This window comes from Solea solea, chromosome 9 (genome assembly GCF_958295425.1).
Source record: "Solea solea chromosome 9, fSolSol10.1, whole genome shotgun sequence".
NCBI classification, from domain to species: Eukaryota; Metazoa; Chordata; class Actinopteri; order Pleuronectiformes; family Soleidae; genus Solea; species Solea solea.
The window spans coordinates 9,700,238-9,772,326 of NC_081142.1; the positions used below are offsets into that span (position 1 = coordinate 9,700,238).

General features: G+C 40.0%; 2 protein-coding genes across 4 annotated transcripts in view; both read right to left on the minus strand.

Moving 5' to 3' along the window:
• Positions 1-17,828: 17,828 nt before the first annotated feature.
• arhgef18b (rho/rac guanine nucleotide exchange factor (GEF) 18b) lies at positions 17,829-59,374 on the minus strand. 3 transcript variants are annotated; one of them, XM_058638010.1, is made up of 32 exons: positions 59,174-59,374; positions 53,089-53,240; positions 51,491-52,062; positions 50,645-50,825; positions 50,190-50,316; positions 50,052-50,106; positions 48,828-48,872; positions 48,329-48,403; positions 47,656-47,764; positions 46,964-47,156; positions 39,269-39,336; positions 38,634-38,679; positions 36,994-37,201; positions 36,492-36,598; positions 35,908-36,048; positions 35,291-35,541; positions 34,992-35,117; positions 34,427-34,544; positions 34,045-34,299; positions 33,761-33,837; positions 33,395-33,573; positions 33,066-33,139; positions 32,580-32,765; positions 32,252-32,398; positions 31,843-31,958; positions 31,324-31,392; positions 31,104-31,151; positions 30,721-31,002; positions 30,439-30,588; positions 23,657-24,002; positions 22,869-22,994; positions 17,829-21,763 (listed from the first exon to the last, which is right to left on the minus strand). In XM_058638010.1, the coding sequence occupies exons 3-32, from the start codon at positions 51,991-51,993 to the stop codon at positions 21,456-21,458; spliced, it is 4,716 nt and encodes a 1,571-aa protein (XP_058493993.1). In that variant the 5' UTR covers positions 51,994-52,062; positions 53,089-53,240; positions 59,174-59,374; the 3' UTR covers positions 17,829-21,455. The 3 variants fall into 3 exon arrangements, with proteins under 3 accessions (XP_058493993.1, XP_058493991.1, XP_058493992.1); XM_058638008.1 differs by lacking the exon at positions 59,174-59,374 and adding an exon at positions 58,308-58,475; XM_058638009.1 differs by lacking the exons at positions 48,828-48,872; positions 59,174-59,374 and adding an exon at positions 58,308-58,474.
• A 5,239-nt stretch (positions 59,375-64,613) lies between these two features.
• Positions 64,614-72,089, minus strand: part of insrb (insulin receptor b) — a 73,077-nt gene continuing 65,601 nt past the window's right edge. Inside the window, exons 15-23 of the mRNA XM_058639092.1 lie at positions 70,692-70,848; positions 70,400-70,496; positions 70,203-70,270; positions 69,866-70,095; positions 69,004-69,114; positions 68,698-68,860; positions 68,375-68,504; positions 68,139-68,273; positions 64,614-67,639 (exon numbers count right to left, since the gene is read on the minus strand). Coding sequence (XP_058495075.1) covers positions 67,285-67,639; positions 68,139-68,273; positions 68,375-68,504; positions 68,698-68,860; positions 69,004-69,114; positions 69,866-70,095; positions 70,203-70,270; positions 70,400-70,496; positions 70,692-70,848 — 1,446 coding nt within the window. The 3' untranslated portion in view covers positions 64,614-67,284. The remainder of the gene's footprint in view (positions 67,640-68,138; positions 68,274-68,374; positions 68,505-68,697; positions 68,861-69,003; positions 69,115-69,865; positions 70,096-70,202; positions 70,271-70,399; positions 70,497-70,691; positions 70,849-72,089) is intronic.

Below are 72,089 nucleotides of genomic sequence, written 5' to 3' on the forward strand. Positions count from 1 at the left end.
CCAAAATGTGACAAAAAAGTCATAGCATAGTATGTCGTCCAAAATCAGTCAAAAAAGTCATAGGTTAGTATGTTGTCCAAAACAGCACAAACACATCTCAGGAATGCAGAGGGCACCTGTTTCAACCTGAGCTTGAACCCGGATCTGTTTTTTCAAAGGCGAGAGGACTAACCGCTACACTAACCTTGTGGATACATACTATAGTATGTTGTCCTAAATGACATCAAAACACCATACTTTAGTATGTCGTCCAAATTGTGACAAAAACTCATAGTATAGTATGTCGTCCAAAAACAGTCAAAAAAGTTATAGGTTAGTATGTTGTCCAGAATCAGTCAAAAAAGTCATAGTATAGTATGTCGTCCAAAATGTGACAAAAAAGTCATAGTATATTATGTCGTCCAAAATCAGTCAAAAAAGTCATAGGTTAGTATGTCGTCCAAAATGTGACAAAAAGGTCATAGGTTAGTATGTCGTCCAAAATGTGACAAAAAAGTCATAGTATAGTATGTCGTCCAAAATCAGTCAAAAAAGTCATAGGTTAGTATGTCGTCCAAAATCAGTCAAAAAAGTCATAGGTTAGTATGTCGTCCAAAAACAGTCAAAAAAGTCATAGGTTAGTATGTCGTCCAAAATATGACAAAAAAGTCATAGGTTAGTATGTCGTCCAAAATGTGACAAAAAAGTCATAGGTTAGTATGTCGTCCAAAATGTGACAAAAAAGTCATAGGTTAGTATGTCGTCCACAATGTGACAAAAAAGTCATAGGTTAGTATGTCGTCCAAAATCAGTCAAAAAAGTCATAGGTTAGTATGTCGTCCAAAATGTGACAAAAAAGTCATAGGTTAGTATGTTGTCCAAAATCAGTCAAAAAAAGTCATAGGTTAGTATGTCGTCCAAAATCAGTCAAAAAAGTCATAGGTTAGTATGTCGTCCAAAATCAGTCAAAAAAGTCATAGGTTAGTATGTCGTCCAAAATGTGACAAAAAAGTCATAGGTTAGTATGTCGTCCAAAATCAGTCAAAAAAGTCCTAGTATAGTATGTCGTCCAAAATATGACAAAAAAGTCATAGGTTAGTATGTCGTCCAAAATCAGTCAAAAAAGTCATAGGTTAGTATGTCGTCCAAAATCAGTCAAAAAAGTCATAGGTTAGTATGTCGTCCATAATGTGACAAAAAAGTCATAGTATAGTATGTCCTCCAAAATCAGTCAAAAAAGTCATAGGTTAGTATGTTGTCCAAAATCAGTCAAAAAAGTCATAGGTTAGTATGTCGTCCAAAATCAGTCAAAAAAGTCATAGGTTAGTATGTCGTCCAAAATGTGACAAAAAAGTCATAGGTTAGTATGTCGTCCAAAATATGACAAAAAAGTCATAGGTTAGTATGTCGTCCAAAATCAGTCAAAAAAGTTATAGGTTAGTATGTTGTCCAAAATCAGTCAAAAAAAGTCATAGTATAGTATGTCGTCCAAAATGTGACAAAAAAGTCATAGGTTAGTATGTCGTCCAAAATGTGACAAAAAAGTCATAGGTTAGTATGTCGTCCAAAATATGACAAAAAAGTCATAGGTTAGTATGTCGTCCAGAATCAGTCAAAAAAGTCATAGGTTAGTATGTCGTCCAAAATGTGACAAAAAAGTCATAGTATAGTATGTCGTCCAAAATCAGTCAAAAAAGTCATAGGTTAGTATGTCGTCCAAAATGTGACAAAAAAGTCATAGGTTAGTATGTCGTCCAAAATATGACAAAAAAGTCATAGGTTAGTATGTCATCCAAAATATGACAAAAAAGTCATAGGTTAGTATGACGTCCAAAATCAGTAAAAAAAGTCATAGGTTAGTATGTCGTCCAAAATCAGTCAAAAAAGTTATAGGTTAGTATGTCGTCCAAAATGTGACAAAAAAGTTATAGGTTAGTATGTCGTCCAAAATGTGACAAAAAAGTCATAGGTTAGTATGTCGTCCAAAATGTGACAAAAAAGTCATAGGTTAGTATGTTGTCCAAAATGTGACAAAAAAGTCATAGGTTAGTATGACGTCCAAAATCAGTAAAAAAAGTCATAGGTTAGTATGTCGTCCAAAATCAGTCAAAAAAGTTATAGGTTAGTATGTCGTCCAAAATGTGACAAAAAAGTTATAGGTTAGTATGTCGTCCAAAATGTGACAAAAAAGTCATAGGTTAGTATGTCGTCCAAAATGTGACAAAAAAGTCATAGGTTAGTATGTTGTCCAAAATGTGACAAAAAAGTCATAGGTTAGTATGTTGTCCAAAATGTGACAAAAAAGTCATAGGTTAGTATGTCGTCCAAAATCAGTCAAAAAAGTCATAGGTTAGTATGTCGTCCAAAATGTGACAAAAAAGTCATAGTATAGTTTGTCGCCTAAAATCAGTCAAAAACGTCATAGGTTAGTATGTCATCCAAAACAGCACCAACACATCTCAGGAATGCAGAGGGCACCTGTTCCAACCTGGCCTTGAACCCGGATCTGTTTTTTCAAAGGCGAGAGGACTAACCGCTACACTAACCTTGTGGATACATACTATAGTATGTTGTCTTAAATGACATCAAAACACCATACTTTAGTATGTCGTCCAAATTGTGACAAAAACTCATAGTATAATATGTCGTCCAAAATGTGACAAAAAGGTCATAGGTTAGTATGTCGTCCAAAATATGACAAAAAAGTCATAGGTTAGTATGTCGTCCAAAATCAGTCAAAAAAGTCATAGGTTAGTATGTCGTCCAAAATGTGACAAAAAAGTCATAGTATAGTATGTCGTCCAAAATCAGTCAAAAAAGTCATAGGTTAGTATGTCGTCCAAAATGTGACAAGAAAGTCATAGGTTAGTATGTCGTCCAAAATGTGACAAAAAAGTCATAGGTTAGTATGTCGTCCAAAATATGACAAAAAAGTCATAGGTTAGTATGTCGTCCAAAATCAGTCAAAAAAGTCATAGGTTAGTATGTCGTCCAAAATGTGACAAAAAAGTCATAGTATAGTATGTCGTCCAAAATCAGTCAAAAAAGTCATAGTATAGTATGTCGTCCAAAATGTGACAAAAAAGTCATAGGTTAGTATGTCGTCCAAAATGTGACAAAAAAGTCATAGGTTAGTATGTCGTCCAAAATGTGACAAAAAAGTCATAGGTTAGTATGTCGTCCAAAATATGACAAAAAAGTCATAGGTTAGTATGTCGTCCAAAATGTGACAAAAAAGTCATAGTATAGTATGTCGTCCAAAATCAGTCAAAAAAGTCATAGTATAGTATGTCGTCCAAAATGTGACAAAAAAGTCATAGGTTAGTATGTCGTCCAAAATGTGACAAAAAAGTCATAGGTTAGTATGTCGTCCAAAATGTGACAAAAAAGTCATAGGTTAGTATGTCGTCCAAAATATGACAAAAAAGTCATAGGTTAGTATGTCGTCCAAAATGTGACAAAAAAGTCATAGGTTAGTATGTCGTCCAAAATGTGACAAAAAAGTCATAGTATAGTATGTCGTCCAAAATCAGTCAAAAAAGTCATAGGTTAGTATGTTGTCCAAAATCAGTCAAAAAAGTCATAGGTTAGTATGTCGTCCAAAATCAGTCAAAAAAGTTATAGGTTAGTATGTCGTCCAAAATGTGACAAAAAAGTCATAGGTTAGTATGTCGTCCAAAATGTGACAAAAAAGTCATACGTTAGTATGTCGTCCAAAATGTGACAAAAAAGTCATAGTATAGTATGTCGTCCAAAATCAGTCAAAAAAGTCATAGGTTAGTATGTCGTCCAAAATGTGACAAAAAAGTCATAGGTTAGTATGTCTTCCAAAATCAGTCAAAAAAGTCATAGGTTAGTATGTCGTCCAAAATATGACAAAAAAGTCATAGGTTAGTATGTCGTCCAAAATATGACAAAAAAGTCATAGGTTAGTATGTCGTCCAAAATGTGACAAGAAAGTCATAGGTTAGTATGTCGTCCAAAATGTGACAAAAAAGTCATAGGTTAGTATGTCGTCCAAAATGTGACAAAAAAGTCATAGGTTAGTATGTCGTCCAAAATGTGACAAAAAAGTCATAGTATAGTATGTCGTCCAAAATGTGACAAAAAAGTCATAGGTTAGTATGTCGTCCAAAATCAGTCAAAAAAGTCATAGGTTAGTATGTCGTCCAAAATCAGTCAAAAAAGTTATAGGTTAGTATGTTGTCCAAAATCAGTCAAAAAAAGTCAGAGTATAGTATATCGTCCAAAATGTGACAAAAAAGTCATAGGTTAGTATGTCGTCCAAAATGTGACAAAAAAGTCATAGGTTAGTATGTCGTCCAAAATATGACAAAAAAGTCATAGGTTAGTATGTCGTCCAAAATCAGTCAAAAAAGTTATAGGTTAGTATGTTGTCCAAAATCAGTCAAAAAAAGTCATAGTATAGTATGTCGTCCAAAATGTGACAAAAAAGTCATAGTATAGTATGTCGTCCAAAATCAGTCAAGAAAGTCATAGTATAGTATGTCGTCCAAAATGTGACAAAAAAGCACACTGTCGCATGAGCAACAGAGGCTTGTCAGAATTTACAATAATTATGTTGTTGTTGGGTTGAAATTTATATATATTTAGAATTTCAATTCTGACGCAGTTTCAAACTCACAACTTTCTGATCTGGAGTCAGATGCTCTACCGTTGCGTTATTCTATACCTCATCTGTTTCTTTGGATTTCAAAAGTTAACTACTGTCTTGGTTTTCAGAGCATCTGTTCCACACCAGACAAGAGATTATTTAAACACCCGCTGTTTTAATTCTGTCCTTGAAAACAGAAACTGTAAAGTGACAACTGCAGATCACCAGCAGGGTAAATCTAACCAGCCATGACACAGCAATCATTTTTCCTTGTAATGGACTAATCATTCAAGACAAACTCGTGAGTGGAACTTAAGTTTACAAATGGACTCCAGAGCGCTTCAAGAATTCTGATGCCAAAACTTGCAATCACAAAAATTTAAACTTTTTATTTGGTTATTATTCACCCAGTAGAATATAATTGAACCTGCACTTGTACTGAATGACAGAACTTTGTAAACAATTGGAATGTTGACATTTCTCAAATATATTCACAGCGGAAGTCATTTTCCATAACTTTCTATATTAATTGTAATATTTAACATTCAAAAACTGAATTTGACTCACGTTTAATGAACAGAAACTCAAAATGAATAGTGCATTCACTGTATGTTCCCTTGTATGTTACATGATTTGTGTCAGCGATTATGTAAAAGCTGAGGGGCGATGACCTAACACAAACACTTGAATGACAAAATGCAACAACATTGTTAAATATGTTCAAAACTTCAAAGCCTTCTGTTAATTGGATATAAACAAGAGACAGCTTCAAAAAAAAGAAGAAAAAAGAAGCCCCTCTGCACATGTTTGTGCCAGCATGGGTACACGGACTCATCAAAGCATAATTTATGGATTTTTGTGAAGTTCAATGCAGACAGGCACAAAAAAAGATGAAAAGGAGAGCAGGCATCGGACAGCGGGATGAGCAGACTGCACAATGGCTCCTATTGTGATGCAAAATGTGCAAAGCGGGCAATTTCAAACGGACCGTGCCGACAACACAATTAAACAACAGTGAATAAATAGACACTTGAAAGTCGGCCGGAGACAAAAGAATTTCAGAGGCTGCTGACACAAAACAAAAGAAAAGAAAACGGAGAAGAAAGAGGACAAACTGCCACGATCTGGATACAGACGTGTGGAATATGTAGGATCTCTGTGCACGTGTATGAATCTGTGCCTACTGTGTGTGTGAGATGGGGAGGGGGGGGCGAGCAGTTACAGCCTCTTGTTGCCCCATAAGAATGGAAGCTGTGAGGTGGAACGGACAGGGACGTTGCACTCAGCCTCTCCACCCAAATATCGGCGTGTGTCTGCTGGCCTGAGACCCCCAGCTGGGGCCTCCGCCCGCCGCACAAATGAACAAAGACGACCTTTTTGAGAGCAGAATCGACCCCCTCTCACCTCCCCCTGAGAGCTGGGACAGCGGCCCTGCAGGCTGGCTCTGGAAGCTCCATAGTAGATCAATATTGACCCTCTGGCCAAGTCCGCTCTGATCTGACAGATCTATTTCTGCATTTGAAACATCACACTCTACACTGTAATAATATATCAGGAGAAATAAAGTTAAAACAGAGTATTATTTGTTTGCTAAAGCAGCATCTATCCATCCTTTGTCTGTAGCACGTATCCTCTGAGGGTCACGGGGAGAATTATATTTGATCCAAGCTGACATTAGGTGAGAGGTATGATTCCACTGCATGAACTAATACCAGGAACTACAGGGACTTTCCCAGGAAATATGTGTGTTTTTACTGCAGGCACAAGGAACTATGTGGAAGTAACAGGTAGTTTTTTGGGGGCCCTGCTCAGGGGTAATACTTTTGAGATTCAGGAACGATTGACAGCTCGTAAAATCTCCTCACATTAAAAAAGTGCCCATGTTATGACAGCAGCTCCACATATACAGTATACTGTTCTTTTGTTGTTATTACAGATCGGCAGCCTATCACAGAAGCCACTACAGAAACATTATCTACATCAAAATCATATCATTCAAGAAGAGAACGTCTCCTATGAAAATGAAGATGTTGTTCAGATATCTGTGGCAAACAGGAGAGTAGACTTCATTCCTCCTCACTCGTTTATAAATCTCCGTAAACAAACTTCCATCCTCCTCTCACATATTGTCTTTCTGTCTGTCTCCCTTCAAATTAAGCTCCATTGTACGTTTGTATTTGCCTGGATACGAAGAAAGCACAGAAAACCACAAGCATGTCCAAGTCTTCAGGAATTAATCATTACTAAACAATGTTGTCCCCCCTCTGTCTCTCTGTGTGTCGATGCTGGTGGTGGATTTAAATGTGTCTCTGGCTCTTTTTTGTCTCCCTCCCTCCCTCCCTCTCTCCCTCCCTCCCTCTCCTTCTTTCTTGGCTGTGGGCATCTGTGCTGGCAGCAGCTCTGAGGTTTCAGAGCTGACTTGGTAAGCAAATGAGGAGTAAACAGAGTGTGAGACAGACAGACAGCCAGGCAGACCGTCTAACCACCGCAGCGAATGCACTGGTCGTCTCCTCTCTGCTGTCTGAGCAGAGTGTTTGTGTGTGTTCTCGTATTTGTGGCTTGGAGAGGACCGACAATTGTATAAACTATACAGAGTGAGGACATTTTTGGCTGGTCCTAAGACCTGGTTTTAGGGTAAGGTTTAGCATTGGGTTTAGATTAGGGTTAGAGTAAAGATTAGGGTTAGGCACTTAGTTGTAATGGTTAAGGTTAAGGTAAGGGGCTAGGGAAAGTATTATGTCTATAAGGGTCCTTGTGTGTGTGTGCGTGTATACATACATTAAATAGATTTCCATACACTATATAATTGTTGCTAAATTGATTCAATTACTCTAATCCTATTCTGAAAATGTATCTGAAATATAATGTCATGTTTAGATCTATATTACACTGAGTGTGGATTTTAGGAATTCAGAGTCCAATAAAACAATTTTAAAGCAATTTAAGTCTTATCTCTGGAATTTTTAGTACATACACTGTTGTTATACAGGACAGTGCAAACGTCAAAAGTCTTCGATTTGTTGTTTTAGCAATGCTGTAATGACCGTAGAGTATAATTATTTCTCTGTCACTTATATATATATATAAGAATATATAAGAAAAATAGGGGGAAACGTGTGCAGTTTGAAAAGAACTTATTTTGTTTATCGTACAATTTCAACTGTCTGCTGTGAAAAACTCATTGACAGCTTGTTAGTATATAAGAGTTACATCATTGTTCCAATCCAAACACCAGTGATCAAAGAATTTGTCAGACATAGAAACAACAAAGTTGGTGCTGCACTAAGACTTTTGCACAACACTGTATGTTGGATACTATAATCTTAAACTTAAGGCATGATATCACTAATGCCACAGTGAATGAATAGGCACAGGTGAGTTAATTATACCCTCTGAGTAATAATCCCTCACTAAACCAAGCTCCAGTGTAACAAGAGACATAATAAAAGTGGTGTGTGGCTTTTATACGTCGATGCAGAGGTGTGAAATTGCAGTTAATGTGGATTATAAAAGCGACCTGTTACTGCAGACTTGTTCCTACAACACTGAGCTCTTTCTCCTTTTCGCTCCCTCTCTCCACCGGATTCATTTCACCGTCTCTGTTTTGGAGCGGCTGTGCAGTGAAGACCTGTGGCTTTGACAAAGACCAAGGGAAATGTGAGCATTGTGACAGGAGAGCGCTTTTCAGACTTGCCAAGATTCGGCCTCAGTAATAGCTGTTTACACAATGGAATAATTACCCAGTAAATTACAGGGAGAGAAAGAGGTGAGGGGAGGAGAGGAGAGGAGAGGAGAGGAGAGGAGAGGAGAGGAGAGGAGAGGAGAGGAGAGGAGAGGAGAGGAGAAGAACTCTGGTTCTGGCAAGTCCACAATAGCTTTGAATGTCAGGGAGTTGATTGTTCAGTGTTCAGGCCTTTGATGAGCTCAGTGTGTGTGTGTGTGTGTGTGTGTGTGTGTGTGTGTGTGTTTGCTGCCTCGCACTCAACTCAGGCTCAAACATGCAAACACACACTCAGGCATTTTACTGCCTGCAGATTGAAATTCCAAGTTTCCCCCTAATGAGAACAAGGAAGCATATTTTCTCTTCCTGATGATGAAACAAAAGCCACATTAATCTCATGATTAATGTTGTGCTATTTTCTTCTAGAGGATTTTTATCTGACAGCAGATTGTTTACTTTTCAGATTAAAGACCCCGAGTGTCACAGCAATCGTGAGTTAGTTCCTCAAAACCTTCTCAGATCATTTCTATAAAAGGTATATTTAGCCTGATATGGTTTTGGTATATTGATCAATAATTACATTTTACGCTTTGGGGAAAATGGCGAGAGATCAATTACAGGGCAATTTATAAAGAAAGAGGGCGTTACTACTGGATGTTTTACTTCAAGTCCTCTGCACACAGGTCCCTTTGGTGGAAAGATTGCTACTCCAGCACTAGTAATGACTGCCTATGCTGCAAAGAAAGCAACAAGCAAAGAGAATTGGACAATAAATGCAATAAAGCACGTGTTAATATAAGACTGAGTGTTTCAGAGATGGATAGACTGTCTCTGTTCACCTGCTGAGAGGAAGCTCAGGACAGAGAGCTGCCGTCACAAAGCAACATAACGACCTGCAGAAGAAATTACGCAATTAATTATTTTGATTGCAATCCTATCTAGTGCATTGGCAGCAGTAGCTCAGTGGTTGAGCGGTTTTGAGTCACCTACATGCCAATGTGTCCTTGGGCAAGACACTTCATTATTTTGTTTTATTTATTTTTACAGAGACAAAACATTTTCAGATATAACACACAACAGAATATAAAAGCTTAAAGCATATAAAAGCATCTAAATGTAGCAGCTTACTTTAAAAATAAACAAAAAAAAAGCCACGTTGTGTAGCACTGTCCCATTCCATTTAGACAAATGTCAGAGTCAGTTTAAGAATTTGGTTTAAGGAGTAGCTGCATCACTTCAAGCACCTATGATGGTTCAGATTCTACTTACTTCACTAATATTGAAACAATATCATTGGCATGGAGTAAAGTTCTTTCTCGTTGTCGTACTTGAACTCAAACACAGGACTGGAGTGCATCTTCCACCCCCACTCACAGTGCACCGTACGTCGTCTGTCTGTCTGTCATTTTTAAGATGCCTCTCCCCTCCCATGTTTTTCTTGCTCTCACAAACAGTGATGGGAGAACCATCTGAAATATGCACTTTGAGGAGGAATCTCTGTTATCTCCCATCACGTCACAAAGTCAACACAGGGACAGTTTCATTCACAGGAAAAACACACAAAGGCCTCATGGACTGATCCCAGTGACTGTGGGCAGGACGCAGAAGAGCCAGCGGACATTCCAGGGAAGCCTGGCATACTCAGCGTCATGTGCTGCAGAGACACACGCTTCTCTTCCTCTGCGTCACAAACATACGCAGCAAAGCCCTGCTTTGTGTCTTTGTAGGAGATTTTCTTTTCTTCACAGAATTGCCATTTCCTCTGCCTCTCATTAATAAAACAGATAGATTCCCAGTTGAATTGGAGTGAGGCTGGAGGAGGAGGATGAGGGGGGTGGGGGGCTGTGATTTGGGGGGGACATGAAGGGGATTCACATGTTGCCTGGGGGAGACTCATTCACACACACACACACACACACACACACACACACTCTCAGAGTCATCATGCTTTCCGACCTTGACCCTAACACTAACCCCGAAACCGTCAAAGTCAATGTCAACACACACACTGGAGGATTTCCATTATTGTGTTTGTGTCTTATCTGTACGTGTGCGTGCTGAGGCCTTCCTGTCAGGCGTGGATGGCGCTTTTGAAATTTTTTTTTGTGTGTGGCTTTTGATTTGGGAGGCATTGGGGGTGTGTATGTGTGTGTGTGTTCTTGTATCTGTTACCTCCTTAGAACCTTTTCTGGCATGAACATTGACATTGTCAGGACCAGTAGTCCTCATGGAGACCAAACCCTGGTCCTAATCGACAAGAACCTCATTTCTGAAGAACCGGTTACGTTAAAGGGCTTAAGATTTGAATTAAAGTTAAGGTTAAGCATTAACAGGGATAAAGCTTTGTTAAGTCAATGCAATGTCCTAACAAGAATGGACAAAACTGTGTGTGTGTGTGTGTGTGTGTGTGTGTGTCTGAGGGAGTGTGTGTGTGTGTGTGTCTGAAGTGACCCCTTCTGTTGCGCCGTGCGTCTCACTGACCACTTTGGATGAGATGTGACACGGAGGATGAGCAGGACAATGGAGAGACACTCCAACATGTCAGCAGCATCTGTCTGTGTCTGGGCCTGACGTGTGTCGTCCTCCCTCCTCATTCAGACCTGAACACAGAAGCTTAGACAGGACTAATGAAGCAGACAACACGCCGTATGAACACCCACACACACACACACAGAGATATCGACCGTTGAGTCAGTGTTCTGTGGCTGCTGCATTAACAGCATCTCATTTCAGATTCCTCAAATTCCCCAGAGAGTTTTGCTCTTTCCTCTGCTTTTTGATAACCAGACAATCAGATGGGCACAGGTGGGTCACTGCAAGAGCAAAACACCGAATGATTTATGATCTGATTGTATTGTTCAGGACTGTAACTGAAGCGTAGTTTGTTGTTACTTTCCAAAAGGAGACAAAGGCCCGACTGCAGTTTTGTGATTGGCCGATGTAAAGATAATTGAAAGACAGGGGAAGAGGAAGGGAAACGGAGATAGAGTTGGTGGAGAGTCAAACGTGGAGATTTGTGTTGTGTTTGAACAATAGCGCAGTCTTCCTTTGTTTGTTGTGGAACAGGTTCTTGTGCAAGTTACAGTAGATGACAGGGCTCTCATCGGAGCTTGTGTGGCATTATCATATTATCCAACATAATACACTTTAACACTCTGCCAAGAATCTTTGACATGTTGATGTTCTGAAATGAGAGCCGTGGATTAAAAAAGAAAAAAAAAAGAAGCAACATTTCTATAGTAAAGCATGTTCCTGCACGTCCAAGACACATTTCACTGGGTCAGCAAATATAGTTTGTACTCGTTTAGTTTCTTTCTCGAGGGCATGAGAACATTTAAATGTGTCTTTAACCGCATTCAGTCAAGAGATGACGTGTGTGTGTGTGTGTGTGTGTGTGTGTACACAATATCTATCTATAAATACAAGGAACATCTGTCTGACTTTTTATGGCACAACTGTCGACCAGGTCACCTGACAGGATTCAAACTTGGCAGGTGACTTACTGAGAGCACCAGTGTGTGCAGCGACGACGTTCACGTTGTTTGGATAAGAAATGCGAGCGATATCGTTTTAAATGTGACGGATATATCGTGTAACAAGCTGCTCCCGCCTCCCTCACACCCTCACACAGCTCAACACCAACACATATTCACTTAAACCCTTAATCCCATATATCGGCTCGACAGTTTGTTTGAGAGATGTCAGACTTGAAACTCAAAGACAGAGCTGCCTTAAATGAACACCACTGGTCATTATGTTTCTGTAATGGTTAATACACCAGTGTGTAGAAACTCTTTCACCGAAAAATATAATTATCATAGTTATTAATATACTGTTTTACAAAAAGTAGTAAAACACATTATTATTTATTGATTGAAGACTTGCATTCCTAAACAGAAAAATGTGTTTTAGTGGTTGAATGTTATGCTTGAGTCTGTTCAAATGTGGGTATAAACCGGTGAATTCAGTTTTCTAACATATTTAGGTTTACTCGATTTCATTAGACAGGCGGGTCTAATAAATGTGTTAAACACTATATATCAAATGTATTCAGTTTGTGCTTATGTTTGTATATTTACTCACAAAGACAAACTCCACAGTCATTTTTCCAACACCTTTTTATGTTATTTGTTGAAAATCCTGTTCACATCCTCGGTCAGGAAAAAGGATGCAATCGTCGGCTTCGCTGCAGGCGACACATCCCTCGTCCTCCTGTCTGTGCTTTCGTCAAAGCTCCGCCCACAAAACACACACAACACAGAGAGAGAGAGAGAGAGAACTGTGAGGACAGCTTTGCTTGTAAGAAAACACTAAACATGAGGGACAGGATCAGCTCATCATGACACTATAACTGTATTTATTCTTTTTAAGATTTTAATAAATAAACTAAAAAAATGTCTTAGAAAACAATTTCAGTAATATTAAAAGTGAATAAATGAATAGGTGTTGCTGATCACATTAACAATGAATCCGTTCAAGACAATGAATCAGCATGAACCCTGAAACTGAGGAAGCGAAATGGAACTCAGCCGTTATGAATTTGATTATTTACACCTGTCATTTTGTGACCAAATGTGTCAAAATGTCTTTATCTATATCTATTTATTATGACTTATATTGTGCTTATCTGCCATTTCGCACAATGTCCAGTGACAACTTATTTCAGGGCACATTAAGGCACTTAAAGATGAGTAAAGATGGTGCTCTTTACTTATTAAATATTCAACACCGTGGGTTGAGGCACGAGACATAAAATGTTTCCTTAATCAAAATGTAACATTAACTCCAATCTTCTCCTTACCTGAACCCTAGAGCTTTAATTGTCTGATCATATACACAAACATAAACAAAGGAAACACATGGCTGAATCACCTGTGTCAGAAAGCACTTTTGTTTCTTTTTTATATTTTGGCCAAACAAAATCAAATACTGATTTACTATGAATGTGTACACCTGCCACAAACTGACTTGGTTTACACTGGTGTTCAGAGTTGCAGCAGTTGGTGGCCTTTTGCTCTTTTGGCAGCGTCTTCCTCCTGCTCCTCCTCCTCCTCCTCCTCTCCCCTGCCCCTCCCTCTTCCACCTGACAGTCAGCACACTCTGCCAGCTTCAGTGGGAGTCTGGAGTCTGGCGACTGCTCTGTTCCAGCTCCTTAATCAGAGTGGATGAGTTAAGATCTTCCCCTGTAGAGCAGTGCTGCTGCACTTGTGATGAGCTCTGCTGAACTCCACTCTTTCAGGATAAAACAAGTGTTATCTTTATCTTTTTTTTTTGTTTCTTTCTGGCTTCTTCTTTCTCCTTCATCATCAGCGAATGTAAAAGATAACCAGGGACAAATATTGCTGTAGTGATTCTCACAGGTATATGAAACCAACCAAGAAACCAAGAAAGCATCTTAGTTTGACTTTTGTTGTTTTGGAAACAGCTGTTCTGGACTGAAGTGCACCACCTCGGGCTACATCCTTCCAAAGAGACTCACAGAGAACTCCTGAAGAAAGTCTCGGGATGTTTCGTTGTTCCATTAGCTGTAGTGAGAGCCTACAGCTCCCTTTTATTTACTTAAGATTCATTTCACATCACTATCTTGGCTTAAGGGCAAAGCCACAGGTTTCTTGTCCCCTTTACTCCAGTTACTCACATATCTGAACATTTGTCCACGTTGTTTTTTGCACTGCACACATTCTTCACTTTTTTGTTTTTTGGCACAAACCTTTATAAACATCTTTGACAATGGTAGAGAGAATTTACGCAAAGCTCATTTTTGGGTCTTTCCAGAGAGAAACCTTGCAAATTTAATTGCCCACATGTTCACGTTGGGTTTGGAAGAAGGTTTTCCATGAAGGCTGCCAGGAGGCTATTTGTCTTGGCAGCACTAGTACTCGACTTAAAGTACTAAAAGTGTGTGTGTGTGTGTGCACAAATGAGTCTTGTGTATAGGGTTCTTTTCAAGGTTCTTTTCAAAATGCCACAGAGACCTCCCATAATGCATCTGGCCCGAACAACATTGTATCCCTGAAGCCCAGATGATAAAATGATTAAAGCTGTGGACCGGACCTGAAACATCTGAGGAAACATAACTTCTATTCGTGATTGTTGACACTGTCATGATCCATATTTGTAACTTCATTTTTGACTCACATTTTTACACCCACTTTCTCCTTTGTATCCATAAAAGTCGACTAAACTATCGGAATTGATCGTCTTCAACTTGGACATTATTCTCTCTTTAGTTTTAACAAACATAACTGTTTTCTGCATATGCCAAATGTAAACATCATACATAAACCTTTATAAAACTTTACGTAAACCTTAGAACACAGAGAGTGTTACTTATGTACTGTAACACATGAGAAAAAGCCCCTGGAGGTCACACATGAGGTGACCTCCAGGATGTCCATAAAGTGTTGTGTATTATTCCCATGGCAATTATCCAAGGGTGCACCTGCGGGACTGATCTGTGCCACGTGAGCACTAAGGGTTAATACACACGTCACTAAACCAAAGCAAATTTGTGAACATTACTTTTCACCCTCAACACTTACGACCATCTGTTTCTATATGTTGCCTCCAATATGAACAATATTTATCTGTTAGTTATTTGGTTTACCTGCTCTTATAAATATGCCACGGACGAGATTTTACTTGAGTGAGAATCTGGTGTATTTACTTCTCTCTGGAAACAATGGCACCATTCATCACGTTGTGATGCGGCGTCATGGGAACCAAACTGGACTGACTTGTCATGTCACCTGGCTGCAGTGGAGTGCAAGAGGCCAATACCCTGAGCACAAAGGGTGAGTCAGCTCAGAGCACACTTCCTTCCTCAATTCACCAGCGGTGTCTCTCCAGTCAGAACAATAACCCTTCACCTGATCTCATTTTCACCTGACGTGACCTTCCCTCTGCAGGCCGTTGCACTGTTGCTACATCCACCCCCCCACCCACCTCACAGGGACTTCCTTTGTTGATGCAAGATCTGCAGAGCAGGTGGAGGAACAATGATCCTAATTCATCCAAAGCAAAACTGTGAGCCAGACGGCATGAAATCCCTCGGAGTTTACATATGAGACATTACAACCCGGTGTCCAAGGAGACACACAGTTGTTGCAGGACTCAAACCTTCAGTACTTTTCATCTGTCAGTGATAACAGCTCCAATCTTATCTCTTTTTTTTTTTATCTTGGACAGACTTCTGTTTTCTGGTTTACACCACTGTCTGCCAACAAAGTTATGTAAGCCAGGTTTGACTCAGAGGCTCAGAGGCTCAGAGGCATGTTTTACTGCTGCCTATCATGATGCTGCAATCACTCTGGGTGTTAGTGAAGACGACAGATAGAGTCCGCTTTGTGTCTTTTCAACAAGAGGACCTTTGTGTCACCCAAGAGTAACCAAACAACACTCAGATAAGCTGCCATAAAGCACATTCCTGCCCAACATCACTTGCAAAAATATATGAATAAGAAACACTGCTGATTTAAAATAATTTAATTTTTATTAATCCCCTTAGGAAAAGTATTCCTCTGCATTTGACCCATCCTAGAATTAGGAGCAGTGGGCTGTCACACTGAGTAGCACCCGGGGAGCACTGGGGGTTGGGTACCTTGCTCAGGTGTACCCCAGCCCTTTTTTTGGCCGGGTGGGGATTTGAACCGGCAACCCTCCGGTTACAAGTCAAGTTCCCTTTCCAATTGGCCACGGGCTGTCAATTTGGGTTAGAAACAGTGGTTACTAACTTTAATACCAGGTTCAGACCCGGTATTAACATCGATCCTCAGTGATGAGATCGTATTGTGGACTGAGTTAAGTATGAACGTTCACACCTGGCAGTAAAATGCATCATCGTGTGTGTGTGTGACTATATAGTTAATGAGTGTGGTTATTATAGTTAATGAAGAATAATGAAATAACAAAAACTATGATTGAAATAAACATTTTTGTTAACTGACAGTTTAACAACTAAAACTGAATTGTCCGTTTACAGAAATAAAGTTGGAGCAAAGTTTTGGTCTTTGTAAATTTATTTCATACATAACCCTTCTGGGATTATTTTATTATTATATGAAGTGTGTTTATGTTGTATTTACAGCATTTTCATTCATTTATAATAAAATGTTTTGGATGTTGGACATAAGTAGTTAATTATGTAGTTAACTGGTTTGAGTTGGTTTATCTATGTGAATCTTGTCTAGTTTCATTGAGTTTTTTTAACTTTGCTCATGTTTTGAATCATAATCGATGAATAAAGTAATGGTTTCAGCCCTACAGGATCGTCAGGAGATCAAGTGTCACTGGTGGGCACGTATAAAAAAAATAAAGAATGAAGATATTTCTCGACTCAGGGGAAACTGAGGTTGGGAAGCACAATTTTTTCAAAAATACTACCCATATTCTAGTAATACAAAGCTGAATGCAAATCGGTGAAGTATACCTTTAATATTTACTTGGCTTAATTAGCACATCGGATAAGACACATGTAAAACTGACAAACATAACAAGATCACACGCTACAAAAAAAAGGAAAGAAATAAAGAATTTGAATTGTGGTGTCACTTGATAATAAAACGATAATAAAACAATGCTCCTCTAACAGTCTGATGGCTCCTTCCAAAAACGAAGCTGTTAAATCTGGGCGGAAGAACAATAACAAACACAAACCGACAGAGACAGAGTCTATCAAACTAAGATTTGTCTCAGTGTTTTATGAGGCCGTAGGGAGATTCGTTTGCATTCTTGTCTCTGAGGAGCATCTATTTGTTTAACTCTGTGGTGAGACGAACCTCTGTCACAGAATAACAACAGCCAAGACTCACGACTTCAAGCAGATTACAGAGGGGGAAAAAAAGAAAAAGCCGAGAGGCGGTTGAGCTGAGATGGATCGGACGCAGCGGAAGAGAGGGGAAGAGACAGGGAGACAGAGCAGTGGAAGCAGAGAGCGAGACAAAAACAAAGACAGACAAATGCAGCTTTGCCTTACGGGGGGAAGCGGCCTGAAAAAATAATTGTTGAGAGGAGACAGAGGAAAGCCACTAATGACAGCAGACAATAAAAACTGCCCACTACTGAAACGTCCTCCCAGCCAGAGTGACAATAATTAAGGAAGCAGCCGTTCTGCAGTGAGCGAGGTCTTCAGAGGGATTGAACAGCCACAACCACAGCACCTGAAAATAGAGCTTTGTCTGGGAATAGACTGTTATTAGGTCGTCTAAACACAGGGCCAATAGTCCTGTCACTGCTCCACCTAGACACTAAGGCCTGGCTGCAGTGTGAGCTAATTGGGTGGTCAGGATTATTTTGACGAGCAGCGAGTAGAAATCTAAATAACGAGGCAGAATTATACGTCAAAGCAGTCGAGAGAGAGCAGATTAAATCCTTGAAATACAATAACTCACACTCCCCTTTTTCTTCTAAACAGCAATGATCTAAATTAAAGGTGCAGATAAACAAACAATTCGCTTTTGTCCACTGTGTTTAAAAACAAACAAACTCCAAAGACAATGAAAACAAAGAGAAAGATTATTTTAGGACTTTTTTTTTATTATAACAACTAAACTCTCTCTAAGGCAGCAGTTTGTGTCCACAGATTGTTCTAATGTCTTGCAGTGAATCAAATAAAAACAGTACAAAAATCAATGCCACGTGCTACAAATGTCATTAGGCAGCTCTCGGTAAATAAAAGTTCACAAACAATAACAACAAAAAGCATTACAAAACATTCATTTTCCCCCTTCAAGTATGCTACTATCCAAAGTGACTAGTGTAAAATTGGCCAAGGAAATAAAATATATTCATGATCATTTACACATTACAGGTCCAATATGTGCATATTAGAGAGTGTGTGTGTGTGTGTGTGTGTATGGATGAAAACACAGATCGGAAACAAGGTTGGAAATGTTTGTTGCTGTGTTTTTGGAGGAGTGCACACACAAACACACAGTGATGTGACTGACTGGCTTCAAAGTTTTCACACCGACACAAAGACATAAAAAACATCAAGGACTTGATCCAAAGAGCGGCACCAACACGGTCCATAACCGGACCGCGTAACCGGTTCATAATCAGCAGTTAAAAAGTCTCACAACAGGAGAACAAAACTAGATTTACTGTCGTCTCACATATCATTCAGTGTGAGAGACACTTGAAAGTACAAAATAAAGGTTAAATTACTGCTTGTTTTTAAAGCTTCAAACCTGGATGGAGTTTTCTCCTAGCTATAAGAGCTATAAGCTTTCAAAATTTTATTGAAATCAATTTCTAGACTTGTAACTTTTCACACCGACTGGACTGTGTGAGATGGTAGAACGCTTGGCTGAAAAAAAGCTTGTAACCTATTCATAATTGCGTTATTAAATTGTTTTTTTCAAATTACGTTCACATGCGCATTAACAGAGTTAGTTGAACTCATATACAGTTGAAATTATGGAAGGAGATTATCAGGATGTGCCATTATGAGACAGTACACTACTGTACCTGTGTGATTTGTTTGTGTAATAAGTAAAATGACATGTATGTTTACCTGTGTATGAAAAGACCTTTGTGATCAAACAGGAAACTCACAGATTAGACCTGAAGCCGGATATGAACTGGACTGCCATGTGCTGTAAACACACTTGTTATGGACACTCCCTAGAGGATGTTTTCACAAGTAATAACACTTTGTGGACGACCACACAGCCAGCGCAGAGTCACTTCTCCTTCATATATGCGAGCACAGAAACAAAGCCAGCCAGCTCAACGTCTCTTTGGTTTAACAATCTGAAACGACAGATGTTTTCGGGTGTTTTTTTTCTTTGACGACTGCTACATAATCTTGGGTGAAATATTTACTCATGATTCACTAAACAAATACAGACTGTGCACCTCGACTTCAATGCTACGACATCGACACAAACATCAGGAGATTAAATAAACACATACACACATTTTAGTTGATTTATACATCGCAAAATGACTGATTGTGGTTTCATGAACTGCTGCGTGCTTTTCCGAGTAAGACATACAGTGTAGTACATTGTGTCTCTATAAACGTCTATACATGTTCACACAGAATATTGGCCGTATGCATCTCAAATCATGTAAAACATTTCATTCTAAGTATAATGGAGAAACAGCGCAGCGCAGAAGAGATTAAGTACAATATGTACATCAATATACATAATATACATCAACACTCAGGAAACCCACTCAAACTGCAGGTAGTGATCACACCTTATTTGGACAAAGACGAAAAGCTCTTCTGATCTTTTCCCCCTCACAGAACACAAGAACGTGTCAGCTACTCCAGGATTTACAGTAATCCCACATACATATAGAGGAAAATTCCAAGCATGGTCATCCACATATTTAATCTGGAAAGAAAAGACGAGGAGTGAAATCATAAACAACAGCTGATGGTCCTTTTGCAGCAGGACCACTGTACCATCACAGTATTGCCTTTCTGTCAGGCACAGAAATTTAAGACTCAGAAATGTCATCGGCGATCAATAAAACACACTCGTCAATTAGAAAATGAAGGCGCTCAATTAAAAATGACATCTTCATATATATCTCAAAGACATACAAGCTTAAAATTGTCCACTTGGCAAAACGAGCCCCACGGACACACGACTCCCTCCTATGAGTGTGAGGCATGAACTGATGTGAACACTGTGCAGAATGACTGCACATTTAGACCTTATTGTCATTGTGTGACTTCTCTTAATAGCAATTGGGGAAACTAGTGCAAAAACAAATCATTTTATAGTAGAATGGTGGACTTGAGAGTATTTTAACATTATACGATTATTGTCATCATGTTTTAAAAGTCTATTAACCCCAGATTTTCTTTGTTCTTCTTCTCTGATAGTTGTGTTTTACCCTGAAAACAACATGAAATATCATGACATGTACAGTGTACTACAGTCTCACTGAAATGCAATCACATGTGTGTCCTGAGGATTCTTTTTTTCTTTAAAAAAGGGACAGTTTTTGGGAAATGTAACCCAAGGTGCGACAAACTCATTGAGACCTTTCTGGTGCCAATACAGAATGATAATGATGCCAAACACAGCGATAATTACTTCACTGACCGGGTGTTAGTCCAGAACATGAACCATAAAACTTTAAATTAACTACTCAAAATGTACAGAAACTCACATTGCAAAGTTTCTCTATTAAAAATACACAATCTGTATTATAAAAGAGCCAAAGTCACAGAAATAAAAGTATGACAATTAATGATTAACCCCAAGTGTTTGTAAAAAATTAAATGCAGAATGAGATCTACAGTAACTTAAACCGACAGACATGAAAGGCATCGCTGAGTTAGTCTCACTCAGGTTGGGCTGGAAAAAAAAAACAGCACCGAACTATCACAAACGATCCCTTAATTTAAATGATTTCACAATGGCCTGAAACTGTCTGTGGACCAAATCCATGGCAGGTTTCACAACAACTAGCAACGCTTAAAGATGTAATCCACCGACTGCTGCAATCATCACAAATAAGACAAGAAAAGTAAACCAAACGAACCTTCATGCCGACTAACAATACTTCATTAAAAGATCATTCACCAGTCTGGAATGCAGTAGTTACACTGTGCAAATGAAATGTCAAACGGACAGTGCCGAGTCCTTCCACACTCCTGCTGAATGAGTTCCTGTGGTTTAGGACCAGGATTCTATCGCAGCATCTTCCAGTTCATACTGTACTGTTTATACTTCAGCCGGACCAGAGTCTTCTGAAATGCAGGCGACATTTATTCCTTTCAGTTGTATTTACCTCAAGCTCTTACAGTGAATGTCTTTGGATTGTAATAACTTCATTGAGACCTTTTCATATGCGTTACAAGAAGCCTTTGGTTTGCCAAAGGTTCCTGTTTCATATTTAATTAAAAACATTTTTTAACAGCACGTCCTCTTTTTTTCTTTTTTAATGAAATGTGATTATTTTCTTTCTGTGTGAGACAAAGAGGCTCTGAAACTCTCTGTTCTCTGCAACAGGCTTCAGAAAGTCAGTCAGACATGAGTGAATCATATGCCGACACTGAATATAAAGTGTTCGTGTCTCCATGAAACGGACCTTGAGGTTGATTGGGGATCAATATCCATCCCATATATTTCTTTCTTTTAATCAGTGCTTGTTGTGAGGGTAGCAGACTGGAGTTTAGAAAAAGATGACGTCCTCTTTATTGAGGTCTTCTGAGGAGATCTTAAACGGTGGTGTCAAACTCTGGCTGTGGCTGAGCCCGTGATTTACCTGGACATGAGCCTGTGAGTTTGGACTGACTCCCTGTGGCTGCACGTGGGACTGGAAATGGAGAAGTCCAGTACTCTGGGAGTGGGGAGGAACGCTGGGGGGCTGAGAATGGGACTGTGCGGGAGGCATGACGGGCTTTGGAGGAATTGAAGGGTGAGAGGTGCTGACGGTGGTTTGGCTGTCTGGTCCGGGAGTGTCTGGTGGACTCAGTTGATCTGTCAGAGAAATAAAGAAGAAGCCAAAATATGAGGGAAAAGGAGTAAGTGGTGCGCTCAAGGACTTCACTTGAACAAACTCAAGATGGATGCAGGTGCTCTGGAAGGGTCAGCGAATGAGGGTCAAATGAGTTCACAAAATACAGATAAGTCCATCAGCTCCACAGTACTGTGTTTCTCAGTATAGTGTGCAATGTTTAGATCTGATGTCGCTCTGCAGACAGGATGTGATTCGTTTTCTTGTCAGTCGAAGGCAACAGCAACATTACACTTGTAAAGCAAGACAGCTGCAAACCGGTTGGCGTAGGACTGATAACACAAAGAAGTGCGGCTGTATACACACAAACGCTCTCCAAATCACGCCTGCTAGTATTGCTCGACAGCGCCTGTTTTCAGATGAATGATACAGCAAACAAAGGCTATATTCTTTCTGTTCACAAAAACCAAACAGAGGCAGAATAACAACAAAAATCTACAGACGTTGCAGCTTTTCAATAAAAAAAAACTGGTTGGCATTTTACTGTAGTTAGATAAATTCAAATAAATGCTTTGGATTTAAAATCAAATTAATTATTTTGTTCCGGCCCCACGCACAACTGAAGCTTGACAATAACTGAACAAAGATAGCACCAAAAATATTATTAGAAAATACCAGCGATAAGACTGTCACACCCATTTAATACAGCTGAGCTTACTTACAAGTCCTCATTGTAATCTTTCACATGAAATAGTGTCTGTGTTTTTGTCTGTGGCAATTGTGAGGGCTCAGGATTAAAGTTTTAAAATGCCTGTGTCAGCAAAGCAGCCCGCCATTAATCACAGTGAAGCCTGTGAAATTGATAGGTGTTTACACAGGGTGAGGCTGGGCATGAGGCAGCTTTACAGACAAACATGGTCGGGTGGGGTTGGCTTTGCCCAGGTGGAGAACGTGCTTCTCATTTTTGTGTCTGTGAGAACACACGTTTGACAATGCAGCAGAAAAAGACAGACAGCACTGTGTTTGGGTTTGTCCTAATGGAGTGAAAGGAGGGCATGTAGATTGTTTGTGGGTGTGCGCGCGTGCATGTTTATTGTTCATGAACACAGAGTGTGTATAAATATGTACCTGCGTGGAGATGCAGGGTTGACAACGAGAGCTGCTGGTGGGGGCTGATGGAGCGCTTGGCCTTGAGGGAGTTTTCATCTCGGGCAGACAGCTTCAATGGCAGCATCTGCTTCATATCTACTGAGGCTGAGGAGAGGAAAAGGGAGGAAAACATAACACATCAGGAGGAAGATAAAAGGTGATTCAATTGTACAATTAGATTACATTGGTAAACTGGTGCAGCCTGGGTTGGCCTCAGTTTAGACATCTAATGAGACCCTAATAAGCAACTTAAAGGATGCTGATCAGGTCAAGCTCACTTAGATATAAAAAATACAGGAAACATTTGCAGCTTAAAAATAACTTTTGTCAGAAAAAAAACCCCCAGCCTCTACAGGTTACACTGTATAAACACATATCTGCTGGGAAAAAGGTCTATTTCGCCAGGTTTACACAAGAAATGCTTGAGATTTACATGCAGATGTTGTACGAGTTTAACTCACTGATAGATACAACATAACACCAACTTTTAGTCACTAGTAACTGGGTAGGGAAGGGGTGAGGGTGCTGCAAGACCACTTCAGCATACAGCATGTGGAGATGTTGGCAGTGCTTAGGTAATTAATCAGAATTCTTCTGGGAGTGACAGAATCAATGTATGCTACACTTTTACATTACGATGTGTGAGTGTTGTTGGCAGCTGCTTTGAGTAAAAATGTAAAAAAAAATCTTGGCTGACAAAAAGTAAAAGAGTGATATGGATCCAAGCTATCACATCCTGTTTCTTACTGCTCATGTGAATCTCCTACCTGTGCTGTCAGTGCGATGTGAAGCTTTGCCGCTTTTGGCTACTTTCCCTTTGCCACTGCTGAAGGCGGCGAGCTTGGTCGGGATCTGCTGCTGCACCCCGACCAGTTTGTGCTGCTGGTTGGTGGTGCTGAAGAGATGAAGTGGCACTTCCGTCTTCAGGGGCAGAGTGGAAGCGCTCGTTTCTCGCCGCAGCGACACTTCAGGGCGCTCTGGATAGTCCGCTGGTGCTACAGACAGGCTGGCACGCACCAAAGGCTTCGGAGGTAGGTCGGGGATGCTGGTGGAGCTGGTGAGGCCAGAGGACATGAGGAGCTCCCCATTCAGACTACCAGACAGAGGAACCACCTGAAGGAGGAAGAACAGAGTTGAGGGAAATTAGGGAAAACCTAAATCAAACATAAAAACTTGAATAAAATATTTCAAATGAAAAGGTTTACTGATATAATTTGCATAATGTTTTTTGTTCCCTTAATTTGCTTTAGGTGTATTAGCTGATACATGACTGAATTCTTCTGCCCATGTTGCAAATATTATAGAATAAGTTCCCAAAGGACAGACGCCCAACTCTACACTGCCATTAGCAGTGTGTGGTTGAATTAAGTTTGTGTATTTTTTTGTGCATGCGTGTGCAAGTAGGATGTGCTGTATAGTGTTTTATGTATGAATGTGTTTCTTTACGTAGGGAAAACTTAAGAGTGTTTTAAGAGTACAGGCGACTGACACACACTATAAATCTTCTGTGTGATGCTGTATCATCACAGAAAAACAATCCTTTGAGGAGCGTGGTATTTATGAGCTAAGGAGGGAATCAGAAACACATGCGACTTTCTGCTGAGCATACACTTTGGTGAGTTTAGTAAAAAAGCGTTTGATGTGTTCCAAGAGGCTCAAGGACAATACGCACACACACGCACGGAATCCAACACACAAAAACTAGAAATATAAAACCCTTAATAGTCCCTGAGCACATAAAGGCATGTCTACCAAAACAGACAGGGCTGTTCCACAAGCAGGAGAACAAAAATAGCTCTCATGAAATCATTGGATGAAAGACACTGACTGCATTGTCCCCTGAAAATGCTAAACTTAAGGGAAGATAATCTAGAAATCAAGTCAATGTTGTCATCAAACCTGCACTGTAACAATGGAGAGTGTGGTCTTTGTATGTTTTAATTATTCCACATGCTACATTAAATTAACTGGAAAATGCAACTTTTTATTTAATGCAAGACTTACTTCACCATTGTTTCACAACAATGTGACATAAAACATTGTTAAAAAAAAATCAGGAAGTAGACATATTTGGTTGTTGACAATTCAAATCACATTTCTCTGTACAGCTACGCAACAATCTTTGATGCTCGGGTTGATCCCAACCAGGACACTAATTTGATGCATTTCTTTGTATCTTGTAAAATTGTTGTTTGTAATAATTGAAAAATGTGACAAAAACTTTAAAGTTAAAACTTTAAGTTGGAGAACACTTGACATGAACTGCTTTTGCTATTGTGAAAAATGATATGGCCAAACACTATCACAATTGAACGGTTTAAAATTAGTCACTCAAGAAAAGTAATATTTTCTCCTGACAAAAATGTTAGAGAAACCAGTTAATTGTGGCTTTAAACTTCAAAAGTGAAAGGACACAACACATTTTTAATACAAATCTTAAGCAAAACACTCATAGCAATTATGTGTTATATCTAAAACTGTGATTGCTCAGTGCATATACATGATATATATATATATATGATTCTGTAACTGCTGTGTTTGTCGTGTAGTCCACAAGCAATGAGATTGATGTAGTAAGCTTCCTGTGGTGATAAGGGATGCACGATGACTGTGTTTACAAAGCATGAAGGGCAGATCCATCTGGCTATGACGGTGTGTGTGCATGTGTGTGTTAGCATCTGTGGAGACTGTAGCTTCCCCCAGCTGTAACAGCAGGGCATGACGAGATGACCCGAGGCAAAAAGGGGGCCCTGCACAGGGGAAAGTCTCCCTACGTCCCTCCCCACAGTAAATCCCTCTTTCTTCCCCTCCATCATTCTTCCTCTTTCAGCACTCATTCATCTTGGCACACAGATGTTCCATTGTTCCCAGAACAAGGTGAATGTCTTTAAGCTGCAAAAACAGCAGGTTTCCAGAGCAGTAAACTGTGGGGAAGCTGCAATGCACAAAGAGAATTGACTGACAGCATATAAACAATTAGCACTGGCTGCTTTCCAGAAGCCTCTGCTAACGACAGGCTTAGGCTAGCTAATTACACAGCCAAGTTCCACTCATCCTGAAAACTGACTGGATACTCCCAATGATACACATATCCACTTACTCTGCACAATCTGTTTGCCTTCCACACACTGGACACCACTGAGGAGGAGATATTGGCTGCTGAAAACGATCTGTACTAAATGATTGGTGGAAGAGTACCATGAGTAAAGTAAAATATAAACTTAACTTAAGTTTACATGGACCCTGAGGAGCCCCAATCCAGAGTGATTGCCTAAAACCTTCTCCGTTTAATGTATGTGATCATTAAAACTGATTATAAATGTATCTATAACTGTGGTACTCAAAGAAGTTGAAGTATGAAACTTTCACTGATATCGCAGAGCAATGCAATGATATTTAAAGGATACTTAAGATTTAGATCAATTTATTTCCATTTGGGAGAAATTAAACATACAATTATTATACTGAGGATCTTTTTGTATTTAGAATAATTTCAATATAAATTGTTGTTTTCAGTGATGCAGAATAAGGCCGCATGTTGGATCATCATGTTTATTAACTTTGCTCTGGGATATTCAACTGTAAAATGCAACTTCACCAATAAATGTTGCTAAATCCTACACACTGTATCTTGATGGCAGAGTGAATATATCTGCCATTGAATGTGGTGTTCTATCTCTAAAAAGCAACTTCTGACTGAGGTTTTTTTTCCAAAAGAGAGCGACAGTATCGTAAATCTCTAGACTAAGGTCAAAGAGGGGAAGAGATAACTCATTGACACAGCTCTCCGTTTCTGACTGACCTTTATCTCCTAATGACTTTTGTCAACCTTCCCATGTTTTAGCAATGTTCTTGTAATTCCACAAGGTAATTTAGCTTTACACGTTTCTGCTTGTGAGCAGAACAAAGGCTATTGAGGAAAAAGACATTTGAATGTTATTTCCAGTATATTTCATGTATATTAAGACATGTATTATGAGATCAGTTTCTATCCGGTAGTTCTCATTCGTTGTTTCCATATTCAACAAAAAAAAAGGTTGTTTTTTTTGTATTTTTGATTTTATGCTCAAATTAAATGATCAAATTAAGAGTTTTATATTGTTCAGGGGAAATACCTACCTACCAATTTTTCGTTTTTCTCAACTGAATATGGAAAAAACAAATCATGTTATGTTTTTTTTGGTAAGGTGGATTGAATGATTAAAAAAGTCACTAAGTAAAGATTAGGTTTCAAATCATGTACATTTCAGCAACATTCTCAGCTCAGACGCCTCGCGTCTGGGGGAGCCGCCATCCAAGAAGTCTCTGTTTGTTGTACAGAAAATAAAAGTAAACGCACTGGTATTAAACTTCCTATTCAACAAACGTGTAGAGAAGAAACATTAACCTGCTTTGGCTCTGCTGAAAGCATGTATGTGAAACACTGTCTGCTGGAGGAGTTCTGTCCTCCTGTCACACCCACAGTCTGGTCCACTCAATTAACAGGAGACCAGGGTCAGTGAATGTCAGTGTTTGTACAGAAAATAAACGTAAACGCTCCAGTATCAAACCACTTGTTTACCAAACATGTAGAGAAGCCACATTTTTTACAATTTTAATCGCAGTTTACCATCATACACACTACTATACACAACCACAGAACTGGTTTTGATACAAACATCCCCCTCTCTTCCTCTGTATCAGTGGTACCTGCAGCAGGCTCTTCTTTCTGTTCTGTTCTACAGCAATCCCTCATATTTAGGAATTTTGAAGTGGCAGAGCTTTTCTATGTTTCTGCATTGAGGTAAGAAACATTTTTTAGAAATTAGACATATCAGCTAGCTAGGAAATCAAATGCAGTAGTGTAGGAGCAGAAATGAAGATGGGAAAACGTTAATAAATTGACGTTTTTTATGTCCTTACAGTGTTACAGAGGAGGAGTTATGCTAGGTATGGCTCCTGTGCTTCACGAAACCATATTCTTATTCTTAAAAAAACTGAACAGACAACTGGGAAGAAACTGTCTTTACTCCACAGATGTAATCTGTTTTTTTTTTTCATATGTTCTCAGCCATAATTTCCTTAGATATATAATGTGTGAAGAGGAGCATTTGTTTTACAGGGTATTTAAGTTTCAAAGTGTCACATTTTCACAGGACTCTTGCGCAACCAGACCCAAAGCTTTGTCCTGAGTCAAAGCCAACAGAAACGCCTGAAACCAAGGCTTTGCTTATCAAGAGGCCAAGTATGAGCACATGTGATAACACATGAAAGAGAAGTTGCTCTGAAGTCGGGACATGCCACAACTAGAACTGTACTTGCTCAAACTCTCACATGTTGAGAAGAGGAAACTGTCTTTTTTTATGAGGTCTAATCATAGCTCTATTGGCTTGCTGATGAGTCTTAATGTTGTGTGGTGGTGAATAAATGTCTGTTGATATCTGGCTGGCTTTAAGCCTGGAACAAATCCTGCTGATAAGATTGTTTGATGTCTTTGATGCATGGACGAACAAACCACTTCCAAATCTCCTGAAACTGCAGCCAAGAAAGTCCCTCGGTTGCACCGGTAGTACAGAACTGCTACCCACCCAGCTTCATGGACAAACACACCACTTAACTGGTCTACACATATATTATGGCCATTATTGAATGAGGTGCTGAGTGGAGATGGGTTCTAGATCTGACCTGCTTCAGGTCCTATCTTGCTATCACTGTAACAAACAAATCACACAGCAACGTTGCCATTGCTAAATGAGTTTTGGTCTCTGTAATTAACAGGCTCGCTGCATTACTCATCGCAGCAGATGGAGGTCTTCATTTCACAGGACCAGAGGCTGTGGTTTCCAGGATTTACTGCGTAGTGTTCAAGGTATAACTCACAGTCAAAGGCTCATCTTCTGTAGCCAGCAATGAGATGATAAAGTGCACTAACTCACATCAGGTGGTTATGTTTGTGTGTGTCCAGAGTTTAGAGGCCAGTTAAGTGGGGAACGTCTTTGAAAGTGCTTCTTATCATGTAATCTTTGGAATGACAGAGAAATAAATGGGACATGGGCAGCCAGATTTGTATAGTAAAAAAAAACAGAAGGGGAAAGGAAGAACAGTAGCAAAAAAAAGCATTGTGGATTTTTTGGGAAATGTTATGTATTGAATAACAGCATTGTCTCTTCAGGACAAAAAGTCACTGACCACTCAAAGATAACTGTCCGACATCAACTAGATAGAAAAACCAGACAGCAGAAAAGGGCAGACAGCACCATAAATATGAACAAGCTGCACTGGTAGAAAGCTCATGGAGATATTAGTCAACATTTTTGGAAAACAACTTTTCTCATGCACACATAGTGGCAGACCCCTTTTTGTATCAGAGGAAACTAAAAGACAATGACTCATGAAGCTGCAAATGTTTCCCTTGTTGTACTTGAGAGCATTAGTCAGCATGAACAATCCCATGGTAATTTGTTTTATATGGCCTCCTCTTCATGACAGGATCTAAGGATCTAGTGTGAAACAGCCATTATAGTCATAATTACAGTTCACGATCCTCTAGCTCCATTATCAAGTCCAAATTTTATGTTTTTAATATATCTACCAAATTAATCAAAAATCTATAGAAACAAATAACGGAATTGCCAAATTTTACTTATGAAGACCATGCTGGAATATTATGAGAGACAATTCAGGAATATCTAAAGTGGAGAGGTAATGACTAGTGTCAAAAGAAACATGATGATAGGTCAGACATGATGACTCTTTACTCTAATAACAACACTGTGTGTTAAGGTTTATGGGTGAGTGACGTCTCTGTGTTTAATGAGTGATAACCCTTGAACCATGTCAAAATATTGCAGGGCTTTTTGACATACAGCATTAATGCTAGTTGCAAGACTTGTTTATTGACCTCACATAAGTCACCACCCCGTTTCCTTGGCTATGCTCCAAGTGGGTGAGAAAGGATGAGACAACAATATGGATAATGACAGCAATTAAGTATATACTAGTAGACATTGTGTTATAAGATGACAAAATCATGTCGCATCAGTCTCTGTTTCAGTGTATATAACTTGCCAATGCTACAGTTCCATCTACCTCTATACAGCTTGTCATTGAGAATGCCAATCAGCTGAACTGTGACAGTGATACAGGCCACAGAAACCAATGACTAATATAAAGTCACTTTTCTGAAAGGCACTGGCAGATCTGTTAGCACCAGGCATGAAATTACAGTCAGTGGATCTTTCTCAAAGTTGTTCTCCCATGAAATTCCCAAACAATGGCCCGTATTGTACTTCAGGAAGAGAAAAAAAAGATACAAAGAAGGAAAAACAGGAAGGAGAGCATAGAAAACAAGGTACAGGTAGGTAAAGAGAAACACTGCTCTGTGTGAAACTAGTGCTTCATAATAAATATTTGTATTTATATATATTTATATAATAAACTGTATTTTACTTTAATTTTATTTGCCTTATGTTTGTCAATATCCTTCTTCTTTTCTTTTTGGCTGCTCCCTTCAGGGGTCGCCACAGCGAATCAACCTTTGTCATTATCATCCCCACTAAAAGTTTTGTACCTCAATGGTCTTCCTCTTGATCTTCCTCTGATTTTCGAGACGTTCCTTTTCTTTCTCCACAGCCCTGGTAGACTCCCTCAGTCGCTCCAGGTCTTGCTGGTATGTCTCCCTCTGTCGGTCGAGCTCCTCCCTCTCTTTTGTCAGATGTTCCTGCACAAAAACAAAAACAAGCAACATTGCCAAATTCTGACGATAAGTAACCATCTAATGATTAAATCAGATCAGACCTAGAACAAAGAAGACAGAAATTCATGTGATGACAGTGCAGCAAATGTGCTTCACCTCCAACTGTCGGCACTCCTCCTCTCTTTGATGGAGCTTCGCCTCCGTGGCCTCGACTTGCTGCCGGTGCCTCTCCCGCTCCTTTTCCCAGCGCTGCTGCTCTTGCTGGTGCTGAGACTGTAGTTTGTGAAAGCTGGCCAGTTCTTCTCTCTGTAGGGCCAGAGTCCGCTGCTTCTCCTGCTCCAGGAGGACATTCCCTCTGTGGCGGCCGGGCAGAGAGGCCTGCTCAGTCAAGGAGGCCCGCTGTAGCTCGATCTGACTGTCCTGCTGTGATACGACCGCCTGATGATCAGGAGAGCACATAAGGAAAAATATGTTTATTTGCTAATACAGAGACACCTTACAGCGTTGTATGGAACATAATTCAAGTTAAACAGTATTACCTGCAGACTATAGAGGCTTTGGGAGAGTATCAGCACTCTGTCAAAGAACTGGACCAGAGACAAAGATCAGGTTAGTATTATCAAAATAACCAGAGTCATATAATACAAGATTTCATCGCATTATCAAAAATGTATGGGTCATATTTCCAGTTCAGCAGTGAATATCAAATCCCAAAATGTAGTCTTGCACAAGGTGACAGATCAGAGGAGAAGAGTTTACCTCAGCCTCAGGGAAGGAGTTGGACCAGACACGGTTCCATCTACCCAGAGACCATGTGCTCTCATCAACCTAAGCAATAACAGTCAGGCACATAATGAGGCATATAAATGAAAAAAACATCAACAATGTGTAATGATCATACTAGTACTACAGATAACATACCCTAAACATTAACAAACTTAAAATGTGTTGTAGTAACAAATGAAGTAGGAGCTGTTGTTCTAAGCTATAGGGATGTAAAAGGAAAACTCCAAATTTTCTTTGACAAATGTTAATTATTGCATTGTATGGACATGATTATGAGTAAACCTAGCTTTCTTTGTTATGAGCATATTGTTACATTATGTCACCAGGATTTACTGTAAAGCTTCCATTTATGAACTAACAAAATGACCTAAGAGAAGATAAGGTTACCATAAACATTAAGGACATGGAAACATTCCAGATGACTTAGTCTGTTTACTATTTACAGGAAATAACACTATAACTCATCCCAGTGAGTGTATGTTGAGCCCCTACCGTCTGCTCCTGGGTGTGGTTACCACGAAGGTCTTTGAGCTGAGGGTCAGAGCTGGCTCTCTGGCTTCTGTCTCTGTTTCTGTACTCGCCACAAAGGTTCTTCTTCACACTGCCATCTGGCATGGACACAGCAACACCAATAAACAGACACATGCACAAATGATTAAACCAAAGTGATACACAGAAATGTGTATCATGTGAAACCACATACATATGCATGCAAAACAAACAAAACGGTCTACATTTGTTATAGTAGTTACACCTGCTGGCTTTGAATTCACCAATAAACCAAATCAAGGACCCAACTTTGACAGATTCAGCAAATTTAATATTGCACAAATGCAACTGAAATACAACTGCAACATCTATTAGTCTGTGGACTTCCTTAGGGCATGAAGTGGACACTTACTCTTACTCAGGATGGTGGGGCTGCTGTCATAGCCCCCAAAAGTGTCTGCTCGCCTGGGCAGAACCCCAGAGATAGCTCCTTCCTCCAATTGAGAGACTGAAGCCTCCTCCCTCATGTGAGACTGCAGCAGGTTCTGGAGGTTCTCCACTGAAATGAAAGAGGTTTCAGAAGAACAGGTGAACATAGTGATAGGTTTATGGGAACAGGGAAAACAACCTTACTATTTACTTATTTTACAGATACAGCAAACAGTATATAAACTAGAAGTTGACAAAATTATTGTACGACTGTGTCTAAAGTAGAAACAGGACATATAGCATTGTCTTACCCTCAGTGAGAGCTCCTTTGAGCAGGGCCTCCCCCTGCTGGAGGTCTGAAGCGTCTCCTCGAAGCAGAAGCCTACACCGCAAGGATGCGTCCTCCAGACCTGCCACAGACTCTGCCATGTCTGCAAACAGCTGCAGCTTCTCAGTGAGAGCCTGCACAATTACGGCATCCTTCTGGCTTAGCCGATCTACAATGAGAAATATGAAATCAAATAAGAAAATACAAAAACTTTATAAAGAAACCCACTTTTTAAAGTTGGCCACACGCCTAATTATGTAGCTTTAAAAATACAGATTTTATGTGCATTTCAAACTGGCTTAAACAATTATTTGGCTCCTATAACAATTAAGAGTTGCGCAGGACCCAAAATCATAGCAACTTCACAAACTTGACATTTTTTAAATGATGCACGAGCACCCCCTAGTGGTGTGGTAAAGCTTTTTACTACTGCATTACAGAAGGTGTGTCAATTCTTGTGATAGATTACCTTGAAAATCTTTGAACCTGGAAGCTCTGGCCTCTTGCTCCTCACTGAATAGCCTCTCTTCTGTATGAGGACAGCTAAGAGACAGAAGCCAGTTGAGATGTGTTTATGGACAGATGGAGATAGATGTACAGTCTAATCCGAGTAAGGTTCCAATGCATTTTGGGTCATTGTACAAAGATATACATGTTTTGTGCACTCTGTCCACGATAGGTAAAGTAACCAGAATTTTCCACAATTTAAGATCAGTTTAGTGATTTTGGATGAGCCCAAAACAATAAAAACAGGTCACAGAAGACAAAGAATGTAGTCCACAAAACAACAATAGCTACCTCTCAACAGCTTGTCGTATGCGTGTCATCCAAGTGTTTCGCTCATCCTTGGAAGTGGTGTGGATCTTGTACATCTCTGGCTCATTGGAGGAAGCACAGATAAGAAAGATGCCTTTCTCCTCATGGGCCACTTCCCTGACTATCAGCTTCTGAAGAGAGATCACTGACGGCTTGTTATCCTGGGTGGAACACAGCAACAAAGAGAGGAACACAGAATCACTGTAGAGACTAAATACTGGTACAGCAGATGACACGTCAGTGAAACAAAAATCGATTTAAATTCATCTAACTCTGCATTCTTGCAGCATTACTTTACTAGTAATGCTGTTTTTATCCTAACAGAAAGATTAAAGATAAATCACTTACTACTGAAGCAAATACATATTTCTGGTCCTTCTCTTGTAACAATATCAGCACATCTGTCAGAAGCACTGCAAGAATATCTGAAAATACAACAATCAGAAATTACAATTTCAACTTGCCAGCTGGAAATGTGGTAGAGGTTGAAAGACAAAGTATATTTCAAGTCCATCAATTCTTTCTTAGTGCTAAAAACAAAAACACATTACTAATTTATTTTTACAACAGCAGCATATACTGTATATTCATGTTACTAGTTAGTAGATCAGTGTTTTGTTTTTCTATCACACCTTTGAGTCTGCCAGAAGCAGCTTTCCATGTGACGATGCCCTCATAAAGAAGTCGTCTCCTGGCCAGTGCCAGGTCCTCCCTGCGAAACACTCGGCCATCTTTGATTTTTCCCATTGCTTTTGGTTCCATCTTGTTATGTATGTCTCGGAGTCGAGTTGTCTTTTCATAGAGATTAACCAGCGTGTCCACCTGAACGATGGTTTCTTTGATTAGACCCAGAGCTTGAGTCAAATCCTCATACTCTTCTGTTCCAGCTAAAGGCAGAAAAAACATTACATTATAGCAAAATTAAAACTATTGAAAAACAAGTAAGGTTCTCACTTATTTGACTTGTGTGATCGAAATTTAATTAGCAGAAAAAATACATGTAAAATAATAGACCTTCAGTATTATGCAGAATTCGCTCCACTAGCAGTGGGTACTTGGTTATGCGTTGGGTCACCAGAAGATTGCACTCAGTCACTCCTAACCTCCGCACAATGGACAGGTTTCTGATTTTCTGAAATAAAAAAAAAGCATTATTTATTTCAACACTTGACCTAGTCCACACATACACATGAAAACTGTAGTTTTCCTTCTTTGTTCTTAAAATATTTTCCCACCAAAACAGTGACACACCATTTGCTGCCCACGTGAAAACATAAACCACATTTTAAGTAAACACCAAACTGCATTGGCCAATCAGAGGTATGAAAAGAAGGCACATCGAAGAAGAGTGACTTGATAAAGGTTATTCTTTTAAAAAGATCAGACAGTAAATCTTAGGACAAAATGGAGTCTTGCCAGTCCAAGTATACGGACTAAAAGAAGCAACTTTAGAGGTCAGTTCTGTGTCATAGAAGTTTTGGACATACCAGGGACATCTGAAGCAAATTCAGTTAAAAATATATAATATATAAATAATCTATGTCTCAAGAAATTGGAATATGCAAATAACAAGTCTCACCCGTATGATGTTGTGGAACTTTTTGTTGTTTTGCATCTGTTCTTTGTAGAAGTTGACAGCCTCAGTGTGGCGACTGCAAAAATCTCCGTAGCTGTCCTTCATCCTCTCTCCAATTTCACCTGAGAACTGTAGAACAAAGTAAACGGTTATATTTGTCATGTTGTCAGGTCACCCTTCTGTTTTTGCAGTCAGTGCAAACTGCATTGTGTATTATGCTCTTTACAGGAGAGAACATAATGCCTGGCTTTGATAAATGTGTGTGTGCCATTGTTAAAAGACGATTCACATGTTCTTCCTACCTGTGTGATCAGAATGTCTGCCACTCTGTTGATAGTGTAGTTCCTGTTGCTTGGCAAGACAAGGTTCTCTCGTCGCCGCTCTTTTAGACAAGACAGGAAATGTGTGTGAAGTTCCAGGAGATTTTCCAAGCGAGGAAACAGGCAGTCCAGCCTGCTGGAGTCCATCTGGAGGTTGTCCTTCAACTCCCGCAAGTAAACACGCAGCATAATCTTCAGCGTTCGCACATGGTGCATTTCCGTCTGCATCAGCTCTGTAAAAAGACATTATGTTACACATTTATGTCATTTTCATGTAAAGCTCATACTTTTAAAAGTTACATAGGTTTTCAGAGTTAGAAATAAATGTAATTGTTGCCATTGATGTATTCATGTAAACATGGTTAATATCTCAGGTTCAGCTACTTTGAATTCAACACAAATTTTATAGTATCACAAGTGCAATTCACAATCAGCAGTGGATACTTTTACAAAGTAAAATTTCCAACAGTGACTGGTTTCAATTTTCCTCTGCTATTGTTCATAGCACTGATGAGTCTACTTGTCAATCCACAGGACAGGTAACTCAAGCAGTGAACAGACATAGTTCTTAGGAATGCATCCTAAGAAATCTCTCTTACCATAAATCACATCCTGTCTTTTAACAGTTTGTTTGGAGTGCTTTTTCGCAAACTGTTGATCAACAACCACACTCCATGACTCTGCATCCAGGTCCTGGGCGTCAGACTCCAGATCTGCCCGCACTGCTGCATAGTGAGCATCTGTAAAGAGGAGCAGAGGCATCAACCACTATTAACATGTAGATTGGTGTTTTCACGGGAAGGACATAGTTCAACAAAAGCAAAAATGTCTTTATTAATTGTCTTAAATCTAAAATACAAAATATCGCCAGCCAATCTTTGATCACGTTTTTGCCCTGGCAGCTGGGAAAAAAGATGGACTGCCAGTCCGCAGTTAGCCTCTGTGGATCTCCCACACACTCCAGCTTAATGAGACAGTGAGGTCACTCCTGACTCACACTCCACACAATTTCCTCCCAGATTTAAGTAAACTCCCTGAAGACAAACTATCACTCAGACGGCACTTGGGCAAACACATCTTAGTTAACAAGCAAAGAAAGGGTAAATGAATGAATAAATGCTATAAAAACACTTACCCAAACATTTCAACCAACTTCTGTCTCCACCTTAATTAATCAACTCACCTTCTACAATAATGGACTCAGTAGTGGAGGGAGCAAGGGAAATGGCATCTTCGTTGCAGCGTTTTGAGCGGAGAGAATCAGTCTCATCCATCTCCCCAAGGAGGGATCTAAAGGATGATAACCACAGGTTCAAGGTGGCATACACACACTTAAAGTGATATAACTCAATCCCTCCATTGATTATTTTTTCTCTCCATCTTCTACTTTACTAAGCAATGCAGCATAAAATTAATCAAATTCTGAGAACACTCTAGCTTTACTTTCAAGAGGCTTCGTTATTAGTAAAGACAACTGGTGTTGACACATTAATAACAAATACACATCTCATGGTTACATCAATAAGTAATATATGAGCTGAGAAGAGAATAATCAAAACTATTCTATATTAACATATAGCAGATATGCAGGGGATTAAAGATTTGGCAGCTTTTCTGTGTTTATTTTAATTTCTCATCCCTACATCTAGGGGTCTCCAGAGCATTTTTAAGAGTTAGATACTCACCCTGAACTGTTATGGTGATGGAGAGTGTGGTCAAAGTTGGAGGTAGATGCAGCAGTAGAGCTGGTGGTTGAGGTGACAGTCAGTTGATTGTTAGGTCCCCATTGACTAATGGTCATGCCTGGGGTGCACAGAAAACCTGGGAGGCCATCCAAGGTATGTGATGAGACTGGACCTGTCAGGGTCTGCTCTCTGCCCCAGTCTTTCAGTGCTGGAGAAGAGGAGAGAGCAAGAGAGAGAAAGTGAACAAAGGAATTGAAAAGGAACAGAGAAGTGTCATGAAGGAGAGTGGAGAAAATAACTGACCAGCAGAGAGGAGAGGATGAGAGCTAAGAGTATGCTTGTTTGGACTGTTCAATCATGGCAGCGGAGCTAGCATTTACCCAGGTCACTAAGACCTGGGTAAATGCTAGCTGCATAAACAGTTCAGAACAGCATATCACCAGATCAGGCTTATCTGACCTCTTACGGCAAATTCAGGATGTATTTTTCATATAGAACGCACAATATAACTGGCACAGTATTGGTATTGGCCAACATCCCCCAATATAACTAATGACTAAAACAGGAGGCTGGAGTAAGAAATAATCTTAGACTTACCATATGCAACAATCGGTCTTTGTTTAACTTCCGTTTCTTCTTCGTTTATTAATAAAAAGTCATATTGCTTATATGATATATATTATATACAGTGGTGGGCGGTCAGGGCCAGCAGGGCCTTCTCTGCTGGCCCTGACAATATCAAAAAAGAATTTTAATTATTACAATTTTATTTTTTTTAATAATCAAATTAATGTGTGTCTGAATTCAATTACTTTTTCAGTATGTTATGATTATATTTCCAGAAAGAATATGGTTATTTTTTGTGAAGCTGAGCTGGATTTTCCTGGATGTCATTAAACGCATCATAGCTCCGTGGACCTGCTGTAGTAGCATTGCTGGCCTTTCGTTGAAGCTGACATTTCCTATTTGGTTATAACTTTGACTGACGTGTGTCGTCAGCCAATCAATATTTGATGCATAGTGACAGAATCGCCCCAGGCCCAGCGATGTGTCTGGCGCTAGCCCCTGCTGTTGTCATCAACGACGTTTGAAGTAAGCTATGACCACTGCATTAACACCACCGATCTATCATGTTTCTGATCTCCTTCGTGTGCACTTTTCACGGCAATCGTTTGGAGAAAAGAAGGAAATTATTTCAAGAGGAAGACCTACACCGAAGAGGTACATCAATTACGGTAGTTTGAGTGTTAATGATAAATTGATAAAACAAGTGGTGAGGACAAAACTGTTGATCATAAATAGTACCGTGGACGTGTTCCCCGCATATCTGACACCTATGCTTATGTGGAAGCTTGTTTTTGTGTCATATAGTGGCTTGTGAAATTGCGGTTGCTGAGTGACATAACGGAAGATGTGGTGGTAATGATGCAGTAGCCTATAGATGCGCAGTGGTGTGCGCTATGGCGTGTTTTTTTTTTTCTGAAGGCCCTGACTGAAGCCCCACGGTACGCTACTGATTATATAACCAGGAGTAAATCACTTGGCTGTTCTTACTTTTGCCTACAACCTGTTAGAAGTCAGTCTATCCTTTCGACATGCAGTGCGTACTTCAAGTCTGCATTCATGCATGTTCTGCTTACCAGGGTAAGGAGATCCTGATGAGCCAGGCTTCAGAAGAGAATCTCTCTGTATGTGAAAAATAAATAAATAAATACATAAATAAATAAAATAGGGCAACATTTAAAAAAAAAAAAAAAAAGGTAATTTTCTCCAGCTTTTCTCCACAGACAATTTTAAAATCCCCCAACTGAAACTGTCCACATGGCTTAATTTTATGACAGGCAGATTCATATTAAGATGTAGACAAAAGCACATAATCTTGAGTAGAGTTGTGTTAAAAGCAAATTATCCAAAGTGCTTTTTGGAAGCCTGTTGAGGTGCATTTGCTCAAATGAGTGCCTGTGTGCTTTTGAGCTCATAATGTGATCTTCACAATTAATTAATATACAATAAAATAGAAATTATATTATATAGAAGTAAGGGGTTTTCACTGTCACACAAATGCTACATTTGATTTGTATTCATCTTTGTTTCAGTTTTTTCTCTGGATCTAACTTTGTGCTACTGATCCAGCGATTGACCATGGACATAATACATATGCAAATAAATAAGATCAAATCAAGTTATGCAAAATAAGACAGTGGAAGTTTAGGTACAGGGATGATTTCCCTGTGGCCTTAGACCATGTTCTCATGTGCTCCACAGTAGTGCTTACCTTATTTTTGCTGCTGGTGCACTCACCCAGCAGAGACCTGCAGCTCTTGTGAACGTTCACAGCACAGTCTGAGAAACAGCAGAGCAGAAATGCAGTGTTGTATTGATCTTGAGATACAATTTGTACAGTGTAGATTATACAGAGGCAACAGTGGTGGCTTTTGGACTGAACCAGGATAGGATGAATAGTAACGCAAGCTTGAGATATCAAAACCAAATTCCAAACCCATGCTTATTAGAATACAGTGGACGGCTGTGGTTCAAACAAGACATTGAAACAAAAGCACTGAGTATTTCCAGCTGATGTTAAAAAAAATTAGATGTCAAGCAACACTTGAATACTTTTATCACTACATGGACACCATGAGTCTGGCACCATGAGTCTGGTGCAGCAGTAACTCTGGCTTCTGTTTGTTTAGAAGAAGAAGATTCACATCATTGTAGGCCGCTCAGGAGGAACTCCCTTTTTCTCAGTTTACACACTTCTCTTTCTCCCCCCACTTTTCTTCCTGTTTGGAAAGCACCGCTGTTGTTGTTAAGTATTGATTGAGAAACTAATTGGATCACTGCTGATTAGCACAACTACAAATCAAAGATGTTATAGAAAAACATTATGTGGGTAGTAAGTACTCTCCCATGTCCTAGTCAATTAATGAAGAAACTTTATAGTTCAATCTATCAGTGTGGCTACATTCTGTGGAAGGTAAACACCAGAGGAATTACTTGAGGGACCAGCCTGGACAAACAAATCGAGTCAGCATTATGCAAAGTCTGATCCCAACCCAGGTAGCCCACACTGACATGGACAAGAAACTGACATGGACAAGAAACACATGGCCTGACCATGAAAGCAAACAATGTGTGATACATAAAATAAAATGAGAGCTCCTACATGCTTGAAATGAGAGGGTGAGGGCTACTCAGTGGAGTTATGGAACTGCTTGATGCCATAAAATGCTTCACATTGATCCTAATCTTTATGGGTAAAAGGACACCTGAAATGTTAAGCAGTTAAACAGTTACTACCTATTTTTCCTTTGTAAAATAGTTTGTTATTTCCAACTTTTCTTCTTGTGGATGAAGAGTGATCAGAGTTAAATAATTATGTTTAAGGTCAGTGAACATGGCACTTTCAAAACCAAAAAAACAGTGGCCCCTCTACATACACCGAATCACATGGGCTGGAGGCATTATTGTGATTGACTGGCTCTGCTTTGGTTAATGACAGAGTGTAAACACAACACATACTGGTAACTTCCACTACCTGCTGCACAATTTACTGTAAAGGCTTCTGCTGCTTATTTCTCTAATTTGTGCGGGTACAATACATAATGACACATAAGAATAATGTATTATCATTTGCCCTGATTTTCTACAACTGACTTTCAATTCTCAAACTTGTTTTCTTCAGTCTCCTTCTTTTTGGTAATAAATGAACAATTTCTCACAGATTTGAATGAAAATAATGCAGTAACTTGCTTCTTAATGATCCTCACCAGGAGTGTCATGTCCCTCAAGCAGCACTGACCTGATATTACAGTACAGAGGAAAATTTGCATTAAACCACAACAATATCTAATAAGGGCATACCTCTGTAGACCTTATTGCTTCACACCAGCTAGGATTCCTTAGATTGTACTCAGATTGGGGGACTGGCATCAGTAAATCAAAATCTCACAGCTGAACCCAGAGATATTTTTTTCTACTTGCAAACTCCAACCCTGCAGGTAAAAGACAAAAAGCGCAACATACCACCACTGTGTAAGTCTGCTGGGTAAGTAATCCATCTTCAAACCGTTTCAAGCTAAGCCTCAACACACTGACTGAGAAACACTGGGGGAAAAAAAAGGGATTGTTTAGAACAGGAAAAGATAAGAGGACATGACAGATCAGCAGATCTGGATGGAATAAAATGCTGTGTCAATGCAACATCAGCTTAAGTCATCTCTAATGAAACCAAGTGTAAACTGCTTCAGTTCAAGAATGTATTCAAAATGCATGCAAACATTTTGCTTCATGGACATAGAAAAAAATCCCAAGAGTAGAAAAGAACATTCAGTCATCCTTTTGCAGATATAATGGAACAGATCTTTTTTTGCAGCTTCACACCAATTTAATGTGTGATACAAGCAGAGAAAACAAACCCAAGTTGCCAAAAAAGAGTCACAACGACAGATTAAAGTAATCGGAACTTTGTCATCAGGCTTGAATAAACTGTCACCATTGAACAGAACCCGTGGGTGAGTAATACTCAGCTCAGCCACTTTAAGGAGCATGATAAAGTAACTTGCTCATGTCAGCAGCACTGTGGTTTGCAGCTGATTCACAGGACACTCAACTTCATTACAAAGACCACACACAACGTCTGCTGACTGGTTATTGGCCTATCACCCCAGAAGCACACTTACGGTATACAGCCATGTACTCTTCAGGTATTTACTGAATGAACTAGAAATGCAAGAAAACCAAGAAAAACCAACAGGAGAAAATAAATGATCTGGATGAGTGTGAAATCACATGTGGTACTTGTCCCACTTAAGCAGAAGAAGCTGTTGCTACGTGCTATCTCATGGCATGAGGCCCCAATCAACAGAGCACCAGATAGCACTGGGTGGATACTTCCAGAGAAACGTTATGTCATAGGATACTCATAATGTGTTTTTTTTCATACAGCCTACAAATAAGAAAAGTGCATGTAACACTTTGTATATAAAGTATTATCTTAGCCACTACAACTGCATTACAATTCTGAAACATGCTTTGATTTAATTTATTTAAAATATCCCAAACACACCAGTGTTTTCACAGAAAAAAACACAACCATCACATATAGTTGTAAAAACCAACCTGGAGGAAAACCCTAAACCAGCCTCTTTTACACAGCAACCACCAAACCTGATTCATGTGTGCTTTGCTCATATACGCATTGCATGTAGAAAAGCTTACTCAACTCCATTATACAAGAAAGACAAAAACATTAATACTTGGGGGCAAATTCTGAAGCAGCGAGACAAAATATGACATGATCTAGAAAAGGAGAAGGAACCAGGGCTCATGGAGCGTTTTACTCAGTGAAGTGAAATATCTCTGCCAGTCACATTTTCACTCACAAATGGGGTCAGGGTTAACATTAAAGACCAATACCACAGATAAAATTAAAGGGGTAGAGGTATATCACAAAATCCTATATGTGAACATTTTTTTAAATGGTGGGTATGAAGGTTATGACTCAAGGAGGAAATCATAAGATTTTGAGGGCAATTCAGGCACAGATTCAAGGCAGTAAGTCTTTCTTACACTGTGGGAAACTGAGAGGCCTTGGTGGAGGCATGCAATCTCTGAGGGCTTTCTCTAGTTTTACTCTTTCAATCATTGCTACTTGGCCGATTTGCCTAGTAAGTGCAGCGAGTAGATGGTAAAATGAGTAAAGAAGTGAAAATCTACTGACAGGCTCTCAAACGCTCAACCATGCTGCAAGACAGAGAGCAGTGATGCATGAAGAAGTAGTAGAGTGCTAACAGGGTGAGGCTGGTGAGACCTAGAGTCAGTGGTGTGGGCTGATAGGCACTAGCAGACCTGTCAAGCACAATTAGCACCATGTGACCCACTCAAAGAAAACTGAATCAGAGCAGAGAGGTCGAGGAGAGAGGGAGCAAGCTCAACACTCAGTCTCGACTGTTCCCATTGATCGATGTTAACATAACGCACTGGTAGATGGGTATCACCTGCCTCCCTGTTGATTTCTTAGAATTTCACAATCAATAATATGATTTAACACATGGAGGCTCATGTGGTTTCATAATGGCGAGCCAGTTAGCGGCTGAAGTCTGAGCCAACTGGGTGGGAGTACTAGTACAAACACAAGAGACAGTATAACACAAACACGCATGCACCTCGCCAAACTGTAAACATGAATATTGCTTCACCCAAAATTTGACATTCTTACCATATTAAAAGGCAATGTCCAAGCAGAACAGTGACCATGTTATAGTCCACTTCGAGTAAATAACAAGTTATCCCATGAAGCTAACGGTAGCTAAGTTAGCAATCACCTGTTGAGCTTTACAGTCCACACAAAGCAGCCAAGACAAACTTGTAAATGGAGTGAAACTCAAAGTATGAGCAAGTCAGTAATAAAGCCAAATAGTGCTGGTGTGGTTGTTTGATAATATGTAATGTTTTAAGCTAAATAAAGACAACTCACTCTCTTGTTTTTCAAATAGAGGCGGTTGGAGAAAGGCTAATAACGCTAACAACTAGCTAATAGCTACTCCGCTACATGTACAGTCTCGAGTGGGACCCGTTTGCGACAAACTGAGCATATGACGAAGTTTAGTTTGCAAACTCTTTACTTACTCACGGACTCAACTCAAGGCCAACTAACCAAATAACTAACACACATTAAATAAGCGGCTGGTTAGCTATAACTAGCCCTTAGCTGGTCGAGCTAGCAGCAAGGATGGCTGAAAAGTCCCACTGAGCGGAACAACGAGAGCCATATCCACCTGATCCCAGGCTACAGTAGCTGGCCCTTACCGTTCCACCGGAACCCGGGTTTATCTGAGTTCGCTGCATCCAATGGGGAGCTTCGCCTGCCCGTGAACTACACAAACTAGTTCAGCCATTGAAAACCAGAAGCAACAAGTATGACACTCTGGGTTCAGTCCAGTTTTGTGTCCTGCTCCTTACTAGGAACAATCTCTGGCACACAAACGACGCATTCCACAGGCTGATGCTCGGCTGAATCCCCACAGGGGCTTGGTTCAAATTAAAGGGACACTCACTTGTTTTCTCACGCCTCTCTCTGTGTGTTACTTCTTTGGGACCTTTTCTGGCACAAATACTGACCTTGTAAGGACCAGGAGTCCTCATAGAGACGGAAACCTCATGGAGACCAAACGGTTAAGTGTTGGGCTTAAATGAGGTTAATGTTAGGGTTAGGCATTAATGGTTATGCATAGTGATAATACTTTGATTAGGCTGTGCACATGAATGGAGTTCAATTAAGCTTCCAAAGAGCTGCAAAAACATGTGTGTTATATGAAAAAGAGATAATATAAGTGTGTTAATCTGACTGTGATAGTCTGGTGATTATGCGGATGCGTGTGTGTGTGTGTGTGTCTGTGTTTACCAACAACACAAAATATCAACAGCCCTACAGTCTGGATTCATGTTTTTATGGCTGATAAAAAGAAATATGTAACACAAAGAGTGAGATAAATGTGTGTTACTAGTTTCTGGTTCATGTCCGTAAGAAGCAGTACTGTCCTGAATCACACGTGTGAAACGCAGTGCCCTTCGTCTCCTACACTATACCAGAACAGCTTTGTTTAATAAGCTCACTCCTAAAAACAGTCATACGTTGTACCCCCCGCCTGCCAGACTCTAAAATGTTTATGCTTATGAATTGTAGATGGTCTGTATATATATTTATATGTAGTTCTTTTCTGATCTTGATGACTTAATCACACATCTGTCATAACCATTCACATGGCGCTGGGTTAACTGTATTCCCGATGTCCTGGTTGAAAGACAGTCCACTCTACCACTGAACCAGCGCTGCACCATGACCTTTGTCCCCACACAGAGAATCTCACAAAGTTACAAGTCACTGAACAATAGTGAAGTGAAAGCAAGGAGTAGCTGCTCATCTACTTCAGTGAAAATGAAATGGCCGTAATACTGAGAGCAGTTCTGGTTCCCTATTGGAAAATTTATTTGATGATGTGAAATTCTGCACCATCAGACCACATGGCTTATGAGAATGCTGCCACTCTCTTACAGTAATGCCAACAAATGTGTCCACATTGTTGTTCTTGGAGGAAATACCCTCAGTGGGAGTCGAAAAGTATCACTTTTAATATGATGTTGGTGCACTTTAATGTGCAGTAGGTCAGTCTGCACTTTTAATGGATGCAAGAATAACACTTCAATTTTTATACAGTTATGGTCCAGTGGTTTGCATAATTTGTTCCATTTCATAATTTCACAGTATACCGGGTGTAGTCTTTGCTCTGCCTATATATTAGCTGAAGTTTTTACTGTTTATAAATACATTTATATATCTAACTACTCAACCAAGCAAAATAAAACTGACTTTGTGATAATAACTAAAACATTGCTTCCACTTTAATATTAGTTTAATATTGATCCACTATACTGTCTATGATAAAAAAAAAATAATAATGATAAATATAAAACAAAATGTGCATTTTATGCATTTTTTTATCTACCATAACTGAATTTGATCCTGGCATTTCAACATTAACTTTAGGTAAAAATGTTGATAAAGTCTATACTGCAGTGTCAAGTATCTGTTTGACAGCTAAATATTTAAAAACATTTAATTTGTTGCCACACACATTACGTCTGTACAGTTCAATACACACGGTACTCTGCAAATGCTTAATTAAAATATTGCAGAATAATATGTCATTTAAATGGACAATTGACGTTTGCAGGGTTTTATAATATAATATGTTTATCTTAGTTCATACTTGAATAATTAATTTGTAATTAACTGAAGTCGCAAATCTACTACCAAAAACTGTGGTACTAATGATAATAAAAAGAAAAATTAACTCTTATTCATTCACGGCTAAATTACTTTCACAGTTTTACACGTTTCGTCATTGTATATCAGTTGACCTGCAGGCTGTATACTGTAGGAGCAGCCCAACAGTGATGTGACGAGCGCAGGTCTATACTCTATGTGAGGAGACGCATTAAACTCAATTACACACAAATGAAACGGGAAATGTGAACAGCATCAAAAGCTGGGGGAACAAAGACAAGGTATGACTCTGAGTCACATTAACGTTTGTCTGAGGATGGTGATAATACATCAGATAACATGTGAGCAGAGCGGTGCAACACAGGACACACAGAGTAATGATGTGACATGAACAGAGGATGAAGGAAGTTGCATCAGTATTTTTGTTTTGCAATTCATCAAGTTCAGATTAGGTTTGAGGAGGAACTGAAAAGGGAACACTGTATATTAATTAGAGTGCTATAATTTGGAACTCAACACAGATTCCAATACATGTATAAAAACACAAAACATAAAGTCAGAAATAGTTGTGTATTTCAATGATTTTGGTGTTTTGAAATAAGCTCCTTAGATTGACCCTTATTGTGCAAGTGTGTGTTCCAAATATTACTAATGTTGTGGGGACTTAAATCTGTAATCTACATTTTAAGGTGAAGACATAAGGTTAAAGTAAGTCTCCAGGAAATGAATGTAATTCAATGTAATGTCCTTTAAAGTGAGGGAAACCAGACTGTGTGTGTGTTTACTTGTATTTGTTACCTCTTTAGGACATTCTCAAGCATAAACACTGACCTTGTCAGGACCAGTACTCCAGTGGTCTGGATTAAGTTAAGGCTAAGGTTTTAATTGTGGTTAGGTTAAGATTAGGGTTATGGTGAAGGTTGGGGATAGTGCTTTGTTTACGCTGTGTCCTTAGAGGAGTAGCTGTGCAAACCTGTGTGTGTGTGTGGCTGTGTTTGTTTGCTTGAGTGATCCAGTTACTGGGTGAGTGAGTGAGTGAGTGTGCGAGTGAGTGAGCATGCAGCATCAGCGTGGATATAAATAGATACGGGTTTGTGTGTGAGCACCTGTGCACGCGTGTGTGTCATCCTGACAACAAGCATGGGTGTGTGTTTTTACACCTGTGGCTGTGGCATTACTCACTCATGCATTGCAGGCCATGCCTTTTCTGCAGGCTCTTGCTACACAGTGAGCAGGTGGCACAGCTGGAAAAAGCGCCTGGCACCAAATAATGTCCACTGCTGCTGCTGCTGCTGCTGTTGCTGCTGCTGCTGCTGCCACACAATTTGTCTTTGGCTTCCTTCTCCTTCTGCGGATCTTTTTCTCGGTTCTTACCCTGCAGAGAAACAAGAGAGGGTCTTTGTATGCAAACACGTGTGTTGTCTGTCAGTGCAGCACATACTGCCTGGCTGGGTATGACATTACACAGTCATGTCTTGTGGCAGGACATGTAACAGTGTAACAGGGGTTGTGTAAGTAGATTAGTGCGCTGTGTGTGCGGCAACATGCACAAACTGTTAACACCTCAGGATTTGACGTGTGTAATACAACTGAGCGCAGCCACAGAAATGATTTTCTCACCTTCACCTTCAAAATTTAAAAAAAGCATTACCCTTTAGAGTTTCAGTGTTCTAATTCTTATTCTCACTGGTTAACTGACACAAGGTGCAGTACTGTATACAGTGTAAACAGGATGTAGCTACACAGTTTTTTTTAGTTTTGGTATCCAAACCAGGGCAGCTTACCCTGTGTTCATTAACATTTCACTGTAGCATATACATTGCACTATGATTCGAAAGTGACAACGTGGACTGTTTGTCTGCACTGCAGTATACCTTATCTTTATTGAAGGAACCAGCCATTCTGTTCCTCAAAGAACTCAGAGTCCTCTTCACCTTGGTGCCTTTCTCCACCTTCTCTGTACGATCCTCCTCTTCCTCATTCCTGGAAGAAGTGGCAGAGAAGTGAAGTCAGTGGTCCGGAAAAAAAACAACATTTATAGAGTGTCATGTCTGGTTTGGAGTATTTTTTTTTCCAAAAGAGAAAGTAGCAATTTTTTTTTACAAGGCAACCACATTATTGCTAAACCAAAACGACTGTTAACACATAGCAATCAATAAATTAAAGGACCAATGTGTAAGAATTAGTGTGCAACAACTCCACCCATCACCTGTCCCTTTCCCAAGTGCGTTAATGATCTATGGTGGCCTTTGAATAACAGAAAGGATGTCAACACAATTCCACGTGTCTCTCAACTCTCCCATAGTCTCTGTCATTTCCTCCTGCTTTCTTTGTTTATGCATCAGGTTTTGTGTGGGCGGAGCTTTTTTCTATGTTTGCATAGTAAGCGTCCACTTCAAACTCCAGTTCAGCAGGTCTACACTTATACAAACAAACTTATGGGTAATATGTTGATCCTCTGCCAGTGAAATGTGACACACTGGACCCTTAAGGTCTAATTCTGCAGCTCTGTTGATAAGTTCAGCAATAAGTATGGACGTTACTTACTTATGAGAGAGGAACTCGTACCAAGTGACACTTTCTGATTCTTTGACATCTGATCTGTTGTTCCTCTGCTTGACTCTGTGACAGACAAAATGTAATTACTTAAATGCAGAGAAGAATAGTTTGCAGAGTTTTGTTCAACAGCATGCTGTGACACACACAAATAAGTAGTGATGATGAAAAGAAAGGCAATCTGAAAGTGAAATAAAGTTTAATTAACAAAGCTTTGTGTCCAAACAGATACCTACGCCTTCCCAGACCTGTTACATGTTTACTGACATGTCGTGTCAAACTGTGTGAATACATGCAGATACACGCACAAAAACATGCATGTGCAATCAACGCTCTGTGTACACAAACACGCTGAAAGAGTGCAGTGCTCCTCCTGGTCATAATGTGACCTCCCCTGCTGCTGCTGCTGCTGCTGCTGCTGCTGCTCTCATGACTAATGATGTTTGAACGGTGGCAGAAGCAACCAGACCTCCCTCTCCTGTTTACTTACCCGTGGTACTGCCTTAGCTCCTGCAGAACTTTCTGTACCATCAGCCTAAGACAAACAAGACACTGTGTCTGAGTGGAGAGGAGAGAAGAATTGAGGAGAAGAGAGGAGAGGAGAGGAGAGGAGAGGAGAGGAGAGGAGAGGAGAGGAGAGGAGAGGAGAGGAGAGGAGAGGAGAGGAGAGGGTGCAGCTGCTGGGAGCTGGGTGTCAAACTTTGATTTACAGAAGAATCCTCCCATCCTCCCATGTCTGCTGCATCCACATAATCACCAGACACTCTCACAGTCACATTAACACACACACACTATATGCTCTCTAACACACACACACACATAACATGTACACACATTTTTGTGCAGCTATTCCTCTTAGGACACTGCCTTGACTTCCATTAATTTGAACAGCATCAACAAAGTGTTATCCCTGACCTGAACCATAGCCACTAAATGTCTAACTCTAACTTTAACCTAACCACAATTCAAAGCTTAGTGCCTTAACTTAACCAGTTCTACAGAAATTAGGCTTGGCCTCATTAAAACCAGGTTTTGGTCCCAATGAGGACTACTGGTCCTGACAAGGTTAGTGTTTATGCCAGAAAAGGCTACTTGTTTTTTTTTATCTTAGTGAGGACACATCATAGACATAAATCATTCCCTAGCCCCTTACTCTAACATTAACCCTCACAAATCAGTGCCTAACCCTAAACCTTACCCTAGGCAAAATATCCCCCAAAAATAAAGATTTGTAAATTCTTTGGACCTCTGAAAGTCAACTTCATTTCTAGAGCACATTAAAGCTGAAAGATATAAATGCAGTATATGTATAAGTCTACACACACACACACATACACTGAGGGGCCATCTAAGGAGCTGGGAGAGAGGACTGTGGGAGGAGAAGGTTGCAGACATGTGACATGGAGCAGAAATGTCAGGAGGAAATAAGGAAAGCCCCGCTGTTATGTGGGAGTCAGATATCTGCACCACACCACCATAATTTACAGCTCAAGAAAAACAGTATGTGCCCAACGTTACTGCATCGTTCAAAAGCTGCAGGTACAATTCACAGCAAGAGTTAAGTCACATGAGGAGTATTTTCTTTGTTTTTCTACTTTTAAGTATTATTAAACCTGAACTGCCAGGAAATATTCTACAGAGGAAATATTCCATTCCACCACATATTCCAGGTCTGTGAGCGCTCTGTCAGTAACTAATGATGGTGTAGACTTACATATGGCTCTGTCCATCAGTAGAATGAAGATTTTCTTCTGGGTCAAACTCCTCCGCTGCATGAGGGGGAAAAAAGGAAAATGACAAATCCTGCATAATAAATACAAAAAAAAACCAACATAAAAACACTCAGCTCTACCTCCCGCTGCCCTTGCGGCCTGTTTGGACGTCTGGACAACGTGGGAAATGTGTGCTGCTTGGGGATATTCGTCTGAGGCGAGGATTTCTGAGCGGGAATACAGATGTCTGCCAGGTGAACCGCTGGCCTGTAAACATTAAAGCATATACACAGATGTACGTCACATGTACATTTGACCTCTGACGGCTCCACTGTCCAATGTGCATGACAGAACAGCATTTAGCGGTTAAAAGCAAATTAGAATGTAACTCAGTGAGAGTGCAGAATAGTATCTGGAGGTACATAGATGTCAACACTATTAACATATAGTATATGTGGGATTTTTCTGACTATTGTCTCTCGTGTCCATAGTGACATTAGAGCCAAAAGAAGAAGAGTCATCAGTTTCATGTTGTCAGACATTAATCCAGCATAAACAAACTTTTTCTTCCTTTTATGTCACTATTCCATTTTACCATTTGAGTGACGCTGGCTCTGGGACGGGGGACCCTCACCCAGGGACTGTCTGTTTCGTCCACTGGACATGCTGTGCAGTTGTAGGTCTGCTGCTGGGTGGACTGGAAGAGACTATTCTGTCTCTCCTCGTCATCCTCTCGCTCCCCGTCGCTGTTCATGGCCATGGTATCCAGACTCAGTCTGACAGCACAGTATACAGCAATAAACACACATGAAGTGGGGTTAACCGGCTCTGAAATACAGTACATCTATAAACCAAACAACATATTTGAGTGAGACTCTTAATGACCCGTGTTAATTTCTTTATGTTCTTTTTCTGCTTTCTTTCTCGTGACGAACTTTGTCTTGACAGCCTTATTTAAGGGAATGTGGAAGAACCAACTAAACTGCGGCTTCATTTTTTCATTTTTTACTAGGGATGGGAATCGGTATCGGTCCGAAAATGTAAAATACTATCCAAAAAACCTATATATTGCATGCTTCACTATGCCCAGACTGTAAAAATATAAATGTTTGGGCTGCTTATTTCTTCTTTTTGGGAGAACAATATCTGTTACACAGTTGGAGAAATACGACTCAACACAAATGAGTTGTTAACAGCTTGATAGTTCATAAATGACTCCCTAATTATTACAGTAAAGACAGCGATAGTGAGTAATTCTGGAAGATACTAAACAAATCAAGTCAATGGTAATCTCAAACAGAAGGTTGGACACAAGATATTAATTCATTCATTCATTCATCTTCTATCAATTTATCCTGTCAATCCCAGCAGATTTTAGTTGGGATTGATATTTCTTTCCTCTTCAACAACCATTACTCTCTCTATCCATCATCCATCTTACCTCCTCCCCAGGTTAATGGGGGACACAGGAACACCCAAGCTGTGCCTTCGAGATGTCGACATGGATCTGACCAGGATAGGAAAGCTGTCCTCATCTGGCTCTCCCTCAGAATCCATTGTGGTTGGTGTCGTTACACAGTCTGTTACCGTTTTTGCCTTTGCTGTTTCCACTGATTCCAACAGTCCATTCAGATTTATGGTCAGACTAAGCCCGACTGCAAGACCTGAGGAGTCACTGCTGTTGATAATACAACCTGGATGTAACTTAGGGCTGAGCTGAGTGACCACAAAGTTGCAGTGGGGTTCCTCTTCAGGATGTGTGTAGCAAGGCAGTGAGGGTGCATTGACCCGAGAGAAGAGTGTGGGCAGAGAAGTCTGTACACGTTTGTTGATGGATGAAATCTTTGAGTCATGTGGGGCTCTGTTTTCTGGAACTGTGGCTGATATCCCTCCCTCCAAGTCTTTGAAGTAATCAGAGTCTTTGAACGAGGAGCTGATTCCCATCAGGTCCTCCACGCTGCTGCCCACTTCCACACCAAGGCAGTCGTAGTCACTGACTACTGAACATGCATCCTGCAAGTCAACAAAGGAGGCGGGACCACGCAAAAGGGACAGACATGAAGAGCAGACAGATTAGAGGAAGTTATTCTGAACTTCAGCAACAACTCAGTGTTCAAGAAGTAAGAAAAAGAGTCTGTGACAATGCTGCAATAATGTTTTAAGCTCAGTGGTCACATGATCAGCATGTCCACAGTGATAAGACATACAGTAAACACATTACGTGGTCATCTAAATCTGGTTACCAGTGAATTTTAGAATCCATTTTAAAATCTTGACCCTAAGTTTCAGAGCGTTGTATGGTCAAACTCCTCCATACTGTACTGGACCTGCTACCGCTTCACAGTCTGAGGTCAACAGGTCAGATGTCACTTGTGGTCCCAAAGACTCATTTTAAGACGCGAGGTGATGGCTCCTTTGAAGCAGGAGCATCTAGACTGTGGAACGCTCTCCCCTTTTCCCTTTGTCACTTTTTAAAAACTTTTATTTTAATTTTTTTTAAATAAATGTTCAGTATTTTATGTGTTTTACTTGTGAAAGTACTTCGCTGTGAAAGGTGCTGTATAAATAAAAATGTTCTTACATACTTAAAAAACTTGGGAGAGGAAAAGTCAAAGCTAATTTCTAACAGTAAAATAAAAAAAAAGTATGAAGTTTATTTTATAGCACTTGGTGAGATGTTTGGCGATCAACAAAGTCATTATTAAAAAAAAGAAAGAATTTATCCACATAGGAACCTTATATATCCACGTTTTATCTTACAATACCCTTTCAAGCATAATGTAAATCAAATGATCTGCAGAGAGTTTTAGAGACAGAGAGACTGTCTCAGGTCACATAAACAAACTCAGCTGTCTGTGTTCATCTGAGGAGAGGAGCTCAGGACAGAGGGCTGCAATCCCAACAACATTTTAATAACTTCTGACCAAAACTCAACACTCAACGATTGTTCCACCAATCCTTCCTTCTGCAGCTTAGAAATCACAAATGACTGAAACCTTTAAAAGAAACATGATTGACATGGACATGAGAAGGTTGTACCTGGTCACAGGTGTTATCAAAGAAGACATCTTCAGCGACAGAGGAGGGCGACAGAGAGGAGGAAGATCCTCTCCCAGTGAAAGCAGGAGACTGGCCAGTGAGCTGGGCACCAGGAGACCCACAGGGCTGACTACATGGTTTGCACTCTGATGCTGAAAGATAATGGAAGTGTTATTTCTGGGTTATATATAAACAAGTTAAAATGCAGTAAATACAACCGTGCTAAAGGTAGAAGAAGAACACAAAGAAGGGCAGACAGAGCTTGTGAACACCTGTGTATTCACTTGAAGTGAATTTGTGCAAGATGGAAGGAAAAGCTCAGTCCCTGCTCCAGCCTCTCACTCAAAGCTCCTTTACATTTCCACTGCATAGACAGAATTCCTCCTTCACATGATGTCACAAACCACAGTCACCACTGGAAACTGCTCAGCATTAGTCTCCATGTCGCTGGTGGAGAGCCCGGGATTATTCTCTCACTGAGCGTGCATGCAGTTTAATATTTGATATAATGACATGTGAGGAAGATGCAAACTGGGCTTGGCGATATTTGAGGTTAAGACGTGTGTTAATGAAACGCTCTGACATTAGAACATAAAGCTGTCAGGGTCTCGTGGCGTCTGAAAAGCCTGATAAGTCGTCTGCGTGTGTGTCTTATTCACTGTGAGGGGTTCAGCCACACCATGCACATCTGAGGAGGAGGGAACCACAGCTGTCAGGTTACATAATTCTCATTTTTACGAGGAAAGTCTCCTGTGAACTCAAGCCTTCGCCTAATGAGTCTGGCTCCACACGGCCTGACTCAGTTCTCCTTGAACACATTTGCCCTGTTTCTTTTTTTTTTAACCAGTGAAAAAGACTCATTTTCCTTACATTTCTCTTACTTGTTCAGCTGCAAGTAAAGTGAGTTACTGCATTACTGAATGACTATATCATCATTTGTAATCTTCATCAAAACATCATCAAAACAGTAAAAGCTTGGAGAGACTTTTTGCTTTGTTTGATCTATCTATCTATCTATCTATCTATCTATCTATCTATCTATCTATCTATCTATCTATCTATCTATCTATCTATCTATCTATCTATCTATCTATCTATCCATCCATCCATCCATCCATCCATCCATCCATCCATCCATCTATTTCAGTAAGGAAAGGAAGTGAGGTCTGGAGGTGAGCAAGACGATGACTTTAAACCTGAAACAACAAAAACATTAACACGTAAATGAATGAAATGTTTGTCCCTGTGCACGAAATTATATTTTACTTAGGCACAACATATCTAAATGTTAACAGATATGATATCTGTTAACAAAAACATAAACAATAAACCGGGCTCACATCCAGTAAAGGAATAGTTCAAAAAGTGTGCTTGTAAGGTTTTGACACACGCTCACTATCACTAGAAACATGGCTGCCATCAAACATCGGTTCACCTCATAAAACCTGCCTGCTCATGTCTATGATACGTTCAGAACATTATGTTACTGTTACGCGGCCTTTTCTAACTGAGAATTGAAGTTTGTAAAAAGACTCACTCTCCTGCACCGTAGAGAACATCAGCATTTTTAGCTCACACGGACACAACAACTGCTGCTCTACGGCCGTCTCATTTGATACGTTTCTGTCACTGACCGTTTCTGACCAAGGTCACACAATGACACATTTGAACTTCGTGATGGAGGCAGCAGCGGGTCAAAGACCACTGCTGTGCACTGGTGGGAAATCGCTGATTATCTCTATGAACTTCAGTGCAGGGAGTAGCAAAATGTCGTCTGCTCCAACTGCTCTTCCAGGATCTCCAACACTTCCTTTAAGGAAAAGCTCAGATGGTCGGACGGCGACATAAAAACAGTGTTTTCATTTACAGCGTCGTGCCAAGATATTCAACACACCACATAGTTGAATTCAGAGTTTACAGTATATCTGTGACACTCAAACAATGACCTCATACTAACACTCAGCTCATGACAGAGACATGTTTTCTATTATTATTTTTTTGCTGTTGTTTTGTGCGACTCACTGTTCTCTCGCCGAGTTTGTAACGTGTATCTATTTTCGGACTCACACTCAAGTTTAGCGTTCCTGTCATGATGTCACCTGCGTTATAGCAATGACCTTCCAGTGAAAGGTCACAGGTCAGAGAGACAAAATGCAGACAGGCCACACTCACGAGTCCTGCACCATGTCCCGCTGTAAACCAAACAACATCCACCCCCCCCCCCCCCCCCCACACACCTTTCCTAGCACGACAACCAGAGATGCTCTCCAGTAAACATGCACACAGACGCAATGTGGATCTATTTTCTATATTCCACTAAATCACTGGCTGAGGCTGCGGGGATGGCAGTGTCCCCGCGGGAGGGAGAATGTGTTTGCATCCAAATCCCTCTTGTGTTCAGTGTAAACCTAACAGACACTGGAGCAGCTGCTGGATGTTGTCCTGTAAGAGCTGCTGTCGCCTTTTATGGTCGGCCTTCTCATATCTGCTAATACATCATTGTGTGTGTGTGTGTGTGGGGGGGGGGGGGCACTGACATCAGCTGTTTTCCCACAATTTCACTTAACAAAGGGTGGTCTGGCTGTAGATGAATTATTAATGAATGCTGTAACTCGCTGTTACACACATATATGTATATATATACACACATATGCAGAGGTGGAAAGTAATGAATTACATTTACTCGTGTTTCTGTTATTAAGTAGGTTTTTTGTGTACTTGTACTTTTTAAAATTTGTAATTTTACTTGTATGTATTTTTGGAAGTACTGTACTTCGCCACGATTTAATTCGCATCCGTTACTGAGTAAAAAAATTAATGTTGGAATGCTAAATTCAAAATAAAATAAAATAAAAAATAAAATAAATCACGCACCGGAAACTCTGGCAGTGAACGAGGAGTGTTGTGCAAAATTTTATTAAAAACAATTAATGTGAGATTTGTATCCCCTTGTGCTTTTTTCATGACACAAGAAAGTAACTAAGTACTTAAACTTCAGTACATTTTTAGACCAGTACTTTTAACATGTACTTAAAGGTATACTTCACCGATTTGCATTTAGCTTTGTATTACTAGAATAGGGGTAGTATTTTTAAAAAAGACCTCAGTTTCCCCTCAGTCGAGAAATATCTTCATTCTTTTTTTTGTTAAATTTTTTTGATACATATATATGTATATATATATATATATATATATATATATATATATATATACACACCCATATATATGTATATATATATATATTTTTAGCTTTGAATTTCTAGAATAGGGGTATATATATATATATATGTATATAATTGTTGATTTATTGTTCCCACAACAACATTTCCAACACTCACTGTTATATTCGTAGTGTATTTACTCTATTTTATCAACAGCAAATCGCACGTGGTGAACACAACTTTGCATCACACTTTTCATAGAATGGTATGAGGAAAATCACGCGGGGTAATAAGTGACGAATAGTGCATGAGATTATGTGGTGCAAACTCATGTGAGAAAATGTGACATGAAGGAAACGACGGTGGAGCTCGCTGTACTGTACCGTCGCTGCAGAGCTGTGTGACAATCACAAGAGGAACTTGGCCATCATATGACACAGTCAGTTGATTATTTACAACGTGCATAATGACTTATTGCAACTCGCAGGCCGCTCTGTGCGGATGTGCTCTCAGCAGAGACTCGAGAACAATAAACACATTGAGGTCATTCACATAAAGAAGCCGAATGCTTCCTACAGAAACCACAGGCAGCACCATGTTTGTGTGTTTTTCTGAGGATGTTCAAACGTTTTGCTAATTTCCAGAGATAGATGTGTTTTTCGATCATCAGACAGTCGATCTGAGACACAAGTCTAGAACAGAGAACATTGGGGTTGAAAAAAATAAAATACAATTGAGAAAAAAATCGACGTCAAAGTCACTGCCTTCAAAGAAAATAAAAGCCCTACACTATTTATTATAAAAATAAATACATAAAAAAAGTTGTCAAAATGAATCCAACTCTGTAATTGAATTGTGAATAAAACAAACAAGCAGCAGCATAATGATTTTAAGTTTATTCTTCATTTGACCGAGTGAAAAAAGGTTAGGCTGTCTCAGCAGATGATTTAACAAACAAAAAAAATACAAATTTCATATTGAGACTTTTATTCTGAAAAAAATTTAAACTTATTCGAATAGAGTCTGTTGACAGTGAACTTAAACTCAATATTTGGTTTGAAAAATACAAATAAAAACACTGCTGTTTTCATGGACAGGCAGGTTTGGGGAGTAAATGTCTGTAAAATAACTACTTGATGTCCAATAAATATTAACAGTACAAATGCATCTCTCACAGGCATTTGTCTTCATAACAAGCTGCTGATTAAAGACAACGTCCACATTATTGTTAGTTTAAGGCAGCAAACGTGGGTTTTTGTTTCTGACTGAAGACGTTTGAAGACACTTTGTCTGATGAAGATATAATGTTTACAGGCTGATCTCTGGTTTCTGAGGTGTCCTCACTAAGATATAAAAACGTGTGTGTGTGCGTGCGTGTGCGTGTGCGTGTGCGTGCGTGCACAGAGGCTGTTAGATCTAAGGAGAAAGCAGAGATCAAAACAAATATCCTCTCACAGACTCTCTTTGTTCACAAATGTGTCTGACAACTGTTTCAAAGCATCGAGCTACACGCACATGCTACAACTGGATCAGACGACAAGTGCCCTCCTTCTTTTCTTTTTGACATCTTTTCTTCATGAATTTTAATGCAAACTCAAACCAACGCTCCACCAAACCTCATTTAAACAAACCGTTCCCTCAGATGCAGGTTTCACGAGCAGCACCACCGACACAACACCAACTATCCTTTTTTCAATAAATGATAAGATCATTAGTGAATTCTCACAACTTATACAACGCAGCAAGTTTAGAAATGAGTCAGTCAACTTTGAAGCAAACTGCCACCTGAAAAACATCTGCAACGGCTCGCCACCACAAACCCAACCAGGTCAAATCGGTTAAACAATGATTTAACGAAAAAGAAAATGACAAGGAGTAACCAAAAGGTGAGAAATGATGGGTTAAGAGCCAAGAGGCACACACACACACACACACACACACACATACACAGCATTTTAAGGTCACATCCAGTCCACAACCTCTGCTGCTGTGTGTCAAGTTTTTTTCCTCTCAGATCAAAAAAGAGAACATTAGTCCTAAAGCAGATTTCCCTCGTACCTCTCTTGAAAGACCATCTCTTCATCCAGAGTTTGGAGAAGGAGGGCCAGGAGTTGTTAAGAGGAGAGTCCGCCATAGGAGCAGCACAGTGGGGAGGCCGGCTGGAACTGGGGCTGACTCACACTGGAGCTCAGGCACCAAGTGAGAGAGAGGCAGGGAAGGAGGGAGGAGAGTCGAGACACACAGACAGACAGACAGACAGACAGACAGACAGTGAGAGAACCACCGAGCTGTTTGGTTGGGAATGATCTCCTCAAAGAGAGACAGTGGGGACAGGGTGGCAATGAAGGAGAAAGTGGTTTGTGAATGACACAGGATTGAAGGGTTGGCAAAAAAAAGGAAGACAATATGAATATTTTGGGTCTTAGACATTGACTTTTACTTTAAAAAGTCATCTTTTTTTTTTAAGGAAACAGAGTAGGAAAAGCATAAGCGAAAGCAAGAATACAGTAGACAGAGTGAGTATGGAGCAATGATCCAGGGTGTGTATGTTCTTATTCTGTGTCACATGGAGATAAAAAAACCACCACATAGAGCTTTAAAAAGCAAAGAGACGTCCTATACAATGGTGAAGAGCTTGAACAGAAAAGGAGACGATCCGTTTGTCACCCGCTCCACAAGAAGCCGAGAAACCGTTGCAGCCGCTGTGCTGCTTAATTTGCACAAGTGCAGTCAGTGATGACTGTCAAGTTCAGTTCAGTGCACATCGAGAGGGAAAGTCTCGTTACTCTCCCAGAGACAGACACAGGAAACAAACACACCAGCACAGAGAGAGAAAGAATAAAAACACACTATTACAGTACCTCACATCATAAACAATGCTGTGGTGAGGCACTGACAGTAAAATCAATAAACTCGTTACTTACATGTGAGGGTGAGTGACAGGCGGTGGGATTAAATCCTTTCTGTGCACAGAAATGAGACAAAGATGTGTTGAAATAATCCTTCCGGTGTGACTGTTGTGTGTGACAACTTGGTCCTCAGTGCAGAGAGCCAGCAGCGAGCCACAGGATCTCAACCCTGCTTCCTCTTTTTCTCAGACCGTGTGGCAGAGGACAAAATGACGCCATTTGGCCCACATGTGCACAAGTTTCAGCCGTCACCGCTGCTGCTGTGAAACCTGCTGTGGCAGCAAAGCGCGCCCAGTGGCAGCAAAGCACTTTAGAAGTCGTGTGGTGACATTATGTCACAGAGTTTATTGACAATAAACCTTTGTGCTCACCTCAGAGACTCTCAACAACACAGGATTGCATACGCAGCTCGGATGCACGTCATTATACACATGAAATGTTCAGTTTTCAATCTTCACCATCTGCATCTGCCATGTTTTTGCAGCTTCACTCTCATCTGAGCAGGTTTTGGGGTGAGGGGGGGGGGGGGGGGGTGCAGTGGTTTTTGTCAGGGCACAGTTTCTGCAGAGCTGCACAGAAGTGCAGTGCAGCGCAGTGCACACTGTGTCTGTTTGTCGCCTCCTACTCTGAGATGTGTGTGACTGAGCGCTGAGGCTCACATCAATGAGAAGAAGTGCATTATTGACAACATCATTCACAGACAAGTGTCCGACTGTTGTAAATAACATCCCGGCAATATTGTCTGCAGTTCTCGGACTGACTCAAGTTATTAATAAAATCTAATATATGTTGGTTTGATGCGTAAACTAAAGGTAATGATAAATAGCAATGGAAGTATTTTCTCTTTCTCTGTTTAAAGTTTAGATAAGAAGAGTTCATCCACACTGAAGCAACGTTTGACCCAACTCAGCGTGGGATTTGTGTAATATGTGGGAAACCATGACTTGACTTGTCAGTTGTAAGCACTTGATTCTTAGCTCCATCGCTGCACTGTCGTTAAAAAGCGTGAGACCGTTTTTTTTCTCCAATAATTTTATTCATAATTTTAATATAAACAGTTAATTGTTGAATAATTTACACACAGCAAGATTTTTATTTTCATATCATTGCAACATTTTCCTGTACATGTCACTACTTGACTCTCCTTTGAAAACATAGAAAAAATAAATTGTCAAGCGTTCATTTAGTCATGGCACATTTTTGATCCTGTACAATATGTATGCGTTTGTGTGTGTGTGTGTGTGTGTGTGTGTGTGAGTTCAACATGTTGATATATATATACATATATATACATATATATATATATATATATATATGTATATATATATGTGATACATAAAGATAATGGCACATTTGGATCCAGTGTGAGGGATGAAGCGTTCTCTGTGGGTTGCAGGTTTGGGTATTTGGACTGTACATACACACACACACATGTGCACCATGTGTGCATTCGCTGCACTGGTGTCTCAACATAACGTATACACAACATATTCCAAAAAAAAAAATTAACACATCAGCATATTCATCGGCAATAAAAAAAAATGACAACAATAAAGAGGTATCCTGCAAAGACTGCACACATCATTCTGGGGACCACCTATGTGCACCGAGGAGAGGACTGAAGGTGATGCAGAAGAGGAGGAGGAGGAGGAAGAGGAGCTGCGAGACAAAGAAAGCCGCGGGCGGAAAGGACTTTAAAGTCAGGGCAACACAAGACACAACTCCACCCATTTAAACAACATACAGCACAGGGGACAGGATAGAGACCAATATAAAGTGTAAACTGGAGCAGACCACTGGACTGAACAACAAGGTCAAGAAGAGGCTGCTTTTTCCTGTGATCCACTGTGATCTGTAAGTTGTGTGCAAATGGTAAACTTAGGCATAATATCCATGAATATTTTTATTTTTAGGTTGTTTATAATATGTTTAGTAAAAAAAAAATACTTCATTAAATGTAAAACAAAGGGAAAATTGTTGTTTTTAGGTTAACATACTATTATTTTACTGCTCCGGCCGATGAACTAAAATGAGTTTGACACTCATTATTTAATGTAATGTAATGTAATGTAATGTAATGTTATGCAAAGGGAGGAAACATAGGAACCAGCTAGGCTGACTCATGCTGCATTTGAGAATTTTGAGAAGGGCGGGTAACTTGATGTAAAATAGCAATAGCAAATCGACATTTTTGTAGAATAATTTTGGCCGTTTCCACTCTGTCTTTTTGTAATTTTTGCTAAACTAAACTAAGCTCAACATCTCCTGGCTGTTGCTTTCATTAAATGTCAAACTATTCGATGAACTCCTCCAGCTCTACAGTCTTAAAATGAATCATTTATGGTTGTTGAACCATCCGTAAAAGTTTTCTTGTTAGCTTATTTCGGGATTTCTTTTTTTTTCCGCTCGTGTTTCCTCTTCTTCAAAAAGGATGTGCAGTGGTCTTTTCCAGTTTTTCACATCATAAAAAAATAAAACACATCTGCAAAACTTAACACACGCGCACACCTCTCGTAGGAGGACAACACCAGTGAATGGGTGATACGTTTATGACACTTAAAAAAAGGCCTTTATGAGTGACACGTTGCCGTGGCTGCGCGGGGGGGCGGGCGGGTTCAAATGTCGGCCAGCATTCACAACACGAGCAGGGTTCACTGTGGAAACATTTCAGGCCACATACTGTTTTTTTTTTAACTCTGCTCTTCTCTGTGTAAAGTGGGTCATGAACAAAAACAAAACAAAAAAACAAAATGTGTCTTTTGAAATTTAGAAAAAAAAGTTATATACACATTGATAACAATGTTAAATTCATAATGTACAAGAGTAGTAAAAGTTTACAGTCAGAAATAGTCATTGTATTTGCCCTCCCTACTTTGGCTAAAAAAAAAAAAATAGAACTCAACATCTCTAAAACGTAATACTTTTTTCTTTTTCCTTAAAACAATAACACATACAATGCTTTGTTCTCACCCTGCACTACGTTACTAGCGTGCTCCGTCCGTCCAACCGCTTCTAAGGGCATCAGAGATCAACAAAACAAACCTCAACTTCCCTAAAATCAAGTGCTTTTGGTTGGTTTTCTTTTCAGGAGCCAAGATGATCTGCTGCTATTTACAGTTAAGAGCTTATTAATCAGTTTTTTTTTGTCTCTGTTTTTTTTGAAAGTTCTAAGTTGCATTTCAAATGAGCTGTTGCTGATCCAAGGATTTTTGCATGTGCTTTGGAAGCATCGCTGTCAGAACAGACTGATGAGAAGCAAAATCAGTAAACATCAAATTATCAAGCTATCCGCTGGTATAGATAATTCTTTTTTTTTTTCATGCACAACGCAAGCCCAAGCTTAGCAGAGTAGAGACACAAGTTCAACATTATTCTTTTTTTTTTGTAAAAATCATCAGTCATAAAATCCCAGTAAAAATCACCAAGCAGTTAGAATGTTTTTTTCTCTCTGTAATTACAACTAAAGAACAAACAAAAATGCATAAAAACATAATTGATGTGATTTCATTTCGTGTCTGAAGGTGGAATATCCTCTTGTGAGTGACTGATGAGACACACACACACACACACACACACACACATACCAGTCAGTGGTAGGAGTGGACTGGGTGGGAGGGGTCAACTGGGCTGTTAGCCTGAGCAAGGCACTATGGGGTCTGGGCCCTGTTTGCTTTGCCACTCCTGACCTGCAACACTCCATCCAAGCACTAGAGGGCACTCCAAACCACATCACTTTATAGAGAGCGAGGAGGATTCCTGATCACCTTCAACAGCGGTTGGTGGTGGGGGGGGGGGGCAAACCTTTCAGATTTATGAAAAAGGATGTTTTTGTTGGTGAAAACTCGTCCTCGGGCTTATCATTTCCAAGGACGCTGAGAACTTGCGCTTCAGTCAGAGCAGATGAAAGGTAGGTAGGTAAGCACTTCTTCCTCCTCATCCTCTTTATCCTCCAACCACAAAGCATCAGGCCGCCTCCCTGAGATGAAAAGTTACAATCTAGATTTCATGTCTGTTATTAGTTACTATGGCACACAGGATTGTCCCAGTCCATCTCCTTTTTCTTTTCTTTTTCTTTTCCTTTGCAGAGGGAAAGGGCGTCCTCCTCTTTAAAACTTTTAACAAGCCCAGATGTCAGTGTCCCGATCAGCCACGACAGACTCGATCCATGGCATTGACAGAAAATAAAGGTCATCTCTTGATATTCACAGTAGAAAAAATATACATACAAAAAAGACAAAAACAAATCTGAACAGTTAAACAGACAAAATGGAGGAGAAGTGGGATTTTGGAAATCTGTTTTGACCACAAAGAGACAGATAGAGAAGCATGAGGGTCCACAGCTGAGCTTGGTTAAAGCCGCTCATGTAGGCGATCACAGATACAGTATGAACTGAGAGTCACAGGTCTCTCTGGTTTTTTTTTTAGCTCACGCTAAATGACGATCACATCACGTCCCCAGAAACTAACAGAGCCGCTACTACATACAGTCAAAAGGACTGGTGTAAAGCTACATTTGCTTCTTCCAGTGCCTGGGGTAAGAATCCTCTTACGAGTACTTTTCTGGTCTGTAGTGATAATCAAATGGACTGTCCATGAAGCCAATTTACTGTCTGGTCTTCCACATTTTGTAAATACTTCAAAATAAAAATCAAATCCGGACTAATACTCGAATATCTCAAAAGCTTGTCCAAACTAAGCCAAATGAAACCTGAATTCAAAATCAGGGACATAATGTGATGAGCAGAGCTCCCGACAATGACCACATACTGCAGGAGTCTACAGTGTGTCTCTTTGGGACAGAACTGAAGACGTTTCTCACACACACACCACACTGGAAACTAACTCATTGCTGCAGTGTTGGTTAATGGACAATAGAAGTGACATTGAAACGATGGGATACTGAGTGACTGACAGGGATGCTTTAGGCTCTTTAGACTGATTCATCCATATGCACTGAGGTAGACTCTGGCCAAACACAAAGACAATGACAATAACTAACTACCTAACTCATTAAACTAACTAGTACTCTTGCTGCTCCTCCCTGTACACGACAAACTACGCTCTTACTTCACTCTCAAAACACCTTAAAAATGCTCAACTAAAAAAAAGCTAAGTGTGTTCTTCTTATACAATGACAATGATCATAATAAAATAAATATCTGGTATTTCAACAATATGGGCACCATCTTAATTAATAATTGCATATTTGAGTGTGTGTGTGTGAGAACACCACCACAAGATAAGCAACCTAAGTCAAGGCGGAGGCAAGAGCCACGTCTCACTTCCGAATGACATACTAAATTCTATGTATGTAGTGTGTCTATAGTGGAAAAGCGAGTGCAGTCACACTAACTGCAAAATGACTGTACTGTTGAGAGCTTGTGTGGAACTGTGACACGGCTAAGCTCCACCATTTTTCTGACATGTACGCAAACCAGCAGACATCCCATCTCACTTCTTTTTTTTTTTTTTTAACATAAGCCTTCAAATGCAAATGCAGATACAGCCGTGAATTTTCTGTGCCTCTCCTGACTCATGAGGAATAACAGACAGAGATCACAGAGGCGCGCGCGTGTGTGTGTGTGTGTGTGTGTTATAACTAGCCAACAGAACTAGGCTGGACGTGGCTGTGGGTTTGAGAAGGCACTGGTAAAAATATGGAGACAGCTTCTCCACTTTCCTCCGACTCCCGATTCTGTGGGTTCTCGCTGCTGACAGAGAGCTGCCAACACTTTGGCTATACTATAGTAAGTGCTGAATGCTGTTCGGCTAGACTGGAAACCACACTGGTCTGTGTGTCCAGAGAAAAAAAGGGGAAAAACTTTTCAAGGGTTGTGGAAGGGTAACAGTTTAAGGAGCGACAAACCTCAGAACATTTTAGAGTGAAGATTTAGTAAAAACCAATACTGATTTATCTCTTCTCAATTATTATTCATGTGAGCACTGGTGTGGGGTGTGGTGGAGGGAACAGGCAGTTCTGACTAAATCCTGGAATGTCAGACCTGAGTGAAATAGCTGCTGCACACTGTGTCCTGACTGCCTAACTGCATGTGATAGCAGAGAGGGTAATAAGATTAACAATTGCTCACACTCTGCCTCCCTCTCAGACACACTGAAAGACAAGAGAGACGAGGACGCTGCCCTCCTCTCTCTCGCTCTGCTACCTGCTGGGGACTCTGAATACACTCGGAACTTTCCATATTTGTCTCCAGCCCTACGCCACAAAACATGGAAATTTCCACCAGCCTGATTTTGAGCAGTGATTTTAGCAGCCAATGGGAAGGGAGCCTCAGGGAGACAGAGGAGGGGGAGAGTGCGGGAGGTTTGTGGTGCAGAGTAAATCTGACACAACGACAATGACTGCAGGTTGTGAAAAAATACAAATAATAAAAAGTTTCATCTTAAAACAGAGGTCCTGACCTGAGCCAGGACATTTGAATTTGGTGGACTTGGAGCTGGTCATAGACCTGACAAACAATTAAATGAAAGACCTTATTATCAATTTCTCCTGCATTTAGAAAACCTGGCGGTAACTCCCACCATCCTCTGAACAACGCAGGAAACTGAAAAGCCGCTACTGTCACGCTAACACAAGGAAGTACAATCAAAAGCCGGGGACAAGCTCTCGACCCAATCTCTGACCTCACTGACGAGTTACACGGACAACTAGCACGACCACATGAAAGCTATATATATATATAAAAAAAAAAGAAAACTGTGATAAGATAAGAAACACACTCCAGCGTGACCTGACCAGAGCAAATGGACACAAACACACATCAGGTGCACTTCAGCCTAGAAAGACCTCATTCCCCTTTTACATAAGGAGTTTTTTGGTTAATCTACTTTTTTTTCCGTAGTTGTAATAAAAGTTGCCTCCAAATATTGACAGCTCTCAGAGGGACTGAGGTTTATAAAAATAAAAGAAGCAGTAAGTCAACGATATTTTGCGGCTTTTCCTTTTTTCCACCGAGATGGAAAAAAGTACTTGAGGGTTGGAGTCTGGAGGCCAAAGACACGGAGAGCACTATTGGTACATTAGTGTAATTTCCGGGGCTATAAAGTAAGAAAGAAAACAAAACTGGCAAAACAAAATAATAGCAAAGTAATAATCTTACAAATATGAACTATTTACAAAACATCAATATGTCATATATTATATATAAAATATTGGCACAGAAATGCCAATATTCCATATATACTACATATATATTATATATATTCATATACCCACTAAAATATATCAAAGCAGCAGCTATTGGTCAGTCTGAGGAACTCTTTTGTCCAATTCTTAACTGTTTAAATATCCTTCAGCCATATAGTGAGGACACAGAGGTAAAAAAAGAGAGAGAGAGAAACAATAAAAGTAAATAAATTAAAACTATTCACCAAACACCCGATGAATCTGTGTGTCGTTTGGAATTCTGCAGAACCAAAAAAAGAGAAACAAACAAAAAGAAGACATTCTAGGAATAGATGTTTTGTTCTAGGATCAAGTCTTTGCAAGTCATCCCACTGTTCCAAACAGATTCATTGTTCAAGAGGAAATTAGCATGAGCGCTGATAGACACTTCTCTTCGTTTATAGGCCACGTATAAAAAGGCCACTATCTGAGTAAAAAGATTTCACTAGGATCAAAATAACAAAGCACGGAAAAGTGGAAATGCCGATTTGGTGGTGGGGGGGAGAAAAGACGAGACGAGTCTTGAGGAGGATGAGCATAAGCAGCCATCTTGGTTGTCTAAGGTTTGTCGAGTTCACAGTTTGTTTATTTTCCTCTTCGTTTCCAACATGATGAGTCCTGGAAATGTGAAAATAGTGAAAAAATAATAGATAATCTGGCAATAGACAGCCCGGTGTGTTAGAGAGGAAGTTAAAAAAAACAAAAGGTGTGCACTGTTAGTGGTGCACTGTTTGCATCCCTTGCTTGCCTGTGATTGGCAGCCTTGAGGAAAAAAATAAAAAGTCCTGAGATTTCTGTTTGTTTTTTGTTTTTTGAAGGGCTACTCCAAGAATAAGAATCATAAGAAAATGATGAGAAGAACATGATGGATGCAGAAAAATGGATTTGAACAGAAAGAAGGGTTGGGAGAGGTTCAACAAGTTCTTTTAGGAAACAGGAAACGTTAGGAGGGGCTGGATCTGGGCAACGATAAGATTCGTCCATTTTTCTTTCCACCGTTCATGTGTGTATAGGGGACATGCTCCTCATAGTTCCCCCTAAGGGCCACAGACGGCCCGCTGTCCCTGCCTAAGCTCTCCTCTCTCTGCGAGTACGAAGATGGGTCCAGAGGGATGCTCTCCATATTGTCCAGGTCCAGGTCAAACTCCTCTGTCTCATGGACTTTGTTTTCTTCACTGTAGAAGAAGGAAACCTCGTGGAAAGATGGGTGCAGGTCCTCACGCAGCATCTCAATGATCTCGTGAAACAGTGGCCGCATCTTGGGGTTGTACTGCCAGCACATCTGCATCAGGTTGTGCCTAGGAAAGAGGATCATATATATCTGTATATAAACATATCATATATAACACTTAAACATGAATGAAACTTCTAGAAACTCGTGACACTTAGATGAAGCTCTTCACACTGCCCATCCACACACTTTTATATCATGGATCTATATGCATCACATATTCATTTGCTGCCTGCACAAGGACACACCAGCATAATAGACTAGTAAAGCCGGGGATCAAACCCCCGACATTCCGTGAGGAAGACGACCTGCTCCACCCAGCGATCACAGCCATTCAAGCAACTTTGCACATCATGCAATCATAGTAAGGTTATTATTTGGCAGTGAACTATATACTTTGGAAACCTGGTGCAAACAGTTACAGAAAAAGAACCTGGAGTTGGTTTTTAATTATCAAAGTCCCTCCTAAAATATTAAGTCTAATCATAATATTTTTAAGTTACCACAAAGTTGCTCTTTAGTCACAACTGTGCAGATATTCAAGTTGAAGGTCAGTAGATACTCACATTCTCTCTGGGCAGTTGTCTGGCCGGTCCAGGTAACCTCCATCCATGACAAACTTTAGAACCTGCTCGTTAGATAAACCTTGGTAAGGCTGCTCTGCCAGCGTGCTGATCTCCCAGAGCACAACGCCAAACGACCTGCGACACACGCACGCACACACACACAGGCAAATGTGATCAAATTCACCAGGAATATCATCAGTATTGAGAGGTCCAGACAACAACTTCTTCAGCCTTACCAGCAGTCAGAGTGGGCAGTGAAGACACCATCCTTTAGTGATTCTGGAGCCATCCACCTGACAGGAAGCAGACCCTTTCCTCCTTTACGATAGTAGTCCGTCTCATATATATCTCGTGTCATACCGAAATCTATGATGTAGAGAGGGAGAGAAAAAGAAAGAGAGTGAGAGTGAGAGAGAGACAGAGAGTGAGAGTCCAAAACACCTTAGCTGTAAGCCCACAAAAGAGTATTTTCCCTTTGACAATTACATTAAACTGACAACTGCTTTATATCTACCATAACACAGGACGAACTAGGACAAACAAAGACGAGCTACAGTACCTCCAATCTTAACAGTGTAGTCCTCTGCCACCATGCAGTTCCTGGCAGCCAGGTCTCTGTGGACAAACTTCTTGGCATTGAGGTAAGCCATGCCATCTGCAATTTCTGCAGCCATCTGGATCATCTCCTTCAGTGTGGGTGGTGGACGGCCTGTAGGGTTGTTCTACAAAACAAACACACAGAAATGCATTTATGCAGTCTGACAGTGATGAGTGTTCATAAGTGCGCACAACTATGCTGCCTTTAGCTGTGAGGATTACACCCACATGGGAAGGATGTTTTGAAAGGGACTTCTGTGAGACTTACGTCTGAGTCTGGCCTGAGACTCCGCAGGTAGCTCTTCAGGTCACCGTGAGTCATCAGCTCCATCACGACTAGAGTGGGTTGACCTTTGGACACGACACCCAAAAGACGAACCTACATAGAAAAAAGGAAAGCAAAACACACTTGGTCATACACAACTAACATTTGATGTTAGAGGTTTTGGTCACTTACATCCGAGGCACGAGATATAAAAAAAAAGAATTATAATTCACACACCGAATTGTTTTAATTAAATGTAGCTGTTGACACCATCACATTTATAGTTTAACCTAATGATCACTGTTATATTTCAAATCTCTCAGTATTAATATTAGACCTTTAAAAGGGTCCAGTATGTAAGACTCAGTGACATCTAATGATGAGACTGTGGGGTGCAACAGAGAAACAGCACCGTTCAACCCTCAATTTCAAACTATTTGCATACCAGAAAGGAAATCAACTTTTTTTAATCCCACTTTTTCATCTTCTTCATTATTACTGCATCTGGTTTATGTGGACCCCCATAAATTGGTTTATATTAAAAGCTATTTTGTTGAATTTCTGCCAGTAAAACCACCTAAATATTACACATCGTATGTTAAAAAAAAGATTCATCCAGTTCAATAGGTAGCTGTTCATTAGTGTTAAGTAAGCTGCCTAATAAAAGACTACTAGTATTTGTTTTGGGAGTGTGTGTCAGTATGGTATCATCAACACATCCAGTGAATCATGACACTGTGAAACATACACGTTCATGCTGCACATAGACGTTTTGAGAGCTGCGTCAGTGGCCGTGTTAGTCGGTTTCTCATAGATTTGTCAAAGGAAACGGTTTGAAAAGAGCTTTTGCAAAACTGTGTCGTACCACGTGGTGACAAATGAAGGCCTTCATGACAGAGGCTTCGTTGAGGAACTCAATCCTCTCCCGCAGGCTGGCCGATTCATTGACCGTCTTGACAGCTACTTGTGTATCCGGGTCTCCTTTGATAATGTCCTTGGCAATTCCTTCGTACACCATGCCAAAGGAACCCTGACCCAGCTCTCTGAGAATATTGATCTTCTCCCGGGGCACCTCCCACTCATCCGGAACGTACACTACACAAAACGTACACAAATGACCACGGTGATGAGTGAACCATTCACAAAGGATGCATTGGCTGTACATCTCAGTCTTAGTAATTGCCCACAGATGCTCTTCTTACCATCATTGGCACTGATATACTCAGGGTTTGAGGACGCGATAAGAGGTCCTGTTGGGCCTTCTGTTTGCCTGCAACCCAACCACACAATGCATCTAAAACACTGACAATAATCCCAATTTCTCCTTTGATGTCATAGAATACAATCTGCACAGTGAGTGCCGGGGGGTATTTGATCAAATGTGTGTGAAAGATCTTACTTCATCTTGAAGATCCAAAAGACTCCACCTCCTACAAACAGCAGCAGGATGAAGCAGAAGACTGGGCCAATCACGATCCAAACTAAACCAGGATCCGCTGCAGTAAACACATATGTCAAAGGTCAGACATCAAAGGGGATTGCAGTGTGTGAAAGAACAAACTGCCAGAAAGTATAATAATGTGTGAATAAATCAGAACAGATCTGAAATCAAACATTGACCAATGTCTGATTTCCAATGTTTTTCTTAGCAAATATGTAATGAAATAGTAATGAAAGACTGATTGACTTACGGTTGGGCATGAAGAAGTACGTAGTGTCCGTAAAAGAGCCATTTCCTGCCAAGGAGGTGGCACGGACTCTCACACTGTAGTTTCCAGGCTGCAGAAGTGCAAGCTTCGTGCCACCAGACGTGAGGTAGGCTGGCCGTGACACACAAGCTGTATGAATCTGGAAAGATTTTCAGAATAAGATTAAATCTGAATAAATCACAAAAAAACAAGAGCAAATAGAAGGAAATTATTTTAATCTGCTTCCCACTATTTGTTGATAGAGTAAAAACTCCACTCCAATACTGTGATCCTTTAAAGTGTGTATATGAAAAAAAGATTTCTGACTTTGTCACCCCATAGGAAGAAGTATTATTGCCAGCTTGGAATAACTAAAAAAATCACTACATGTTTTTTTGTTTGTTTCTGTTTTAAATTAGGTTTCAAATAAGGTATAATTCAGCAGTATTCTCTGCTCTGAAACACTGGGTGTTCGTCCACTAGAGGAGCTCAACACTTATTTAGCACTTTAGTGTGTGGACCAATGCAGGTAAACATCAGTGTGTACAGAGTATAAATGTAACCGTTCCAGTATCAAACACAGGCTTCGGTGAGGAACAAAGCAGGTAGTTAGTCATTGTTGGTACAGAATATTACCCTAAAAACTCTGGTATCAAACCACTTGTTTAATAATCACGTAGAGAAGTGACATGTTCACCATTTTGGTTGCAGTTTAATGACATAGTGTACACAAATAGAGATGGTTTAGCTAGTCCTGCCCTCTCCCTCTTTCTCTGTTAGTGGCACCTGCAGCCTCACAGCAAGAGTCTGCTTTTGTTTCTGTTTGTCTTCTGTCATTTATTTCCTCAAGTGGCAGAGTTTTGCTTTTCTGTGCATTTTGGGAGAATGCAAGAGGACAACTCAAAGTAGTAGTGTAGGAACAGGTAAAGTTAACAGGTAAAGCCATATTTTTAGGCATGTCTGCAAAAATCCTGATCAGAACTGGAGGGAAACAGAACTGTTTTCAGTCTTAACACCATAGTTTCTTTTAACATGTTCTCAGCCACCATTTTCTAACATATATAACGAGTGAAGGGAAGAATCTCTGCATTTGCTTTACAAAGTAAATTGTGCATACAAACAGGTTTTTAAATGTACAAGCATTTGGAGAGGATTCGAAGCTTTTAAAAACTGGAATTGACACAGCAGTGAATTAGATAATTGCAAAAGCAAATATTTCAAGATGAATCATTGACTCACTGAAGTTATTATAACCATCTAACTGATTTTAAGTAATTTAATTGACAATTCACATTACACTTCTATGTAACCCCTGGCTAGAAATTAACAATAATGTGAGATTCAATGTCCAGACTTCACTCCATGACACTTAACCTAGACAATGACTAGAGTGAGAGTAAA

What these genes read in the sequence shown, in the direction of transcription:
- arhgef18b (XM_058638008.1), bottom strand. Translation starts at nt 58,383, where the DNA reads ATGGCGGACTCTCCTCTTAACAACTCCTGGCCCTCCTTCTCCAAACTC. An exon ending in TACGAGTTCCTCTCTCATAA is followed by an intron (nt 47,765 to 48,328) that starts GTAAGTAACGTC and finishes CACTTCTTCCAG; the next exon opens with GAATGAGGAAGAGGAGGATC. An exon ending in AATTCTGCATAATACTGAAG is followed by an intron (nt 34,300 to 34,426) that starts GTCTATTATTTT and finishes TTCTGCCTTTAG; the next exon opens with CTGGAACAGAAGAGTATGAG.